Source organism: Salvia splendens, chromosome 15 (genome assembly GCF_004379255.2).
Source record: "Salvia splendens isolate huo1 chromosome 15, SspV2, whole genome shotgun sequence".
Lineage (NCBI taxonomy): Eukaryota > Viridiplantae > Streptophyta > Magnoliopsida > Lamiales > Lamiaceae > Salvia > Salvia splendens.
The window spans coordinates 14926698-14998636 of record NC_056046.1 but is presented as its reverse complement, the minus strand read 5'-3'; the positions used below and the strand labels follow the sequence as shown (position 1 = coordinate 14998636).

The 71939-nt window shown below is 40.0% G+C and overlaps 4 protein-coding genes and 1 long non-coding RNA gene across 7 annotated transcripts; 4 read left to right on the top strand and 1 right to left on the bottom strand.

Annotated features, from left to right (window-relative positions):
- Positions 1 to 26194: 26194 nt before the first annotated feature.
- On the top strand, positions 26195 to 27836 carry LOC121767644 (transcription factor MYB61-like). The gene is made up of 3 exons (XM_042163970.1): positions 26195 to 26369; positions 26459 to 26588; positions 26990 to 27836. The coding sequence occupies exons 1-3, from the start codon at positions 26237 to 26239 to the stop codon at positions 27591 to 27593; spliced, it is 867 nt and encodes a 288-aa protein (XP_042019904.1). The 5' UTR covers positions 26195 to 26236; the 3' UTR covers positions 27594 to 27836.
- An 11910-nt stretch (positions 27837 to 39746) lies between these two features.
- Positions 39747 to 41723, top strand: LOC121769172 (mitogen-activated protein kinase 2-like). The gene is made up of 6 exons (XM_042165892.1): positions 39747 to 40049; positions 40120 to 40249; positions 40323 to 40460; positions 40665 to 40997; positions 41076 to 41259; positions 41376 to 41723. The coding sequence occupies exons 1-6, from the start codon at positions 39934 to 39936 to the stop codon at positions 41546 to 41548; spliced, it is 1074 nt and encodes a 357-aa protein (XP_042021826.1). The 5' UTR covers positions 39747 to 39933; the 3' UTR covers positions 41549 to 41723.
- Positions 41724 to 43394: 1671 nt separating this feature from the next.
- LOC121769173 (protein SPIRAL1-like 5) lies at positions 43395 to 44084 on the bottom strand. Its single transcript, XM_042165893.1, has 2 exons — positions 43790 to 44084; positions 43395 to 43708 (listed from the first exon to the last, which is right to left on the bottom strand). The coding sequence occupies exons 1-2, from the start codon at positions 44018 to 44020 to the stop codon at positions 43631 to 43633; spliced, it is 309 nt and encodes a 102-aa protein (XP_042021827.1). The 5' UTR covers positions 44021 to 44084; the 3' UTR covers positions 43395 to 43630.
- Positions 44085 to 52202: 8118 nt separating this feature from the next.
- Positions 52203 to 53134, top strand: LOC121767747. Its single transcript, XR_006043192.1, has 2 exons — positions 52203 to 52425; positions 52516 to 53134. It is a non-coding gene; the product is annotated as an uncharacterized LOC121767747 (long non-coding RNA).
- Positions 53135 to 63154: 10020 nt separating this feature from the next.
- Positions 63155 to 67294, top strand: LOC121769377 (serine/arginine-rich splicing factor SR45a-like). 3 transcript variants are annotated; one of them, XM_042166169.1, is made up of 7 exons: positions 63155 to 63400; positions 64022 to 64038; positions 64123 to 64272; positions 64710 to 64821; positions 65254 to 65403; positions 66035 to 66098; positions 66898 to 67294. In XM_042166169.1, the coding sequence occupies exons 2-7, from the start codon at positions 64022 to 64024 to the stop codon at positions 67056 to 67058; spliced, it is 654 nt and encodes a 217-aa protein (XP_042022103.1). In that variant the 5' UTR covers positions 63155 to 63400; the 3' UTR covers positions 67059 to 67294. The 3 variants fall into 3 exon arrangements, 1 of the variants encoding a protein (XP_042022103.1); XR_006043543.1 differs by having other exon boundaries at positions 63166 to 63400; positions 65254 to 65735; positions 66898 to 66975; XR_006043542.1 differs by having other exon boundaries at positions 63166 to 63400; positions 65254 to 65819; positions 66898 to 66975.
- The last annotated feature ends 4645 nt before the right edge of the window (positions 67295 to 71939 follow it).

Here is a 71939-nt window from a genome sequence, read left to right as displayed (position 1 = left end):
TAGTTGCAATCTACGCGTAATCCAATTGATTAGGAATAAAGAAATTTGTGTTGGAATCGTGCTTGGTCAAATGATTTTTGACTAAGAATAAATGTAATAAGACATTTAATTTTGTGAAATTAAATGCAATAACGTCGATCTACGTTCCGAGTAGATGACCGTAGTATATTCATTTTCTCAAATCCGATTCCCGGTGAGTGAGAAATAATATATTAAAGTTGGTCACAATAAAGCTAGAAATGAGCTCTGTGAAGAGACTTAAGGATTAATTAACTATGTGTTAATTATCCCACATTGGGGATGATAAACTTCTTTGATGAAGTATTTAATCAGATGAATCATTATGTGTAACAATTATCGTGGAATAAGACGGGTGAAAGAGCCCACACGCGCGCGCCGCCGCCCTCCCGCGAGCCGCGAGCCGCGCACCGTGACCCGTGACTCGTGTCCCGTGTCCCGTGACCCGTGACCCGTGCCCCGTGCCCCTTGCGCCGGGCGCCGGGTGCCAGGTGCCGGGTGCCGTGTGCCTTGTGCCTTGTGCCTTGGATCTTGGATCTTGGCAATTGGTCTTTGGGTGGTCTTTGGGCTGTTCTTTGGAGCTGGTCGTTGAGCGTGGTTCGTGCCCCGCTTGTTCTTTTTAGACCACCCCAAACTCCACGATATCCCAGACGGGTCCTGGTTCACGTCATGGTCCCGTTGGACCCCGACGCACAACGGGAGACAAAAGGTCCCCGCTGGACCCCGACGCACAACGGGAGACAAAAGGTCCCCGCTGGACCCCGACGCACAACGTGAGTCAAAAGGTCCCGCTGGACCCCGACGTATAACGGGAGACGAAAGGTCCCCGATGGACCCGGACGGTCCATGGTGTATCCCGTCGTGTAGCATGTCTAGGTGCGTCGTGACTCTTCATCTCCCACTAGCTAGTGCACCACTCAGTAACCCCCGGCGGTTACAGTCAAGCCATCATGACACACATAATGGCTGTTGACTCCATCAATGCTCCCGTGGGTGGACTTGGCCTATAAATAGGCAGTCACTCCATGCATTTCATACAAGGTCATTAGACACACAACATATTGTCATAGCTCTCTCCCTGTCTCTGCATAGTCTTCCCGTCAAAGCTCTGCCCTCGCCATCATCTAGTTCGCCGGAGCTTGTTTCGTCTGCGGTGCTGCAACGAACAAGACGAAGCCGTTTTATCTTTGGGGACGACACGCCAAACCGAGAGCACTACCGGGGCGTATCTCGTCTTGCGGAAAGAGGACTCCTCGAATCGGCTTACAACTTATTTACGGTTTATTGTTTCGAATTCTTCATTGTAATTTCAATTCAATTTATTTTCCGTTTAATCTCTATTCTTCATTGGGTTGTATTGCCCGGTTAGTGTATCTTTGTATTACAGTCAATCATTTTCCAACCAACAATTTGGTGGGGCCTTTCCATCCATGATAATTCCAATTAATTCTCTAATACCTCATGATTGCGTCACATACATAGAAAATAGAAAATGTTTGAATAGAATTGTCTTTTTCATTACTTATCTGGGTCTTTGAACGTTTAAGTGAAAAGTGAAATACGGTAAGAGAAAAAAAATAATAAAGTAAAAGATACTATTAAATATATTTTTTTATATGAAAGAAAATTACTTAAGTAAAGTGTGGTAATCGAAAATGGAATTTCACTTGCGTAATTTGGAACAAATAGAATATTTAATTGATGGGGAAATGGATAATCAACTTTACAAAAATTCCAAGGTTTGCGCCTTACGGTGAGAAATGACTCAATATGACATATACACGAGTTTAATTTTATGTGAAACAATATATATAAGTATTTTTAAAATCAGACCTATAAACGTGTCGAAGAAATTATCAGTTCATAATTTAATCGGTTAGATCGGTACGATCACTGATTGAACCAGAATGATTAAAAAAATGACGGCAAAAAATGATTAAAATAGTCTTTCAAGCAAGAAAATGAAAAAAGTGGTAAAAAAAAGTCCAAAATTAGTGTGAAGTAAATTAAGAGCTTTATCCAAAGATTTTTTGTGATATTTATTTTTACGAGGTAGTGGAAAAGTGCAAAACCATCATTGTCTAGAGACCTATTTTGTAGTTCACTCAAATATAAATTTATAAAATGCTTACCTGGTATACCTGTGGCTAGCCTCAACATTGGGTGTGCATGCTTACTAGACCTTGCGTGCAACCAGCCTCATGCACACACATGTCTAGTAAGCCTTGTATTTATTCGCAAATTCATACATGCTCAAACAATATAAATTTGATATGCATGATATGAATTTAAAGCTTTGGTTTTGTTTACAAGGTATGAGTTGGCCAATTTATGTCATATATTCAAAGCTTTGTAACTAGACATCGGCAGCTACAGTTCCAACGATAAGAACTAAGAAGATAATGTTGAAGAGAGATAAAGTAGTAGATAGATAAATAGAGTGGGGGAGAGATTAGAGAAATAGAGAGAACGATAGGTTGAAATACAATTTTGTCCAATAATGGTGGAGTGGTTTTTACTAGTATTTGACTACCACGAATTTCACATACAGGTTAAATTATCTTTAATGAAAATAAAGAAAAATACTATAGTAGTACTATTGATGGGGTACGTACTAAACAAGCCCAATAGCAGTGACGGCCCATCAGCCCAAAGACCAAGGAAGAGTATCAGTTCGGCATTACCAAAGAGTTCGGCCCCAGCCTACAGCTCGGTAAAAGCCGACCAATCAAGCTCTACTCTCAGATCGGCAAAAGCTGCTCGGCAATAGTTCAGCAGTTCGGTCTCGGTATTCGACCGAACTGGGAGATAGTGGACTCATGCAGAACCTCCACGACCTCCACTACACGATCTATTTAGTGGTGGACCCATGCAAGATCTCATGACCTCCACGACATCCACGATCTAATTAGTGATGATGTAAGCCACGACCTAATTAGTGATGATGTAAGCCACGACCTAGTTAGTGGTGATGCAAGCCACGATCTTAGTTCAATGTATAAATAGAACTTAGATCAGATAGGAGAGAGGGCTCTCTAGACATCAAATAACATATAGCAAGTCTGTATTTGTAAGCTGGTAAACCAGATCAAGCAATACAATCTTGCCCTCCTTTCTTCCCGTGGACGTAGATTTACCTCAGTAAATCGAACCACGTAATTCCTTGTGTCGTGATCTATATTCATTACCTGCATTTACAACCATCAAAAATTCGCCCAACCATCACTGGCGCCGTCTGTGGGAAACAGAGAACCAAATTTGTGATAAAGCGAGTTTTTGATCCTCTTCCACCAAAAAAATGCATACCAGATCACGTAACACCCATAATACCGTTCGTGATAACCATGAGGAAGCTAGTCCAGCCCGCAGGTCTGGAAAACAGCCTCGGGAGAAATCTACTTCCAGTTCTCACGGAGAAGGAACAAGCCGCTCAAAGACTCATCGCACCGAGTCTTCCCAGCAGCCCAATTTGAACGAGGCTGTCAAGTTGTTTTTGGCCGAGAAGCAGGAAGAGTTCTTAATTTTCCTGCAAAAGGGCCAAAAGCCGGAGACGAAAACGGTGGATTCTCCCTCCTCATCCAGACATGAAAGTCACTACCGCAGTAGTGCCGTGTCTTCCAGGAAGAAGAATCCTCAACCCCGACATGTTCCTGTTCCTCCTCGGTACCGGAATCACAGGAGAACTCCATCTCCTCCATACCGAAGAGATGTCGGGTTCGCCATGTACGGAGCATTGAAGACTCCGTTCTCGGACGATATCACCCGAACTCCCTTGCCACAGAACTACCGAACTCCGTCGATGACTTATGACGGGTTAGTGAATCCTCATGACTTCCTGGGACGCTATCAGTATAACATGGCGAACCAAGGTCTCAATGAGGTCCATATGTGCAAGCTGTTTCCCGAGCTGCTTATCGGGAACGCAAGAAGGTGGTTCGATAGCCTCCCCCAAGGCAGCATTAGATCTTACCGAGATCTAATGGATGCTTTCCACAGGAGGTTCTTTCAGAAAGCGGAAGCCCGAATCACTTCGGCTCAGCTGCTTTCTACACGTCAAGGTCGCGACGAAAAGATCAGCGACTTTATGACGAGGTTCCACAAGGAATGCCTACAAGTAGATTATCTCAATGATCTACTTGTCATTTCGGCATTCCAAAATGGAATCCTGCCCGGAGCTCTCTACAGAAAGCTCGTGGAATGCAGTCCGCAAACAGCTCAAGAGATGTGGGACATTGCGGACCAGTTTTCTCGTGCCGATGAGGCAGACCGTCGAAAACGGTCTTTAGACAGCTCATCTAGAGAAGACAAAAAGAAGCCCGATCATAGCGATCAGAGGCTTCCTCGCCGAACTCCTTCCCCACTAAAGGAGGGATAGCGGTCATCCGAGGTGATCAAAAAAGAGCAAGAGTGTTTGCAGATTGCGCTTAAAAGTGCCGAGCAATCAGCTCGGCACCATCAAGCATAGCAATCACAGCAGCCGGAGTCAGAGGCAGGCGAAATGACCGAAGTCACACCGGAGCCGAACTCGATGGTGTACGGCACTGAAGCCGTGATTCCGGTTGAGAACGGCATACCCAGTCCCCGAACTCTTAATTTCTCAGCAGAACTGAATGAGGACGGACTGAGAGCCGAACTAGATCTGGCCGAAGAAAGAAGAGAATTGGCCTGCATAAAAGCAGCCAAGTACAAGGAGCAAGTAGCCCGGTATTATAACCAAAGGGTGAAAAAGCTGCAATTTCAAGTGGGAGATCTCGTCTTGAGAAACAACGAAGTAAGCCGAGCAGAAAAGCTGGGCAAACTCGAACCCACATGGGAAGGTCCATATCGGGTGTCAGAAGTCCTCGGCAAAGGGTCTTACAAATTGACTCACATGTCAGGAGAACAAGTACCCCGAACATGGTACATTTCCAACCTCAAGAAGTTCCATTTGTAAGAGACAGTCCGGTCAGTCAGTCTTGTGTCTAGTTCGGTCCTAGGGGTATGTGCTTTCTTTGTTTTTTACTTGTTTTTCATGCTTGTCTATGTGCGTTTTGCTTGGCTATGTGCGTTTTGTCTGTCTATGTGCGTGTCGTCTCTTACAAATGTTACTGAGGTATCTTGTTCTTCGAAGGCTGATCCCCTTTTTAGAACATATATAAGCCAACGATTGTGAGTCCAAGCTTCTAAGGAGGATACAAGACCACAATTCAGCTTAAGAAACAAGCAGTCCGTCTGAAACGAACTGCAACAAAGGGAAAGTCCGATCCACGCGATAAAACTCGCCGAATTAGGACAAGGGAAAGTCCGATCCACGCGATAAAACTCGCCGAATTAGGACAAGGGAAAGTCCGATCCCCAAATTAGGACAAGGGAAAGTCCGATCCGAGCGATAAAACTCGCCAAATTAGGACACAAGCTTAGTCCGGTCAAAGAAATTTACTTCATAAGACCAAAGACGAATCCGGTCAAAGAAGTTTACTTCATAAGACCAAAGACGAGTCCGGTCAAAGAAGTTTATTTCATAAGACCGAGGACCAAGTCCGGTCAAAGAAGTTTACTTCATAAGACCAAAGACGAGTCCGGTCAAAGAAGCTTACTTCATAAGACCGAGGACGAGTCCGGTCAAAGAAGTTTACTTCATAAGACCGAGGACGAGCACGATGAAATTTTTTCGCTGAGCTGTAAATACGCAGTGATAGAAGCGAAATGAAGATTTCATTTATTAAAACTTGTTCGGCATACAACTCCGCTGCCCTACGAGAAGGCGTTACGCTATTACAAAGGACTATTCTACTGTCCCTGGTTGCTAAAGTTGAGCCATCTATTCACAAAATCCTCGTGAAGCCGAGTTCGGGCGTTCCGGGCAGCTGAAGAATAAGCAGGTCGACGAGATACTCTGATCGACCTACCGCCTCTTCCTTGAGTCCGGGAAGTACTGGCACCTCGGCGGCGAAGAGTCTCTTCACGAAGCATTTGTTGATCTTGCTCACTCATAATCACAGCTCCTCTACGAACTTCAGTCCGTCCTTGTCTTGACGTTTCCGGTTGCTCCTGAGTCCGTTCTCGTCTTGACGTTTCCGGCTGTTCCTGAGTTCGTTGCTGACTTGGAGTAGGGTTTTGAGCAAGTGAATCAGGGGTTTGAGCTGGAGTGTGACCATCTGTTGGTGGGAAATGCCTAAGGAATCTCTCGATTGAGGGACGCCGGGAAAGAATGATGTCGTACCGAGAAGCCCAGCGCCGCAATGATTTCACGACTTGTTGGCAAGCCGAGCTCTCCAGCGCATTGTTCCTCCGGAGTACATGATATTCCTCCCACAGTTCGTCAACTCGTTCCTGAACTTCAGAGATGGTCATTCCCCCGCGCCTGCAGATGAAATCCTCATACGCAGTCCTCTCAGCGACGGCAGTGTTCAGCTCGGCCTCCAGATCTTTCTTTTCGGACTCTAAGTCCTTATTGTCGGCCTCCAGCTTCACTAAACAAGCCAAGAGTTCGTCATTCTTCATCTGGTCAGCTATGGCTTTTTTCTCAGCTTCGTCTAAAGCAGAAGAGTACAGCCGCTTCCAGTGAAGTACCTCCAGCTCCTTAAGAGTTAAGAATACAAAGCAGCCTATGTCAGTTCGGCATTTCAGTTTACTGAGCAGGTAGTAAACCACAACAGGAGTAAAAGAGAGTACGAAAAGCTATACGAAGACACAAGTGCAGAAAGAAGAATTTTTTCATTCATAAGAAAAAAATTTTTACACAAGGAGGGCTTCAAGGCCATTTTACAAGAAGGAAGAAACTAAACTAAGAGAAGGGAGACGAAATCATACTCCGCCAGCTTCGTCTCCGGCTCCTCGGTGAGGTTCAGCTTCCTTCTCCTTGTCTGCCTCAGCTTCAGCCTCGGCCTCCCTGCTCCTCCCAGCCTGCTCGGTGCCCCCATCACCGATCAGCAGCACCTCTTGCTCGGCCTGCCTGTCTCCGGTCTGCTGATCAAGCTGCTCGGTCTCACCCTCTCCGTGGAAAATTGGAGCGGGTGAAACTGGCCCTAAGGAGGCAAAGATAGCCTCCATATTCTCGTCCCGGTCAGCTCGGCAACTACGAACTCGGTCAGCAGAAAGCAAGACCGAGGACGAAGCAAGCTCCTCAAGGAGCGGCAGACTCTGGAGACGAGCTGCTATCTCTCGGCCGTACAGCGGCAGAACGACTTCGGGCCCCTGCTCGGCATTATCGGTCATCAGTTTCAGCAGATCACCGACAAAGGCCGAAAATTGATTGCTCAGAAAGAGTTTCTCCGCGAAAGCACGGAGAACCTCCCCTTGGGCAACCACGGCGGCAGCATCCCTCCGTTTCGTCTGCTCTCGCTGGATGACGAGCTGGTTTTTGGCAAACTGGGCTTCATCCTGGGCCGAGATCCTAGCAGCTCTGGCCTTCTCAAAGTCGGCCTTAGCCTGTTCGGCCTGGTGACGAGCTGCCGCCAACTTCCTCTGCATCTCAGCATAATCGTTGGACGCTTTGGAGAGTTCAACGGCGACGAGCTTGGAGAGCATATCGTTCCTCTGAAAATGGAAAAAGGAAAAAGTCAACCGAGGGGCCACAAAAAATACAGGAAAAAAGCAAGGCCAGAAAATCAAGAAGAGAATTCACCTCGGCGAAGTCTGTGGGCCATAAAAAGGGCTCACAGATATGTTCCGAAGGAGGCGCCAAGACCACGTCTTTCTCTGGCGCTCTTGGGGGCTTCTGGGTCTTCCCCTTCCCCTTTGCCGAAGTGGACTCCGGCTTTTTTGGATCCGAAGAAGAGGTCTTTTGCCTCTTCGGATTCTTCTCGGCATCAGGCGCCGAGCTGGTAGCCTTCTGTTTCTCCGGCTCCTTAAGCTCGGAGGATTTGCGGCTAATCTTATTTAGCAAGTTCACTGCCAAAAAGCAAGAAAACAAGGTTAGTTTTCGCCACAAAAGCAGTAAGGCACAAAAAAGAAGTCCTCACCCTCAGTCTCTTCGTCCGAAGACGAGGAGTCGAACACGAAGTCGCCCTTGACGAGCTCAGACTCCAGGTACTGCTTCCTAATCATAGGAATCTTATTGAGCTCGCCCTCGAGCTCGTTCAACGGTTCTAACCGAGGATGAGGGATCACGGACTTCGGCCCTCTCCAGGGAAAGCCCGGAGCCGCTGTCCTATTATAAAAAAAGAAGCGATGTTGCCACTTTGGCCACTTGGTTTTTGCAGAAGGCCCTAAAGGGCTGTAAAGGGATCAAGTAAAACCAAGATCCCTTCCTCTTAAACTGGAAAAAATTAAGGATTGCCCTCAGAGACAGATCCTTTTCTAGCCTACGCAGTTCGGCAGCAAAGGCCGATAAGTGCCTCCAAGAATTCGGAGTCACCTGACCTAAAGGGAGTTGAAAAAAATCTAGCAGCTCTACAAAGGCAGGGGGAAGAGGGAAACGAAGCCCGCATTCCAAGCCGGCTTCGTAAACGGTGGCGTAACCCTCCGGCGGCGAGTCAACCCTATGAAGGTCGTCGGGAATCGCAACCTTCCCCCCAGGAAAAAAATATTTTTCGTGAAGGGATATCACAGTATCCTTACTCAAGATGCTGTGAAAATACTCTACGGTCTTCTCCCCGGATTCTTTCCGGCTAGAAGACCCCTTATCCCCTTTCCTACCGCTACCTGACTCAGAAGAAGAAGAAGAAGACATAGTTCTTACTCTTTGAAAGTCTGAAAAAATTCTGAAGAAATTCTTGAAAGCGGAAGGAAATTTTTTCGCAAAAGAGAGAGAATGCAGAAGAAGCAATAGCAAAAGTGTTCAACTGATGAAGAAAGGACGTATTTATCAGATTCGGAGAAGATTTCAAAATCATCGCACCGTTTCGAATCCCACCTTTTCAGGATTCAACGGCCGGATTTTACTGTCGCATTTAATGCAGTCACGCGCAAGGCACGTCCCCTAACGTCAGCCTCCCCCGTACCTTTATCCAGAATGCCGAAGTGACTCGCTTCGCCGAAGTGATTCACTTCGCTTTTCGGGGGGGTAGTGATGGGGTACGTACTAAACAAGCCCAATAGCAGTGACGGCCCATCAGCCCAAAGACCAAGGAAGAGTATCAGTTCGGCATTACCAAAGAGTTCGGCCCCAGCCTACAGCTCGGTAAAAGCCGACCAATCAAGCTGTACTCTCAGATCGGCAAAAGCTGCTCGGCAATAGTTCAGCAGTTCGGTCTCGGTATTCGACCGAACTGGGAGATAGTGGACTCATGCAGAACCTCCACGACCTCCACTACACGATCTATTTAGTGGTGGACCCATGCAAGATCTCATGACCTCCACGACATCCACGATCTAATTAGTGATGATGTAAGCCACGACCTAATTAGTGATGATGTAAGCCACGACCTAGTTAGTGGTGATGCAAGCCACGATCTTAGTTCAATGTATAAATAGAACTTAGATCAGATAGGAGAGAGGGCTCTCTAGACATCAAATAACATATAGCAAGTCTGTATTTGTAAGCTGGTAAACCAGATCAAGCAATACAATCTTGCCCTCCTTTCTTCCCGTGGACGTAGATTTACCTCAGTAAATCGAACCACGTAATTCCTTGTGTCGTGATCTATATTCATTACCTGCATTTACAACCATCAAAAATTCGCCCAACCATCAACTATATATCAAATTATCAATAGAAAGCAAACCATATTTCCAAACTACATTTTCGTTCAAGACATTTTTGTCCGTTCACTCCCTCTCTCCCTCTTCACGCTCCCATCCTCTCCTTACCGGTTGTCGTTCGATCCTTGCGCATACAAATTGCACGACTATTGTTGCACCTCTCCCGTGAGCTTGTGCATGATTGTGTCTGCAATTTTCATGAAGTTTAATTTAGAAAAAAATAGAAGAAGAAAAGAAGAAGAGTATTTTCGTCAATTTGGTCATTTATTATATATTTGTATATACTTTAATAAAAATGGGTATTCAAAAAAGAAAAAAGAAGTTCAAGGTTTGTCCGGCCGAGGGGGAGAGGAAGAATGCGACCGAACAACTCCTCTCCAAATCTATAATAGTCGTCTTTGGGTACATCGAAAGGAATTTTGGAGATTGCGAAATTTGCAGTGTACGTCACTGTTCCGATCGGATTGATGTACTTCTTCGCCAGCAATAGTCGCCTTTGGGTCATCTTTGGCCTTCACGACTATTATAGATTTGGAGAGGAGTTGTTCGGTCGCATTCTTCCTCTCCCCCTCGGCCGGACAAACCGTGAACTTCTTTTCTTAACTTGATCGAGGAGAGGTGTCGGGTATGCAGCCACCTTTCCCTTCTCCGACAGGGCCGATCTGGCATCTATGGTTTCACCTTCTTTCCAACTCCAATTACCTGCCTGTTCATCGGCATTCTGATGCGGATTCGCTTCCACTCTCAAATAACGATGGAGATCTCCTGCTTTTCTTCCCGGAGACAGATTTCCTACCCTTCCTCGACCTAGAATCATCGGATTCAGATGCAGAAACATCCGATTCAGATTGACTCTCTCTCTCTCGGTTTTTTAACTTCCGCTTTCAACACCTTACTATGTTTCTCATCTTCACCTCCAAAATCCTCTTCCGGATCTGCATCCGCATCCGAATTTTCATCTGGTCCCCTAGGGGGGCTCGGAGTGCAATTCCAAATACAATTTTTCGGCGACTTTCTCAATTTTTGATGCTTCAGCCGGTGGTACTCTTCGTAGAGGAGGCCTTTCAATTCCTCATCAGAATCAGATTCAACATGCTGTTCGTTTCTATTATCTCGATCTAGATGAGATGTTTTCCTATTATCATAGCTATAATTCCTTCTCTCGCCCGAATTTCTGGTGCCTTTGATACTAGGGTAAGAGTAATCCGGAGAAGACGACGGTACCTGTTATGACCGTTTCCGGTGGAGCTCCGGCTCCGGCTGAAACGACGGCCGCGGCTCGGACCTCTCCTGTGGATGGGGCTAGGGCTGCACCTGCAGCTTCGATTGCGCCAAGGATAGCTGCGGGAGTCCGATGAATATCCACCATTGCGGCGGCGGCGATCGGGGATTTCTACGGCGGAGGAAATTCTTCCCATTGCGGATTTCAGAATGATACGAAATAGGGAATTAGGGGTTTCTTGCTTTAGAAAGGGAATTAGGGATTTGAGGGGTTTTTTTGGATTATTTTTTTTTGCTATAGAGGCAGCGATCGATCCTAGTGATCGAACCTGCTCTGATACCATGTTAGAAAATATAATGCGGAATATAAAAGATTATTGCAGAAAGTAAAAGACGGAGAGAAATTTAAAGACTACATTGTGAATTATTTGAATTCTATTCTCTCCATGGTTACACAACTATATATAGACTCTAATTCTAGCTAAACATGGAAAATATATTCTAATTATACTAATATCCTTTTTATTTGATTTTCCATAATCTTTATTGATTTCTGATGGGGTACGAACTAAACCCTAATGGCAAGCCCAATAATAGTGACGGCCCATCAGCCCAGAGCCCAAGAAAGAGTATCTGTTCGGCACCAAAGAGTTCGGCACGACCAAAGAGTTCGGACTCAGCCTACAGCTCGGTAAAAGCCGACCAGTCAAGCTCTCCTCTCAGATCGGCAAGAGCTGATCGGTAAAGTCCAGCAGTTCGGTCTCAGCATTCGACCGAACTAGGAGTTAGTGGACTCATGAAAGGCCTCCACGACCTCCGCTATACCCACGATCTATTTAGTGGTACGAAGCAGTTATTGAGCAGTTATTGCTCACCCACGATCTTGTTAGTGGGGCTGCAAACCACGACCTTAGTTCAATGTATAAATAGAACTTAGATCAGATAGAAAAGGGTTAAGCTCTCTAGAGATAAAATACCATATAGCAAGTCTGTGTTGTAAGCTGTAATCCCAGATCAAGCAATACAATCTTGCCCTCCCTTCTTCCCGTGGACGTAGATTTACCTCAGTAAATCGAACCACGTAAATTCTTTGTGTCGTAATTTTCATTCTCTACCAGCATTTGCTAACATCAGAAATTCGCGGAACCATCACTGGCGCCGTCTGTGGGAAACAGAGAACAAAATTTGTGATAAAGCGAATTTTTGATCCATTTTTTCCACCCAAAAAATGCATACCAGATCACAGAGTACCCGTATTCCTGCCCGTGAGAACCAGGAGGAAGCCAATCCATCCCATAGGTCTGGAAAACAGCCTAGGGATAAATCCACCACCAGTTCTCATGGCGAAGGAACAAGCCGCTCCAAAAATCGTCCCACTGAGTCTTCCCAGCAGCCCGATTTGAATGAGGCTGTCAAGCAGTTTTTGGAGGCGAAGCAGGAGGAATTCTTAACCTTCCTGCGAAAAAGCCAAAAGCAGCCGGAGACGAAAACGGCGGATTCTCCGTCTCCCTCAGCACAAGAAAGTCACTACCGCAGTAGTGTCGCATCTCCCAGGAGAAAGAATCCCCGTCCCCCACATATTCCAGCTCCTCCTCGGTACCGGAATCACAGGAGAACTCAATCTCCTCCATACCGACGAGATATCGGATTCGCCGTGTACGGAGCACTGAAGACTCCGTTCTCGGACGACATCACCCGAACTCCCCTACCACAGAACTACCGAACTCCGTCGATGACTTACGACGGGCTCGTGGACCCTCACGATTTCTTGGGGCGCTATCAATATAACATGGCGAACCAGGGTCTCAACGAGGTCCACATGTGCAAGCTGTTTCCCGAGCTGCTCATCGGGAACGCGAGAAGGTGGTTCGATAGCCTCCCCCAGGGCAGCATCAGATCTTACCGAGATCTAATGGATGCCTTCCACAGGAGGTTCTTTCAGAAAGCGGAAGCCCGAATCACTTCGGCTCAGCTGCTTTCCATTCGTCAAGGTCGCGACGAAAAAATTAGCGACTTTATGACAAGATTCCACAAGGAATGCCTGCAAGTAGACGATCTCAACTATCTGCTTGTCATCTCGGCATTCCAAAATGGAATCCTGCCCGGAGCTCTCTACAGGAAGCTCGTTGAGTGCGGTCCGCAGACAGCTCAGGAAATGTGGGACATTGCGGACCAGTACTCCCGGGCCGATGAGGCAGACCGTCGCAAACGGTCGTTAGACAGCTCATCGTCCCGAGGAGACAGAAGGAAGCCCGATCATAGCGATCAGGGGCATCCTCGCCGGACTCCATTTGAAAGAATTCAAAGGGCTCCGGTGCAAGACAGATTGGGACCTCGTCTCAATCCCGAGAAGCCGCCCGCTCAGTTCGTACCGCTGAACAAGCCGAGAGCGGAAATTTTCGAACTGCACTCTGACCTATTCGAAAAGCCAAAGCGGATGACGAAATCAGCCGCGCGCCGACCACAGGATAACTACTGCTCCTACCATCAAGACCACGGTCACGATACTGAGGAGTGCAGAAACTTGGCTGCAGGTATCGATGTTCTTGTGAAGGCAGGGACATTGAAAAAATACCGAAGTAAGCAGCCAAAGAAGAATAAAAAGCAGAGTGGTGCGAACTGCGCTCCTCAGGATCCGAAAAGGCAGCCGGATCCCGAAGACGATGACGAGCCGCAATATGATGGAGTAATCCAGACTATTGACGCGCTCCCTGCCGGGAAGACCAAGTCGTCCCTAAAGTCAGAACGCAGAGGCTCCAATCGAGAGGAGCCAACGCATAAAAGGCTGAAGCAGGACGAAGTGATTACGTTCTCGGCTGCTGATCCCGTCCCGGCCATCTCTCCTCACCAAGACGCCATTGTCATCCAAGCCGGAGTGGCAAACAAACTGATCCACAGGGTGTTTGTGGATACAGGAGCGTCGGTTAGCATTCTTTTTAAAGAGTGCTTCGACAAACTAGAAGTGGACCCAGCTCGGCTCAGTCCGGCTCCGCTTCCCCTGAAGAGCTTCACCCAGGAGGACACCCGCCCTGAAGGTATTATCAGCCTTCCGATCACGGTGGGGAAAGCGCCTACTAGCTCCAGTACGATGATTGAGTTTTTCGTGGTGAAAGCTCGGTCCCCGTACAACGTCATCCTGGGAAGAGACTGGCTCAACACAGTTCGGGCCGTTTGCTCCACCTATCACCTCACCATCAAGATCCCTACTAAAGGAGGGATAGCGGTCATCCGAGGTGACCAAAAGAGAGCAAAGGAATGTCTGCAAATTGCGCTTAGAAGTGCCGAGCAGTCAGATCGGCACCACCAAGCATAGCAATCACAGCAGCCGGAGTCAGAGGCGATGACCGAAGTCATACCGGAGCCGAACTCAATGACAGTTCAGCTGTACGAAGACGATCCATCCAGAACGGTTAAGATCGGCTTCGCGGGAACGCCCCTACTTCGGGAAAAAAACCATCCAGCTCCTCAAGGAGTATAAAGACGTCTTTGCATGGTCTCCGTTGGACATGACCGGAGTGCCCCCCGAGGTAATCACTCATCGGTTAAATATTGATCCTTCAGTCCGGCCGATAAAACAGAAGCAAAGACTCTTTGCGGCAGAACGAAGTCAAGTCATCCATGACGAAGTCCGTCAATTATTGAAGGCGGATGTGTTATTCGAAGTGAAGTATCCTTCGTGGGTGGCCAATCCTGTCATGATCAAGAAAAAGGAAGGAGGATGGCGGATGTGCATAGATTTCACCGATCTAAATAAGCACTGTCCCAAAGATTGCTATCCCCTTCCGAACATAGATAAAAAAGTAGAAGCTTTGATAGGCTTTGAAATTTTTTGTTTTCTTGATCTGTACAAAGGATACCATCAAGTTTTAATGGATGAGATTGACGCTTCAAAAACGGCCTTCATTACTGATTTCGGCATTTTCGCTTATAAAAAGATGCCATTCGGTTTAAAGAATGCCGGAGCCACTTATCAAAGGATGGTAGACAAGCTTTTTCGGCACCTGATTGGAAAGGAGGTCGAAGTGTATGTTGACGATATAGTCGTCAAAAGCAAAAGCACTTCGGAGTACGAGCACAACCTCAAGTCCACTCTCAACGTGCTCAAGAAAGCCAACCTCAAACTTAATCCCCAAAAGTGTACCTTTTTGGTAGATTCGGGAAAGTTTCTGGGTTGTTGGGTTTCAAAGGACGGACTCAAGGCAAACCCCTCAAAAGTTCAAATCGTTCAGAACATGGCAATGCCGAAGTCCATACATGACGTGCAAAGGCTAACCGGATGTCTAGCCGCACTGAATCGATTCCTTTCCCAAGCAGCCGAAAAGCAACTGCCGTTCTTCAAGGTGTTGAAAAAGGCACCAAAGTTCGAGTGGGGAGCCGAGCAGAAAAAGGCCTTTGACGAGCTCAAAAGTTATCTAGCCGAGCTTCCTATTCTCTCTGCTCCAACCGAAGCCGAAGTAATATTCTTATACTTAGCGGCATCGGATCAAACCATCAGCGCGGTGCTTGTACGAGAAGAAGGCCTAAAGCAGCTTCCCATCTGTTTTACAAGCCGAGCATTAAGAGGTCCAGAAACCAGGTATCAACCACTGGAAAAGATTGCTCTGGCATTAGTAAATGCAGCAAGGAGACTGCGGCCATACTTCTATGCTCACAAGGTATGCGTCTTAACTGATCTGCCACTTCGGCAAGTGTTGACCAAACCAGAAGCATCAGGCAGAATCGCCAAGTGGGCTATAGAGTTGGGAGAGCACACAATTGAATATCTACCTCGGAAAGCCATCAAGGGACAAGCCTTGGCAGATTTTCTTGCGGAAGCAAAATTCGATCAAGCAATTCCTGTTATTGCCGAACAGAAGAATTCTGCCAATGCCGAACTAGCACAGCCCTTGGAATCCGAAGTAGAGCCGCCGGACTGCTGGAGCGGATTCGTAGATGGAGCTTCAAACAAGATGGGAAGTGGAGCTGGTATTCTACTTGTCGCTCCCGACGGACACGAGGTAACCTACTCACTTCGGTTCCTATTCCCCACTACTAATAATGAAGCCGAGTACGAAGCCCTCCTGGCCGGACTCCAGTTAGCGCAAAGTCTGCTCGTCAAATCTCTCAAAGTCCATTGTGATTCACAAGTCATAGTAAATCACATGTTGGGTACAAGTGAAGCTCGTGACGAGAGAATGAAGAAGTATTTGGACAAAGCGCGAAGCATCAGCCGAAGTTTCTCCTATTTTCGGATAATCCGCATTCCCAGAGCGGAGAATAGCCGAGCAGATACCTTAAGTAAGTTGGCCTCAGATCCGAGCTCAAAGGCGGAAGAATTAATGCATCGAAGCATTGATGAAGCCGAGGTACATTCAGTATCCAGCTCGCCGAACTGGATGACGCCGATCTTGCAGTATCTGGATCAAGGACAATTGCCCGAGGATAAGAGAGAAGCTCGGAAGATCACGTGCCGAGCACTTCGGTACGAACTTCATGAAGGAGTCCTCTTTAGAAAGTCTTACCTCCAGCCGTTATTGCGGTGCGTAGGACCAGAAGAGACGGACTACATCCTCAGAGAAGTTCATGAAGGATCGTGCGGTAGCCACATCGGAGCCAGAGCTTTAGCTAAAAAAGTTCTGAGATGGGGATATTATTGGCCAACCATGGTACAAGAGGCAGTGCAGCTCGTCAAGAAGTGTGCGAAGTGCCAAATTCATGCAAATGTCCCAAGGATGCCGCAGACCGATCTATACACTATGCAAAGCCCTTGGCCTTTCATGCAATGGGGCATAGACATAGTGGGACCACTTCCTCAAGCTCCTCGGCAAATGAAATTCCTTATCGTTGCCGTGGACTACTTCACGAAGTGGGTGGAGGCTGAACCATTAGCTACGATAACGAGCTCAAAGGCATTGGACTTCGTCTGGAAGAACATAGTGTGCCGATTTGGCATACCCCACATCCTCATCTCGGATAATGGGACCCAGTTCACCGACAAGACGTTCAAGAATTGGTGCCAAGAGCTGAACATTCAACAGCGGTTCACTTCGGTCTCCCATCCCCAAGCAAACGGACAAACGGAAGTAACGAACCGGATTCTGGTGAAAGGGTTAAAAGCCCGGTTAGAACAAGCCAAAGGACAATGGGTAGAAAATCTCCCTCAAGTCCTATGGTCCTACCGAACTACGCCCAAAACCTCCAACGGTGAAACTCCGTATAGTCTGGTGTACGGCACTGAAGCCGTAATTCCGGTGGAGATCGGCGTACCCAGTCCCCGAACTCTAAATTTCTCCTCAGAAATGAATGACGACGGACTGAGAGCAGAACTAGATCTCGCCGAAGAAAGAAGAGAATTGGCGTGCATAAAAGCAGCCAAGTATAAGGAGCAAGTAGCCCGGTATTATAACCAAAGGGTGAAAAAGCTTCAATTTCAAGTGGGAGATCTCGTCTTGAGAAACAACGAAGTAAGCCGAGCAGAAAAGCTGGGCAAACTCGAACCCACATGGGAGGGTCCATATCGGGTGTCAGAGGTCCTCGGCAAAGGGTCTTATAAATTGACTCACATGTCAGGAGAACAAGTACCCCGAACATGGCACGTCTCCAACCTCAAGAAGTTCCACTTGTAAGAGACAAAGTCCGGTCAGTCTGTCTTGTGTCTAGTTCGGTCATAGGGGTACATGTTTTTATTTGTTTGTTTTTACTTGTACCTTTTACTTGTCGTTTTATAAAAAGTTTAAAGTTTTTTCTTTCGTCTTTTTCATTTTTTCCCTATGTGTTTTGTCTCTATGTGCTTGTCGTCTCTTACAAATGGTACCAAGGTATATCGTTCTTTAAAGACTGATCCCCTTTTTAGATCGATTATTAAAGACTATTGTGAGTCCAAGCTTCTAAGGAGGATATAAGACCACAAGTCAGCTTAACAAGCAGTCCGTCTGAAACGAACTGCAATAAGCCAACGATTGTGAGTCCAAGCTTCCAAGGAGGATACAAGACCGCAATTCAGCTTAACAAGCACTTCGTCTGAAACGAACTGCAATAAGGGAAAGTCCGATCCACGCGATAAACCTCGCCGAATTAGGACGACCAAGTTCGGTCAAAGAAGTTTACCTCATAAGACCGGGGACGACCATGTCTGGTCAAAGAGGTTTACTGCATAAGACCACTTCGGTTAACTGGGAAAGTCCGATCCACGCGATAAAACTCGCCGAATTAGGACAAGGGAAAGTTCGATCCCGGCGACAAAAATCGCCAAATTAGAACACAAACCAAGTCTGGTCAAAGATGTTTATTTCATCAGACCAAAGACGAGTCCGGTCAAAGATGTTTATTTCATCAGACCAAAGACGAGTCCGGTCAAAGATGTTTATTTCATCAGACCAAAGACGAGTCCGGTCAAAGATGTTTATTTCATCAGACCAAAGACGAGTCCGGTCAAAGAAGTTTACTTCATAAGACCAAGGACCAAGTTCGGTCAAAGAAGTTTACTTCATAAGACCGAGGACAAGTACGATGAAATTTTTTCGCTAAGCTGTAAATACAGTGTTAGAAGCGAAAACAAAATTTCATTTTTCAAATCTTGTTCGGCATACAACTCAGCTACCCTACAAAATGGCGTTACGCTATTACAAAGGACTATTCTACTGTCCAGGGTTGCTGAAGTTAAGCCACCTATCTGCAAAATCCTCTGGAAGCCGAGTTCGGTTGTTCCGAGCAGATGAAGAATAAGCAGGTCGACGAGATGCTATCCTCGACCCAACGCCTCTTCCCCGAGCCCGAGAAGTCCTAACACCTCGGCGATGAAGAGTCTCTGCAATAATCATCTGCTGATCTTGCTCGCTCATAGTCACAACTCCTCGGCGAATTTCAGTCCGTCCCTGTCTTGACGATTCCGGTTGCTCCTGAGCCCGTTCTCGTCTTGACGTTTCCGGCTGTTCCGGAGTTCGTTGTTGACTGGAAGTAGGATTTTGAACAAGGGAACCAGAGGCTTGATCTGGAGTGCGAGCATCTGTTGGCACGACATGCCGAAGGAATCTTTCTATGGAGGGGCGCCGAGAAAGAACAATGTCGTACCGAGAAGCCCAGCGCCGTAATGATTTCACAACTTGTTGGCAAGCCGAGCTCTCCAGCGCATTGTTCCTCCGGAGTACATGATATTCCTCCCACAGTTCGTCAACTCGACTCTGAACATCTGATATGGTCAATCCCCCGCGCACACGGATGTAATCCTCGTACGCAGTCCTCTCAGCAACGGTCGTATTCAGCTCGGCCTCCAGATCCTTCTTATCGGACTCTAAGTCCTTATTATCGGCCTCCAGCTTCACTAAACGAGCCAGAAGCTCGTCATTCTTCGTCTGATCGGCTATAGCTCTTTGCTCAGCTTCGTCTAAAGCCGAAGAGTACAGCCGTTTCCAGTGAAGTATCTCCATCTCCTTGAGTACAAAGCAGCTATATTAGTTCGGCAGCTGTACCGAGCAGATAGTAAAATACAACAGGAATAAAGGCGAGTACGAAAAGCTATACGAAGACAAGTGTAGAGAATTTTTCATTCACAAGGAAAATTTTTACACTAGGAGGGCTTCAAGGCCATTTTACAAGGAAGAAACTAGACTAAGAGAAGGGAGACGAAATCATACTCCACCAGCTTCGTCTCCGGCTCCTTGGTCTGGTTCAGCTTCTTTCTCCTGAGCTACTTCAGCCTCGGCCTCGCCTCCTGCCGGCCTCGCCTCCGCCTCCTGATCGGCTTCCTTCTCCGGATGCCCGGCCCGCTCGACTTCGGCCTCCAGCTCCAGCGGCTCGGCCTCACCCTCTCCGTTGTAAGTCGAAGCGGGTGAAACGGGTCCCACGGAGGCAAAGATAGCCTCCAGGTTCTCGTCCCGATCAGCTCGACAACTCCGGACTCGGTCTGCAGAAAGCAGGACCGAGGATGAAGCGAGCTCCTCAAGGAGCGGCAGATTCTGAAGCCGAGCTGCTATCTCTCGGCTGTACAGAGGCAGCACGACGTCGGCCCCCTGCTCGCCCTTATCGGCAATTAGCCTTACCAGACTACCGACAAAGGCCGAGAACTGGCTGCTCAAAAAGAGTTTCTCCGTGTAAACACGGAGAGCCTCCCCCTGGGCAGCCACGGCGGCAGCATCCCTCCGTTTCGTCTGCTCTCGCTGGATGACGAGCTGGTTTTTGGCAAACTGAGCTTCATCCTGGGCCGAAATCCTAGCAGCTCTGGCTTTCTCAAAGTTAGCCTCAGCCTGTTCGGCCCGATGACAAGCAGCCGCCAACTTCCTCTGCATCTCAGCATAGTCATTGGACGCTTTGGAGAGTTCGACGGCGACGAGCTTGGAGAGCATATCGTTCCTCTGAAAATGGATAAAGAAAAAAGTCAACAAAGGGGCCACAAAAAATACAGGAAAAAAGCAAGGCCAGAAAATCAAGAAGAGAATTCACCTCGGCGAAGTCCGTGGGCCATAAAAACGGCTCACAGATATGTTCCGAAGGAGGCGCCAAGACCACGTCTTTCTCTGGCGCTCTCGGGGGCTTCTGGGCCTTCCCCCTCCCCTTTGCCGAAGTCGACTCCGGCTTCTTCGGATCCGAAGAGGTTTTTTGCCTTTTCGGAGTCCTCTCGGCATCAGACGCCGAGCTGGTGGTTTTCGGCCTCTCCGGCTCCTTGGACTCCGAAGATTTGCGGCTAGCCTTACTCAGCATGTACACTGCCAAAAAGCAAGAAAGCAAAGTCAGATTTTCTTCGTTAAAGCAGTAGAGCATAAAGATAAAGAGAAATCCTCACCCTCGGCCTCTTCGTCCGAAGACGAGATGTCGAACACGACGTCGCCCTTGACGAGCTCAGACTCCGTGTATTGTTTCCTAACTATGGGAATCTTGTTGAGCTCGCCATCGAGCGCGTCCAACGGTTCAGGCCGAGGGTGACGGATAACGGACTCCGGCCCTCTCCAGGGAAAACTAGGAGCCGCGGTCCTATCATAGTAGAAGAAGCGATTTTGCCACTTCGGCCACTTCGTTTTACAAAAGGCCCTAAAGGGCTGTAAAGGGATCAAGTAAAACCAAGACCCCTTCCTCTTAAATTGAAAAAATTTAAGGATCGCCTTCAAAGACAAATCCCTTCCTAACCTACGGAGTTCGGCAGCGAAGGCCGACAAGTGCCTCCAAGAGTTCGGAGTCACTTGGCCTAAAGGAAGCTGAAAAAAATCTAGTAAATCTATAAAGGCGGAAGGGAGGGGGAAACGAAGCCCGCATTCTAAGCAGGCCTCGTACACGGTGGCGTACCCCTCCGGCGGGGAGTCAGCCCTATGATCACCGTCAGGTACCACCGCCTTCCCCCCAGGAAAAAAGTATTTTTCGGGTAGGGATATCACAGTATCCTTACTCAAAATACTATGGAAATACTCTACGGTCTTCTCCCCGGACTCTTTCCGGCCAGAAGACCCCTTATCCCCTTTCCTACCGCTACCCGACTCCGAAGAAGAAGAAGACATTTTTCTTACTTTTTGAAGGTGAAGAAAGTCTGAAGAAGCTCGTGAAAGCGGAAGAAAATTTCTCGAGAAAGAGAGAGTATAGAAGACGCAACAGCAAAGGTGTTCAAATGAGGAAAAAGGAGCATATTTATCAGATTCGGGAAAGATTTCGAGATCGTTGCGCCGTTTCGAATCCCACCTTTTCAGGATTCAACGGCCGGATTTTACTGTCGCATTTAATGCAGGCACGCGCAAGGCACGTCCCCTGACGTCAGCCTCCCCCTTACCATTATCCAGAATGCCGAAGTGACTCACCTCGCCGAAGTGATTCACTTCGCTTTTCGGGGGGGGTAGTGATGGGGTACGAACTAAACCCTAATGGCAAGCCCAATAATAGTGACGGCCCATCAGCCCAGAGCCCAAGAAAGAGTATCTGTTCGGCACCAAAGAGTTCGGCACGACCAAAGAGTTCGGACTCAGCCTACAGCTCGGTAAAAGCCGACCAGTCAAGCTCTCCTCTCAGATCGGCAAGAGCTGATCGGTAAAGTCCAGCAGTTCGGTCTCAGCATTCGACCGAACTAGGAGTTAGTGGACTCATGAAAGGCCTCCACGACCTCCGCTATACCCACGATCTATTTAGTGGTACGAAGCAGTTATTGAGCAGTTATTGCTCACCCACGATCTTGTTAGTGGGGCTGCAAACCACGACCTTAGTTCAATGTATAAATAGAACTTAGATCAGATAGAAAAGGGTTAAGCTCTCTAGAGATAAAATACCATATAGCAAGTCTGTGTTGTAAGCTGTAATCCCAGATCAAGCAATACAATCTTGCCCTCCCTTCTTCCCGTGGACGTAGATTTACCTCAGTAAATCGAACCACGTAAATTCTTTGTGTCGTAATTTTCATTCTCTACCAGCATTTGCTAACATCAGAAATTCGCGGAACCATCAATTTCCTTCTTTATTCTTGTCATATCTTCATCCCTTGCCTTCTCGTTCTCCAATTAATTAATTTCCTTATTTCAACAAATACTAGTATCTTTAATAAATATACTGACAAAATAAAATAGGAAATTTCACATGAAAGCATAAAAAATTAGGAATGAAACCAAGATGATTTATAATCTGAAAGCATAAAAAATTAGGAATGAAACCAAGATGATTTATAATCTAATAATGAATCAAGTTTTTCCGCGTATGCATATTTTCTAGTACAATATGTAAACCATTTTTTAATTACTATAGTATTATATCAAATGAAGTAGTTGCCGGCACAATAAATGTCGCATATGCGAAATCAAGGGTAAGTGTTGTGTTCAATTAGTTAGAGTGGTACCTCCCCAATGTAACCTCTTTTCTAGGTCCATCCCCAATTTAGACTCACTAAAATTGCTTACTTTTAACTTACATCACATTAAAAGAAGTTGAACTTTGCACACTTTTTTTTTCAAATGAAACTTGTACCATTTTGTCTAACTTGTCAAGGTTTATTAAATGGTGTTGGTATCCAAGTCCACACTCACTACAACAACTGAGAGCATCTCCTATGGCGCCCCTCCGGTAGGACGTCCGGTCGGACACCGGGAAGGGCGACGGGACGTCCGCCGTTGGGAGGTCAGAGGTCGGATACGGACTTCCCGTGAGGACGTCGGGTGTCCTCGGACATCCCGGCGACGGGCGGGCGGACGTCCGCCACTGTGGCTTCAACTCGGACGTCCGGTCGGACGTCCCGTTTTTTTTTTTTTTTTTTTTTGAAACTCTATATATACGGCTCGTTGAATTTTATTTCATTCGCACCACTTGCGTTAATAACAAGTTTCTCTCTCTACATCTATAATCTCAAGTATATCTAGAATGTCTAGTGAAAGTGATAGCGAGAATGAGTTGGAGGTCGCTGTTTCAGGTGTTATACAGAGGCTGCTACAACAGAGGTTGCAGCGGCGGCAGCAGGCGGCGGTACCTCGGCCGATCCATCGTCGAACTCAAGTACCCCGTGACCACATTTGCCGACATGCGGCAAACAGATGCCCATATTCGACTTCAGCAGGATATTATCGAAGAGGTTTGGACTCGGAGGGGTTGACGTGATAATGTATGAATTTTTTTTTTATTAGTGTGTAATTTTTTTTTTCGAATCATGTATGTTTTTTTCGATAAAGTTGTTAATTTTTCCCGTTCGTATTCTCGGTCAAATTTTATTTCCGTAAACGTAAATTGTTTTATTTGTGAATTTATGATTTTTTTTATTGCGGGATGTCCTAGTGGGAAGGGCGATGGGAAGGGCGGATATGCATGGGATGTCCTAGTGATGTGGCAGTGGGGTGGGATGTCCTAGTGACGTGGCAGGAGGTGTTTTTGGGATGTCCTAGTGGATGTCCGAGTGGGATGTCCGCCCACTGAAGATGCTCTGACACAATACTTTCATTTTTTTTCTGAAAAATGAAATTATCATCATTGAAAATACAAGGAGATGATAGAAAACAAACTATTTTGCTAGAAACATCAAAATCATATAGAATGAAGGGAAATAAAAATGGGGGTAATGATGGATGATGGGGGGCCATAATTATTGACCAAATATGTAAAAATCATGAGTTGAAATAGGGGAGGACCACAATTATAATAATTAAAAGAGCTTAAGGTGGAACCTTCTATCAATGAGTTATTAGGTTAACCAAACATTACTTTAAGAAGCCAAGTCCCTATTCCATTAAACGCTAGATGAATTTCTTAATACATATATGGAGTGGGGCCCCCTATAATAGTTTGCTGTAATAGCATTTGCCGCCCCTTAAAGCTAAGCTTCATCATTTCTCCTTTTCTTTCATTCCTTCATCCCCACAGCGTCCTTTTACAGAATCATTTCGGCTTTTACTTCCAAATTCAGCTTCTGCAAAACTCCCACAGTTTTCAAAATCAGTAAGGTGGATGATTGCCATCAATTCCACGTCTATTTCATCTGCATCACTCTCACCTCTCTCTTCTTCTATGTACGCATGTATGAATGATATGCATGTTCGTCTACGTATGAATTGCATGAAACACGTTTTTTATTACTACTAGCTACTATTATAGTACATATGAAAGGTATAAGTTAAGCAGCAGCAAAGTTCCCCCACTCATTCTTTACATTGAGGTCCAAGATCTTGATTCAAGTAATTAATATACTAACACCCACAATTAGGGAGATGTTCAAATGATAATCTATATTTAAAGAACAAAGAACCATTTTCAATCCTTATATATAGCATGTATACAAGCAAATTTATACTTTTGGATCAATTTATATAGTAATTGAATTAATTATTAATGATATGATATAATGTCAAAATATTTGAAGGGATTACCATGAATTAATTGAATAAAAGTTTTAAAACTATAAATCTTAACAATTAGAGATGTAAGATGATATAATATGGAGCGGTTCAGTTAAGAACTATCATTTCAGATGGAAACACAAAACATATTAGTTGGTGGCACAAACTATATCAGTTTTCAGCACAAAACTTGTACTACCAACTGATCGATAATTCTCAAAGTTCTCATTTTAAGATAATTTTAAAATGATCCACCTCCTATATATTTTCTATATACCAACTTATTTATGTAATGATCGTTAGCTTGGACTAAAATTCGAGATCTTTTTGTCATGATTCTAGCCATTTAGTACCAACCAGATGAGATCCACTTGTATTTATGTAATAATCATTAAAAATACTTCTACAAATTTTTTCATGTTATGATCCAAAAAGCACCCATCTCTTTCTCACTGTGTAAGCATGTTATATTTCTTCCTTCATTTGAGCAAGACACCCTCAAGGTAATCGTCGAGGCCATATTTGCCAAAACTGATTGTAATCTCATTAATTACACAATAAATCATAAATCCAGCTCAAATACTATTAAATGAATAATTAGCAGGCCATATGAGTAAAATTCGATAACACAAATTTGTATTGTACATTTTACTCAGGTTTCACCATATTTGACACTCTTAGGTTTCCCTGTATTTCTTTAACAAATAAAAAATAATACTCCCTCCGTCCCACTTTAGGAGTCTCAGTTGAGTTTGGCACGGGTTTTAAGAAATGTAAAGGAAAGTTGGTGAAAAAAGATAGTAAAATGTGAGTCCTACTTTTTTGTATTAGTTTTATAATAAAATGTGAGTGGAAAAGAGTTAGTGGAATGTGTGGCCTAATACCATTTATGGAATATTCTAACCGGAACTCCTAAAGTGGGACACCCAAAAATGGTAAACCGGGACTCCTAAAATGGGACGGAGGGAGTACTATTTACTTCCTGCTGTCAATAGATCAGAAGGTGGAGATAAAATGCAAAAATTCAGCTATTAAATAAAAATAATTAGACTCCTGTAAAATAGATTGTAGCCTTGGAGCTTCTTTGTGAAAGAAACTATGGGGATTTAAGTTTTAACCCTAAAACTCATTGTTTTATGCAGAATTTTTTTTTATCGTTCAGGTGTCTTTCAAGAAATAGTACTACGTTAGAAACGAAAATATTGAAAGCATTTATCATAAGAATCAGGAAAGCCATCCATTTTGAATTCTTGAGATACCGACCTCCACTGAGAAAAAGAAGGAAAAATCAAACAATAATTTGAAAAGGCAATAGAGTGTAACCGGCAACAACAGTTGATTAATTATGTTAGTTAGGTGAATTATACTACTACTACTACTACATATATATGTGTACGTACAAACCCTTGTAATAATACTGCAGAAAGAGAGTTGATCAAACGTCATTTCACGGTTAGATGGGAACAATTATGGGACCAATTCGGCCCCACTCCTATGCTGCTGTCGGATCCTATATCTGTCCCAACATATATATGTTTATAGCCACCACAACTCCACCACATTCTTCTTTACTTACAATTACAATTGAATCCCACAAAATTACAAATATATTAATGGGGCATCACTCTTGCTGCAACCAGCAGAAGGTGAAGAGGGGGCTGTGGTCGCCGGAGGAGGACGAGAAGCTCATTAGGTACATCACCACCCACGGCTACGGCTGCTGGAGCGAGGTCCCCGAGAAAGCAGGTTATCTCGTGTCCTGTTTTTGTGTCGTGTTATTCAGTGCATCCTTGTGAATTAGGGTTCCGTATTATTGTTGTCGTTGTTGTGATTAGGGCTTCAGAGATGCGGGAAGAGTTGTCGTCTGAGATGGATAAACTACTTGAGACCGGATATTAGAAGAGGGAGGTTTACACCTGAGGAGGAGAAGCTCATTATCAACCTCCATGGCGCTGTAGGCAACAGGTAAACGATTATCACATTCTCATTTGAGAATATTTTTATTTGAATATATTCTCATATAGTACATATACTATTTATGCTATTTTTGACGGATTTTATAATTATACTCCTACATAAGTATAAGTAGCTATCACTTGCATTTTGGAGGAAGTTAAGAAGCCAATATCAAGCGTTTGTTTATGGGAAACTTCTCAATAATATAAGAAGAATGATACGTTTCAACAGTTAAATCTGACGTTAATTATTGCCAAACAAAAGCCACATTTGTTAAGTTGAATATTTTCTCTCTTTTCATGTCATATTGAAAGCTTCAAAAGCACTCCCTCATTTTATCCAATAGCAAAAACTTGTGTGACTTATCTTTTATCATACACTTAGAATAAGTACTACATGGCCTCTTGCAGATGGGCACACATAGCTAGCCATTTGCCTGGAAGAACAGACAACGAGATAAAAAACTACTGGAACTCATGGATCAAGAAGAAAATCCGAAAATCCTCCTCATCTTCTTCTTCTTCAACATCACCACCAACAACAATTACACATAAATCCGAGGCCCAAAACCTCACATTCACACAAACCCAACAACACCTAGAATTATTCAACCAAGATCACTACTCCACAAAATCACACGAAACCCTATCACCTCTCCTCACTTCCTCATTCATGTTCGAGATAAACCATTCACTAGAACCTCCCATCTTCCAAGAAACTGCCGCATTGAGCTCAGAGACACCATGGCAACTGCAGCCCACGCCAGAAATAGCTCAGTTCACCGCCATGCCACCATTAATAGACCCCATCGAGTCGCAAAACTCATGTGGCCCGATTAACGACTGCATGCAGAGAAATCATGACATGAATGAATGGGTGGTTGATGCACAGCAATGCCCTAACTATTTCTTTTGGGATCAGGTGGGAGGGCAGATGGGAGGGGAGGAGATAATTATTCCGGCCACCGGGAACATGAATACGATCATTTCTTCCTCTTTTCCTTCGCCTCTCTGACTTGGGTTAATCCGGCCGTGCATGGGAGTGATTTGATTTTAATGTCCTCTTCTGGTTAATTTTATTTGTTTTATTTCTGATTTTTTGGACGGATTTTTAACCTTTTTATGTTATGGTGGGGAGAGAGGGAGGAGGGGTGGCATATATGTATTGCACAATGTACTTAACTGAATAGTTTTCTGATTTTCTTTGTGTAAATGAGACTTTAAATTGGAGAAGAATGAGGATGCATGATTGAAAATATTTATTGTTTAGCAATTAGCATAATGCTTTCAATATTTTAAAAATAATACACCGGCGCTAGATATTAGTATTTTTATTTTATTTAGTACACAAGCTACATTATCTTAAACTTTAAATATACATTTTATGCAATTAATAGGGGTTAGATCATTGACTTAAATAGTGTAAGGATATGCGTTTATAAACTTATTCATAGTAAAGTTTATTAAAGAAAGCAAATTCAATTGATAATGTGTATTTACCAAATAATTATGTTTAGAAAATTCAATGGGGTACATAATTAAGAAGAAGAAAAACTAAAACCCTGCAATGCATAAATAAGCGTGCATGAGAGTTTTAGAAAGAAACCAAAATTAATTACCACACGTACAATTGCCAATTTGCCATATTGAAAAATTAATAGGGTCAGTTTTCCTTTACCACAAAAGGTTAAGCACATAATATTAAGTGAGTGTAAAACCAATAAAAAATATTACTGACTTTTTTTTTCTCACCTTTTACCCAAAAATAACTTCTAAATTTTTTCAAATAACTAATCATACTAAAAAGAAAGAATATTCGGTTAGTTTTCACATATGCTCTGTCATTAATCAAGAAAATATAATCAACATTATTTATAATCTAATTTTGGGAATAGCAGTGTAGTCTGCTATTAATGTATAATATATATAGGACAACTTAAATATCAACTCTACAATATTGTATGGTGATGCAAATTTCCATTGGAGATTAACATGCATATGTTTCTCGAATCTGCATACAAAAGATACAAAAATAAATACAATTAGACAAGATAAAAGAATATCTAATCAGAGTGGCGCAGCGGAAGCGTGGTAGGCCCATAACCCACAGGTCCCAGGATTGAAACCTGGCTCTGATAAGTTTCACATTTTTTTCCTTTTTTTTGGTACACTAATGATTCTTACTAGATATTTTTAATTCGGATATTATATTAGCATCGTTTCCTATCTTCATGTTATATGTTTTCTTCGCCACCCTAACAATATACATAATATAGTCGATTCTTGACACCTAGGCCTGTTAGTTTAAAAGCTAGCCTCTAAATTTTACATTTACTGCTAATAACTACACAATTTTCAAATAATTTCTGCAAATCTATTACTTTTAACAAAGGTTAATTATGCTTCTAAATTTCCCAATTTTTGCTTGTTTTTGTAATAACTACACAAATTTTAAATAAATTTGGCAAAATCCATTTTTTTGTAACAAATGGTAATTATATCTCAAAAAATCAATTTCAGTTCATCTTTACTTGAAGCCCAGCCCAAGCATCTATACTAATCTAACGTGCCAGTTTGATGAAAGGACATTTTTACCCTTTTTGGAGGGAAAATGTGAAGCTATTTTGTTTACCTTTTGGTCATTTTGAGAAATGACACTCATTGGACAGAAAAGAGGCAACTACTACTGATTGTTGGTGCACAGACTTCCCAAACAAGTTTTGAAATATTGAGAAATAGGTGTAAAGTCAACTAAAACTGCATTTATTCATTCATGTGAACTAAGAGCATCTCCAGTGGGCGGACATCCCACTCGGACATCCACTAGGACATCCCAAAAACACCTCCTGCCACGTCACTAGGACATCCCACCCCACTGCCACATCACTAGGACATCCCATGCATATCCGCCCTTCCCATCGCCCTTCCCACTAGGACATCCCGCAATAAAAAAAATCCTAAATTCACAAATAAAACAATTTACGTTTACGGAAAGAAAATTTGACCGAGAATACGAACGGGAAAAATTAACAACTTTATCGGAAAAAACATACATGATTCGAAAAAAAAATTACACACTAATAAAAAAAAATTCATACATTATCACGTCAACCCCTCCGAGTCCAAACCTCTTCGATAATATCCTGCTGAAGTCGAATATGGGCATCTGTTTGCCGCATGTCGGCAAATGCACGCAGCCGCTCGACCTCTCCATGAGGTACCCCCATATTCACATTCGCGGTGGCCACGCCGTGACTTGGACCTGCACTCGTATCATCTTCATTGGTCCACTGAGTCAGTTCCGCAGCTTCATTTTCGACAATCATGTTGTGCATTATGATACATGCGTACATGACATCGCCGATGTTGGGAATATACCACTGCCGTGCAGGACCCTTCACTACCGCCCACCGACTCTGGAGCACACCAAATGCCCGCTCCACATCCTTGCGCGCTGCTTCCTGACGGCTCGCAAAGTATGTCTTCTTTTGTCCGATCGCATGCTTGATTGACTTCACAAAGACGGGCCAGTTTGGGTATATCCCATCTGCCAAATAGTACCCCATATTATGCTGGTTGCCGTTGGCGACGAAATTGATGGCGGGACCAACGCCATTGCACTGATCGTTGAACAGGGGCGACGACTGGAGAACGTTGATGTCGTTGTTGGACCCGGCGACTCCAAAATAAGCATGCCATATCCACAACCGGTAGTCAGCTACAGCTTCAAGGATCATCGTGGGATGCTTGGCTTTGAAGCCGGTAGTGTACATCCCCTTCCAGGCGGCGGGGCAGTTCTTCCACTCCCAGTGCATACAATCTATGCTGCCCAACATCCCAGGGAACCCGTGCACCGACCCATGCATATCTATCAGCATCTGGCAGTCTTCGGGGCTCGGACTCCGAAGATACCGCTCCCCGAATATCGCTCTCACGCCCGCGCAAAAATTCTGCAGACACTCGACTGCTGTCGACTCGCCAATGTGGAGGTACTCGTCGAACATGTCGGCCGCGCCTCCATACGCCAGTTGTCTGATTGCGACAGTGCACTTCTGCAAGGGCGTGAGTCCGGGTTTGCCAGCTGCATCCTCTCTGATCCTAAAAAACAGGTATCTACTCTCTAAAGCACCCACGATGTGCAGAAACAGCGGACGATGCATCCTAAAGCGTCGCCGGAATAAGGCTTCCCCAAAACGCGGTTGCGGAGCGAAGTAGTCAGCATACAACCGAATATGTGCAGCAATGTGGTCACGGGGTACTTGAGTTCGACGATGGATCGGCCGAGGTACCGCCGCCTGCTGCCGCCGCTGCAACCTCTGTTGTAGCAGCCTCTGTATAGCACCTGAAACAGCGACCTCCAACTCATTCTCGCTATCACTTTCACTAGACATTCTAGATATACTTGAAATTATAGATGTAGAGAGAGAAACTTGTTATTAACGCAAGTGGTGCGAATGAAATAAAATTCAACGAGCCGTATATATAGAGTTTCAAAACAAAAAAAAATAATAATAAAAACGGGACGTCCGACCGGACGTCCGAGTTGAAGCCACAGTGGCGGACGTCCGCCCGCCCGTCGCCGGGACGTCCGAGGACACCCGACGTCCTCACAGGACGTCCGTATCCGACCTCCGACCTCCCAATGGCGGACGTCTCGTCGCCCTTCCCGGTGTCCGACCGGACGTCCTACCGGAGGGGCGCCATAGGAGATGCTCTAATGTAGACTAATTTTTTTATTGCAGTGCTTAACCCATGGGAGCGATTCAGCCTGGGATCCGACGACCATTCCGGCGACACACAAAGGTAGTATCGTTCGATCTACCCGTTTCTGAAAATTTGAACACCAAAATATTGAGTTTATTTTACAACTTCTGTAAAACATGAATAAAATTAAGAGAAAGATTGCTCACCGTGAACATGGGCAACACTGACAGGAAGGAATAGAGAGTGACGGCAGCAAGCCCAGCCACCGAATGTAGTGGCTGTCAGGACCACAGCGGCAACAACTGGGGTGGGGCGTGAAACCGAGAGAGATATGACACAATGGCGAGAAGAAGAAAAGTAGACGAAGGGGAAAAACAAAAACAGCGGATAACAGTAGGCGGCTGACCGAGAGAAGTGCTGGAGACGGCGGCTGGCCGAGGTTGGTGAGATAGGTGAAGCAAGCAGGCGTGCAGTACGACAGATGAACCGGCGATGCAGGGCGGTGGAGCGGCGGCGAGTCGGGGCGGAGGGAGCGGTGGTAGTAACAGATCCAATTGGGAAGAGAAAGAGAATGAGAAAGAGGGTAATGGGACGCCTCCGCGTGTCCCCGGAGAGAGAGCACGCGTCTCCAGAGACGACAGCTCACCAGGCAGCGACGCCGTGGAAGAGGCGACGCCTCCTCTCCACCACTTATTTCGTCAGAAGGAAGGAAAGCCACTCCGGGCGTGAGTTCGCCAGAGAGGGGGAGTGATGGTGGCGACTTCTCCAGAGAAGCCGTGAGGAAGCGGCGCCGCTGATTCTTAAAGAAACTAGGGCTTTCAATTTTCAGATTTTGGGAATGGGAATGGAAGAGAAAGAGAGAGGGAGTCACGATGGAGGGGGAGTATATTTGGAATTGGGCCACTTAATGAAATTGGGCCAATAAATTAATCCTTAAAGAAAGTCAATATTGCAATATAAAATAGTAAAATTTATTATTTATTTGTAATATTTATGGAAAAATATCTACAGTTAAATTTAGTATACATAATTCTATTTGAGTTGATTTTATTTTATCTATTATAAATAATTACTATGTATTTAGTCTTTGGCCATATTTCAGAAGTTATGCTAAGTCATTAAAACCTATAGTGTTAAAGATCCATTTGGTACTTACTATTATAATATTTGTTGCAATTTGAGTATTTTTTATTGAGACATTTAGTTTTTTATAAGTTATTATTAAGATAGTATAACTATATAAATTTTATTATAATTTTATTTTGGATGAAAGAAAAATAAATTCTCTAAACTTGCATAGTACATATATTCAAGAAATGTTAAAATTTTAATTAAGTAAAATGATAGTGTTTGGGTGATGATATTCATAGGATGAGATTGTGACAAAATAATTTGCGTCATGAGATAAGATTGTGGACACTAAAGGTAGTATGAAAAGCTAAAATTTATTTGATTTTGATTTCTTTTATGAGATAAGATATTGTTCTTTATAACTTTGATTCTTATTTCTCTTTTATGCTTCTTAAAATATTATATTTATGTACATTACTCTCTTCGTTCAATAAAAATATAGGCATATGATATGCTATGGAAATTAAGATAAAATTTGTAAAGTATGAGAGGATGGGAAGAGTAGTTGAAGTAATGTTTTAATGGTGGTATAAGTTATAAATAACTTGGTGTATATGGGTAATAAATTGGGATAACTTTCCATAAATGAAAATGACCATATTTTTATGTGACGAACGAAAATGGAAAGTAAATATGGAATGGATGGAGTTAGGCATGCACAAACCGGCCCGGCCCGCCGGTTAACCGCCGGTTCGGGCCTTCATGAACCGGAACCGGGCCCGGAACCGGCGGTTTGAACCGGCAGGCGGGTTGAAGGGTCGGAAGGGCCGGTTCAGGTTCGGCAATATATTGAACCGTGAACCGGCAGTTCAAAACCGGCGGTTCGGCGGTTCGAACCGCCGGTTCAAAGGATCGAACAGTGTTTCATAGGTTAGGGGTTCGTAGGGTTCGTAGGGTTCGCGTAGGGGTTTAGGATAGCCGTTGGAACCGGCGGTTTGTGGGGTAAACCGCCGGGTTGAGGGGTTAACCGGCGGTTTTTCAGGGTAAACCGGCGGTTCGGGAGCCGGTTTCCGACGGTTCCGGCAACTTTTCAGAGGCTAGGTCGTAGGGTCAGTGTTTAGGCCTGCAAAACCGGTCATAAACCGCCGGTTTTCTGACGCAAACCGTGGCGAACCCGCCGGTTTAGGGTTGAACCGCCGGTTTCGGCGGTAAACCGGCGGTTCACGGCAGATTTCAAAATTTCAAAAAAAAAAAAATTTCATCCAATTTTACTCCTATAAATACCCCACTTCTCCTTCATTATTCCTTGCCCCATTCCTTGAATTTTCGGAATTTCATTCTCAATCTCCATTTCTCTATTCTCTCCTCATTCTCTCTAATTGCGCAAGTTTAATTCTACACTTTCTACTCACTACTATATTTGTTGTGCTCATAATTTACCACTTCTTTTATACTTCATACATATTTCATTCCAAGTCCATATTACTTTTCATTTATCAATATATTCAATATGTCTTCTTCTCGTGGTGGATCGGGACGTGGTGATCGGGGCAAGGGAATAGCCCAAGATCAAAGCACTACGCGTCCCTCAAAATCTCGACGACCTAGTCGTCGAGATGTTATGGAAGAGGTTTCCCGATTGGCAGCCGAACGCATGCAAGTAAGTAATGAAAAATTTGTTTTCCAATTCACATGCACAAAATTTCATTAATTTTTTTTTGCGTTCATACTTTTAACTTCTATGTACATAATATTTGTAGATGGAAGAAGATCATAGGACCGTCATGCTACTTGCTGAAATGCAACAAGGTGGGGGTAGGGAAGGTCGTTCCCAACAAGATGAGGAGTTCGACGTTACTATATCGTCGGACTCGGACAACAACGAGGATAGATCGCATTCTCGTATTCCTTCTAGCACCGGCGGAAATGAGGAGATGCCTCCCCCTGCACCCACTAACACGGCAAAAGCTTTGAAATCGGACATTTTTATCAAACACTACAAGAAGGTCCCGGTGGTGATTCCAAGTCCTCACGATCCGAACTCTCAAGAAGAGACTTCGGACTTTCATGTTTACTGCAACTATTGCGATAAAGTGTACAAATGGTCCGCCGGTGGTGGATATGGCACCCTCCGTCGCCATTTAGTGGCAAAGCATCCGGTAGAATGCGGCACTGCCTCTACCCAAAGCCAACTAAACTTCCAACCCGCCGGCTCGGGTTCGTCAGGTGCGCCTCTATTTAAATATGATAAAAAGAATTTTGATGATACAATGACTAGATGGGCGGCTATGAAGCATATGCCCTTTAATGTTTTTGATGACAAAAGTTTTGAGGTTACTATGCAAAGTGGGTTGAATGTAGCAATCAAAAGAATAGGTTGAATGACCATGCAACGATCTACCGTTCGGCAGTGCTTGGAGAAAAAGGTAGAATTATCACGTTATTTAGTTAACATGGGCCACAGGGTGCACATTTGCTCAGATGTTTGGACGGATTGTTTTAACCGTCATTCATACATGGGTATTACGGTTCACTTTGTGGACAACAGTTGGACTTTGAACAAGCGTTTAATTGGTTTTAGAGAATTTGAAAGTCCACACACTGCACCCGAAATTGCTTCTTTGATTATACAAGTGTTGAATGAGTTTCAGTTATGCAACAAGATATTTTCTATTGGTTTTGATAATGCAACTGCCAACACCGCAAGTATTGCCGATTTGATTGCGGCTTGTACACCGGTAATTGGAGGTAAGTATTTTCATCAAAGATGCATTTGCCATATTTTAAATTTATGTGTACAGGATGCGCTTGAATTATGGCAAAAACATGTTTCTCCTATTAGAAATGCAGTTAGATTAATCCATCAAAAGCCAGCTATTGGCAAAGCATGGAAGAAATATTGCCATCAAAAGAATGTCAGGTACACGAATTTTACTATGGATGTGTCTCATAGATGGAATTCGACATATGATTGTCTGAATTCTACTTTGACACATAAAGATGCTTTATGTGATTTTTATAGAACTAACCCCTACCGTGATTTATATCTTTCGCATAGTTGTTGGGATAACAGTTTGGCTTTATTTAAATTGTTCAAATATTTCAAAAATGCTACTGTTGAATTGTCGGGTGTTTATTATTGCACTGCTGTTCGTGTTTTGGAGCATTGCATGTACATATCCCTTGGTTTTAAAACTGCAATGAAAAATGCTTCCTCTTCTCCCGAGTTAATGTGCGTTTTGTATTATATGATTGAAAAATGGCTCAAGTATTTCAGTGAGATTCCTAACGTGTTTTTGATTGCAAAGGTATTGGATCCAAAATGGAAATTAGCAGGTACCTCTAGAATTTTAGATTTTTATTATAACAATTTGAGTTCAATTGATCTTGGTCCCCTTCAAGCAATCCAATCGGATACCAGTGACGAATTTGGAGTCGACCTCTCAGAAACCTTTCAAATAAACCTCCCGGACCGGTCAGTTGTGCAACAAAACCTCGAGTATAACTTGCGCTCTCTCTACACCGAATATGAAACCAAGTATAACACCACTCACCAAGTCAGAAGACCCCCTCCTCCACAACATAACTATGGCTTTGCATTTCAAGCCGATTATGATGACCCCGACGCGCAATCCCAACTAGCCGACCTATACAACTACAGCACCGGCGGAAGGTCCTCAGGTATGGTCAGTGAATTAGATTTATATTTTGAATCACTCTTTTCCTTTGGTGATGAAGGTCCTACTCCTCCCGCCCAAATCGACGTCCTCGATTGGTGGGGAACCCACGAGAAAGATTTTCCCATCCTTGCTTCAATGGCCAAGGAGATTTTTTCTATTCCGGCTTCCACCGTCGCCGTCGAGTCCGCTTTTAGTGTTGGCTCGCGCGTTTTGGATGAATCAAGAAGTAAGCTCTCGGCGAAAAATATGGAAGCCGTGATGTTACTTGATGATTGGGCCAAAGCTGACGTCCGAGAACAAGAAAATGATTGGAATGATCGTCAAGAGGGATCACAAGATGAATTCACCGGGGATGAAGATTAGGCCAACCGTCAACCGCCGCCGGCCAAGCCAAATTGGTAAGTAAGGTAAGAGAACTACGTGGACTTTGATTCCCTAATGCAAATGAGCAATTGGGATACGTAGGCACCTCAACTTAAATTTAAGTTGAGCTCAAGTCCTTTTTCTTTTATTTCTTTTTTTTCCCATTAATTCCTACTTTAAAAATATGCAAATACAATTACATAATTGTATTTGTATATACTCTAGTCGATGAAGTATATTTCTCTATACGGCTAAATGAGGGAAACTTTTGACAATTCTACTATAATTGTTGATTGTTAGACGAAACTCAACATTTAAAGTTGAATTACTAAAGGTGTCCTTAATTTAGTTATGTAGAAAGATCTTCTTCGCCGGTTAAGAGTATATATATAATACACTTATACGTTTAAGAACTTCAACGTCGTTTCTTGTCATTTGTAATTAGTTCTTCACTAGTAGTCTCATTTGTATTTAAATTTTGTTTAAGACTTCAAGACCGCCATATGTTTTCAATTTGTAATTGTTGTAACTTGTAACGTGTAATTTGTAAACATGCAATTTCAATAAAATTGCAACTTTAGCCGTATTTTTTTCAATTTTATTTACTCACATTTCATACAAAAACAAACTTGAAAAGTGTAATGTAATTTGATTAAAATTGAAAAGTTGAAAAATGCGAAAAAAAAAAATCGTCGAACCATCGAACCGGCCCGGAACCGGCGGTTCAAGCCGAAAATCGGCGGTTTTAAACCGCCGCGTAAACCGCCGGTTTTTTGAACCGGAACCGGAACCGCCGGGAGCTAGGCGGGCCGGTTCAGGTTCATGGATTTCTCGACCCTTGACCCGCCGGTTCGGGCTCGGAACCGGCGGTTCCCGACCCTTGTGCATGCCTAGATGGAGTATTAAAGTTTGATAAAAAAATCTTAAACTTATCAATGTTGCTCACGATTCTCATCGTTGCAATATTGGAAACTTTTTTCAAAAAGTTTGAAAAAAAACTACTACTATCTCATACTATCAACCAAGCCATTCAATATTATCGTTATTTTAAGTGGCAATTTACTTTTTATACGTGTATGTAGTGGGAAGTAAGAAATTTATTCTTTATAATATTAACAACTCATTTAGTCTTTGGCCATATATATCAAGTTATGCTACGGTCTGAAATTAAACGGAAGAAATAAATAGTCAACTAAAATGTGATTATCGGATAATACAAAATTTAGTATACATAATTCTACAGTTAATTATACAGTTAAATTTAGTATACATAATTCTAATTGAGTTGATTTTATTTTATCTATTATAAATAATTACTATCTATTTAGTCTTTGGCCAAACATCATAAGTTATGCTAAGTCATTAAAACCTATAGTGTAAAGATCCATTTGGTACTTACTATTATAATATTTATTGCGATTCTAGACAGAGAGGGAGAAAACCCAAAAAAAAAGAGTCGTGTTTACAAACCCAAAATATAATGCAGATTCTAGACAGAATTTGACACTTTTCATTTTCGTTAGTCCACAAAATGCAGATTCTCATCTGTTGTACAAATATTTGTTTATTATTGTTTATAATATACAAATACTTATTTTAATTATTTCTTATAGATCCAACGATGTAGCAATTAGATACTCCCTCCGTCGGTGGAGCGGCGGCGGCGATTTAGGAGGGAAGCAAAACGAGATGGTAGCAGGCGAGAGAAGAAGAGGATGGAGAGATAGGGCGCCACTTTAGGGTTTGGCATTTACTAATTTATGTAGTCCATATTTAGGCTTTATTTAGGGCTTTAAAGATTTATTAGTGTATTTATGTATGTATGAAATATAGATACTATTAAAATTGATATTTTTTTCATTGAATATAGTTCAATTGGGATGTTATACTTTATTATCATGTCTTAAATTATAGTAGATTTCTAATTTCAACTTTTAATTTATTAGATTTTGTATGATATGTATTTTGAAAATAAAAAAGCTGCTGCATATGGACGAGAATCAATGCAAAACTTCCCAAACAATTCAATACACAATGCAGAGCTTCCCAAATACTCCAATACCAAATTTCTCCCCTCTATAATTACCGAAGTTAAAAGAACAAGAACTTAACAAAATCTATACAAAAACACAAGATCAAAATACATGAATTAAGTACTGTCGATGCCAGCATAGCAGCCGAACTGCGGGCGGAGCATGGTGGAAGAATAGTACAGCAAAACAATAAAAAAAATTTAATCTTGGGAACGAAGAAAGTTGAACCAAATCAAATCTTGAAATGTCGGAGCACACCACAACCAGGCCGGCTGTGGTGAAGCAGGGCGGTGGAGCGGCGGGGCTAACATTAATAATGAGAAAGCTCCAACTCTTAAAACTCTAATCTTAATGTGCAAAATTTGTATTCTATTCCATTTACTGTTTTAAATATCTACGCATATATAAAGGGGAGTTTTCTAAAAATTTCCATAAATGCCACTGTAATTAATTTAAATTTAAATTTAAATTTATATAATAGTAATAACTTTAGATCTTTTTTTTCACACATTTTTTTTGTTTGACCACAGGTATTCCGAACCCGCCTTCGGCTAAATCTGAGCTCGAGCTCGACCGGGGCTTGTGGATTAATGCCTATACATATATTCAAGGGGAGTTTTCTAGAAACTTACATAAATGCTATTGTAATTAATTTAAATTTATATAGTAGGAATAACTTTAGATCATTTTTTCCACATATTTTTTTTGGTTTGACCACAGGTGTTTCAAACCCGCCTTCGGAGAAATCGGATTAAACCTGCTCGACTGGGCTTGCGGATTAATGCCAAAAGTCTCCCAGCGGGTGGTGAAGTTTGAACCCATGACCTCAAGGTCATCACAGTTCCACGCTACCAACTGCGCTTATTCTAATTAAATCATTATCTTTGATCATTAGTCACACATTTTCTCTTTGTCATTATCTTTATTGTTTTTACTTCACTTAAATCATAAATTAAAATTGTATAAAATCGTTTGTCGAATTTAAAATGTTCCATTTATTAGGGAGTAGTAAATTATTCATTTAGAATGAAACAGGATAAGTACTTTTCTGTTTTTTAAATCTTCTAATTACTTTGAATTTTTATTTTCTATATATTTATTATATTTTGTACTATTATTGTTTGAAATTCGTATGTTCCGTGCATAGCACGGGTGTTAATACTAGTTTAAATAAAAGCCAAAACCCAAACATATGAAAGTAACTGTATGTCTCTTTCAAATTTCATGCATCCTTATTTGAGAAGGAAAACAAAATTAGACTAAAAAATCCAAGTCAACTGCAAAGAACAAGGTGAAGTCTTCGCCAAGAACATTTTATAGTAACATCAAACCCAATTTCAAGTTGAAACCGTGTACTCTAGTCTCCAATCAAAGTAAAAGTCCCCCACCTTCCTAGAAATCCATTCCATTCCATTCCAATCCAAATTCCTACTTAAATTTAATTGAAGAAGCTAGCAGCCTATGTCCCATATTCTGGTTTTGTTTTTCTTCTTCACTAGCATTAATGGAGGGTGCAGCCGATCAAGTGACCTACAACCTCATAGGAAGCTTGTTTCAGGTTTCCCCTAAATACGCTCACCCGCTTCGCCCCATCGGTTGCGGCACCTCTGGCCTCGTCTGGTTGCTCTCTTCTCCCTCTCTTTCTCTTTTTAAACCTTTGGATATGTGCACTAATTTTTTATATGTGTAGTGCTGCTTTGGACACACAGACTAACGAGGAGGTGGCGATCAAGAAGATAGGGAACGCGTTCGACAACAGAATCGATGCTAAAAGGACTCTGCGAGAGATCAAGATCCTGCGCCATATGGATCATCCTAATGTAATCCTGCTGCTTTCTGTTAGTACCATTTTGTGGTAGCTTTGGATTTTATTATGATACATTTTTTTCGCAGATTATTTGTATCAAGGACATTATAAGGCCGCCGAGGAAGGAGGCGTTCAACGATGTATACATAGTGTATGAATTGATGGACACTGACTTGCACAAGATCATTGCATCTGATAATCCTTTGACTGATGAGCATTGCCAGGTTTTACAAATTAATTATTCTCTTTGCATTTGAAATACTTAGTTTTCCTTTGTAGTATTAATATTATTTGCAGCCGTATCAAATTTTTAATGCTTTTGATGTTAGAATGTGGGATACACTTGGAATATCTTCATGTTTGCATCTAATTCATGATTTGTGAAGTTTGCTTGGTGGAGTGTGAATGCTTGTTTCTCTGTTTTGTAGTATTTCATGTATCAGCTGTTGAGGGGGCTGAAATACGTGCACTCAGCGAACGTGCTGCATCGTGATCTGAAGCCGAGCAATCTGTTTCTGAACGCAGACTGCGACCTCAAGATAGGGGATTTCGGCCTGGCTAGGACCACCTCGGATGCCAATTTCATGACAGAATACGTTGTGACTCGTTGGTACAGGGCGCCCGAGCTGCTCCTCAACTGCTCCAAGTACACTGCTGCAGTTGATGTGTGGTCAGTTGGCTGCATTCTTGCTGAGATATTGACCAGAGTGCCCCTTTTCCCCGGTGGAAACTATCTCCACCAGCTTCTTCTCATCACCAAGGTTTGTTGGCTGAAAAATAGCTTCCCAAAAATCCAAACAATTTGACTTATGGTTTGCTTTTTTGTTGTGCTTGAGCAGCTGTTGGGAACGCCTGATGATTCGAGCCTCAAGTTTCTACGGAGCGAGAGTGCGAGAAGGTATTTGAGTCAGCTTCCTCTGTTCCCAAAACAGCATTTTCCAGCTGTGTTTCCCAACATGTCTCCTCTGGCTCTGGATCTGCTGGAGAAAATGCTCGTGTTCGACCCGGACCAGCGTATAACAGGTCAGTCCTCTGCATAAGTTTTGGGATTTTTGTCGAGTGTTTAGGCCTTGTTTGATTGATGATTCTGTTTGGTTTGGTTTGTTTTGTTGGTAACTTGAAAGTGTTGAATGATGCAGTTGATGAGGCTTTGTGCCATCCATATTTGTCAGTTTTTCATGAGATAAATGCAGAGCCAGTTTGCTCCATGCCTTTTAGTTGTGATTTTGAGCAGCCATCAATCACTGAAGAAAATGTGAAGGAGTTGATTTGGAGGGAGTCTCTTGACTTCAAGCCATTTCCACTTCATTAATTTTTTTAATCTGCTCTACTTTGTGTGTTTTGTACAAGTATCAATTATACTTGCTAGATTTCTGTATTAGTTGTATCTGGTGTAATAGGATCAATTTAATAAATATGTCTGTATACTAAACTTTGATTTGGTGTAATAGGATTAATGATACTAAATTTAATTAGTTTCAAAATAAGCACTATACATATTTAGTTAAAATTAATTTCTATATTATTTTATTTTTATTACTAATTAAAATGCCTAGTCACTATTGCTATTTAAACTAAGACCATCTCCAGTGGTATACTAAATCTAAAAATGGAGTATGCAATTAGCTTTAATAGTAGTACTCAAAAAGACAAAAAACCAATCCTATTTTGAGATTTCGAGTAAAATATATCTATATTAAGGTTTATTAATGGAGAATGAAATTCATAAATCCAAAGTTTGCTTATTGAGAATTGGATCTAATTTTAATGGATGGTCAAACTAACGTACTTTGAAGTGATGGAGAGAATATGAGCTTTTATCATTCTTCAAAATTTTGATTAACCGAACATTTTTGTGTAGATAGAATTAATGGGCCATACATGTCGCAATTGAGTCATTGGCCCATTAGTGGGTCATTGTCGTCCACTCTGTTGATTTACACATTTGTTTTCTTCTTTTCTTTTTTTCCATTATCAACAATGATTTAAACTTTTTATTTGATTTCTTCTTTTCTTTTTTTCTATTATCCGCAATAATTTATGAACACACACACATGATCAGTCATTTCATATATAATCAGATATTAACATTTAAACCAACTAAAATGACGTGTCGACAGCTATATTAGTTAGTAAGATGTCACGAGCAATAAGATTGCAAAATCACATCAAAGATATTGCATATATATACTTTTATCAATTTATCAATGTTTTTGTTTGAATTTAATTAAGTACTGATCCCAAAAATCTATTATAAAAGTATCCATCTGGTGACATTAAATTATTTATTCGCCCAATTTTCTTTGAGCAATAAATAGTAGGATTAATTTGAGGCGCTTGGTTTCATAACCATGCCTCTTCAGGAAACCCTAGTAGAAATGTGAGTATTTTTTGAAGCCTATATCTCAAATTCGAATTTTATTAGTACTGACATTTTTATTATCTATAAATCTAAGTGTGCACATCTAATTTTTAAATGTGCAAAAGGTACACAATACTGCAAATAAATGATCGGCAAAATTGTGTGACTGCAAAAATGCTGAAGCATGAAAAAGTGATCGGAAGAAGTGTATAACAAAAGTGATCGCTAAGGCACGTGCGTGCAAAAGCTCAGGAGTGCAGTAGTGACAAGTCCTCTCGCACCAGCCCATATTGTCACGCTTGTGCCAGACCCTCACGCGTTGGCCTTCACTAATGGCTCACACATACACATGTGAGGCTGAGTACAGGCCTTAGTGTAGGATATGTGTGACACTCAATCTCACATATTCACTTGTCCACACATGATCACACGCCCTAGAAATTTGGCCTTGATGTGCGAGGAAATAACATTAATCTTGTTTTATTTTCCAAAACTCTCCTTCTAGTACAAAATTCATCATGTGATTCTTTAATAGATGGGATGTTTCCCCAAACTATACCAAGTTTCTTAACATAATTAAAACAAATTAAACACCATCATTTGATAGTGTACACTAATAACACAACCCACTAACACATATTTATTATGGCAAAGGTTAAACTTAAAAATATTATACTAGCTAACAAGAGGAACAAATCAAAAGGTACTCAAACCATATCATATAGTATAAAATTGTGTCTTTTTACCTAAGGTTGCCAAATGAGGAAGTGGATAAACTAAATATGACATACCCAAATTTGACATACGCAAACATTTATATATATGTATCCATATTCTGGATAAATACATCAATTGGGAAGCTCACTCTAATATCGAAAAACAATCACACATACATTACAAACCCACACACAAACAAACCCTCGTCCAAGTTTACCACTAAACAAACACAAAATTCTGGCCAAATTTTGCTTTATTCTTCCTAATTAAAGTAGGAACACATAATAATAATACTCCATGTTAATTAGATCGATTTCAAGATTTATCACCGAACAAGTAGCCTAGAGATGAATCTCCACCCGGTGGAGACTTAACCTTAGTTGAAGGTCGACCCTGTCACATCATTTTACAAACAATAGATTTATAAAAGTTATGTAAACGAGTGATAAAAATCTCATCTATCTAGCTACTTACAGTGATGAATATGCCAGAGTTTTGGCTTTGAACCATCATAGTGGTTTTGGATTTGAGGGGAGAGGTTTCCGATGGCTTACCGTCGTCGTCTCCCGTATCGATACCATAAGGTGGCATAAGGGTCGTCGGAGATGGTGGCGCCGCCTCGATTTTGTCCTTATTTTCAGGACCAAAGAGATACCCTAACGAACTCTGCCCACCTCCAGCGCTTTCGCCTCTTTTCATATTCATCAAGTTCGCAAAAAAAATTTATTCTTTACTCACTGTGTGTGTGTGTGTGTAAAGGGGGAGAGCCTTATTAGTTGTATTTATACATAAAGTAGTGATGTGTGATAATTTTTTCTTTGTTTCTTAATTGCATTTCAACCACTCAATTCTATAGTTACTTTTTCAAGATTCAATTCGTGGTTATTTCCTAATTAACATTTACATATTAATAAAGAATTGAAACTAAAGAAAGCATACTAAATAATAGTCAATTCTACTAATCAATAAACCTATAAATATCCATCCACTTTGAACAGAATATACAAGTCTTATCGTGTAAGTGTGACTGTAATAAACATATATGCTAACTACATTTTCTATATTAATTTGATCACAACTTAATTAGGCTTTATAGTGTGGTACCTAGCTAGTTATGAAATTGACCAGCCAAACTGTTGTAATCAAATCTAAATAGTGGATTGATCATCATTGATTGAGCCTGAGCAACCAGATATCCTCATCACCATCCTGGGTAAATGTATATTCTTAGTTTTTAATTACTAATTTGAACCATTGAACCGATTAAGCAACAGTGCTAAGTTGGTATGTGTTTATAATTAGGCAGAATCCTATGCACTTAACTTTACTTAAGCACAATTTTTTGTTAGGTGGTGGTTAGTAACTATAATCTTGGATCAATGAAAAGTGAAATTGCATTCACATTATTAGGGCTGACGTCATACATGTCCTTTTAACAATCTGCATAGATGCATTTTTATAGCCAAATAACAAAAGAAATCATGTCGGTCAAAATCTAATTTGTCTTACAACTAAAATCAATTAAAATATCATAAAATTTGGTCAAATTTGACTCATAACTTGCCAGAAAATCGTAAAGTTTAGATTTGTTCTCAATTATCTATGATGAAAAAATCAAGTCACCTATGCATAGTATATTGTTCATATTTTTCCACCAGCGATGTCATTTTTTTTATGTATAAACAATATTGTCTAATCCATCAGTCGTAATGTGTACATATGATTTTTTGGCTTCCAAATTAGATACAACTGACTTCCAAATCATATACAATTTCACCCAAAAACCATCATGGGATAATTGAGAACAAAGTCCAAGATTTTTTGGCTAATTTTCAAAGTTAGCGGGACAATTAAACCAGAGCTTGACCAAACTCCCGTCTATTCATATTACAATTATTTTTATAACTTGTAGTTGTTTATATTTAAATGGATTTCTCCTTGATATTCAAGGTTCCCTCATCTATGTCCTTTTTAAAATGTTTATCACTATACAATGATTATTTCACCAAGGATAAGTAATAAGTAATTAAGGTTACTTTTGGAATAATGTTTTTATTAATGTCAGTGAATAACTCTATAGTCTGTATGACTCGGATCCAGACATTTTAAATTGGGGGTACAAATCAGATGTTAAATAAACATACAACATATAAAAAAATAATTTTTTAAAATATAAACAAGGTAAAATAAATTATATACATGTATATATAAAATTCCACAAAATATTAAAAAGAACGAACATAAAAAAACTTAATATTCAAAGTTAACATAATTAGTATACAATATAGAAAAGGTAAATAAGTATACAAAATGGGGAACATATAATTATAAACTATAAATGGACAAACCAGTGAGGTAAATAAGTATACAAAAGTAGGGAACATAGAATTATAAATTACAAATGGAAAACAGCTGAGGAAAATAGAAAAAGTAAATAAGTATACAAAAGAAGGGACATAGAATTATAAACTACAAATGGAAAAAACATGTGAGCTAAGGAGGTATCAAACTTGAGTCTCTACTTAGAGAAAGTAACACGCCAACCACTGCATCAAACCGATTGATTTAACAAGAATTTTAAGAAAGATCATACATAGAAAATGGGTGGAAAAATTTTGTAAATCTGAGTTCTACTTTTATATTATTAATTTTAAATACCTCACTTGTCCATGATTTTAATTAGCAACTATATATGTTTACCTTGGTCTTTTAAGTTTGTAACTGTTGATTACTATAATCAAGGACGCTTTTAAATACCACCACTGAATACAGATTCTTAATTATTTTTCTCGTGGATTAGTGAAATATTTACAACTCCATATAGCTAGAAGTGGGTTAGAGATAAAATAAATGGATTTCTATTTTATTAAAAATTAATATGGGTATGATCATGACATAAGTTCGACTAATAAGATTCTAATTTTTGAGGTCCACTAGTGACAGTCACTTAAAGATATCCAAGTGACAGGCACTACATATTGTTGTTAAAATGTTCCATCTCAATATTATATTGGGACTTGACTATATATTATGGCAGTACACATACACACTTATTTAATTTTATACAGTATTTTGGTATTCTTGTTTTCTGTGATTAGAGATAGCCAACTTTTCGCCTTTAGAATGGCTTTGAAAACCCAATATAAAGAGTGTTACATGTTTATTTGACTTTAATAAAACTTTTTATTTTTATGAAAAATCTTTTAAAAAATCAATACGAATATTTATGTTTATAAATTGTGAAATACATATTCCTTTTTATAAAAAGTTATGTTTTTAAGAAAAAAATTGTTACTTAAATAAAGCCTTATTTGATTTTATTTGGAATATTATGACAATGTATTTATTAATTGTGAAAAAAATATATTTAATTTTAATAAAGAGTTTTATTTAGTGTAAAAACAATCGTATTTAATTTTGTAAGACAATTATGAATAGGGATGTGAGTTGATAACTATCTTAAATTGATAACTGACAATTATGTTAACAACCTACGTTATGGATGTTAACGCGAAGACATTTGTACAGATGTTGACATACAAATGTCTTCGCGTTAACATCCATAATGTAGGTTGTCGACATAGTTGTCAATTATCAATATAAAATACTACATCCGGCCGCGAATAGGAGTCTCATTTCTTTTCGGCACGGGTTTTAAGAAATGTTAAGAAAAGTGTGTAGAAGAAAGTTAGTGGAATATGAGTCATACGTGAGTGAAATGAGTTAGTGAAATGTGGGGCCATTTTACCATTTATAGTATTTATGAATCGGGACTCCTATTCGCGGACTACAAAAATATAAAAACGAGACTCCTATTCACGGACGAATGGAGTAGTTGTCAACCTAACATGACCCATTATGAATATGTATTATATATGGTGAAAGAAAATTAGTACTCCCTCCGTCCTACTTTAGGAGTCTCATTTGAGTTCGACACGAGTTTTAAGAAAGAGTTATTAGCGTGTAAATACATGAACTTTCATCATTTTCTGGTTCTTTCCCCAAACTTTATTTTTTTAATGTATATACATGAACTTTGAATTTTTTTGAGTTTTCCCCTAAAGAAAAACCAGAAAATGATGAAAGTTTATGTATTTCCAGGCTAATAACCCTTTAAGAAATATAAGAAAAGTTGGTGAAAAAAGATACTGGAATGTGAGTCCTACTTTTGTATATTAATGGAATGTGAGACCTACTACTATAGAATATTCCAATCGATACTCCTAAAGTGGGACACCAAAAAATGATAAATTGAGACTCCTAAAATTTGACGGAGGGAATAATAAAAACAAAAAATTGAAAAGCAACGACCAAACAACAAATGTATATATGCGGTTAAACGCACAAGTCCGATCCCATGATCCTATCAGAAATAAACAGTTAAATACATATTTTTTCTTTTCCAATTTTCGTTTCTTTATTTTAAAAGATTATTGTAAGAGACTAATTAAGAGGTGCTATTTTAGTTGACTTGTGGACATGACACCCTAACAATTTTGATCAGCTGTATCCTCAAATTAAAACCTACAAAAGCAAATAGGCAATTATATTTCGTTTCATCTATCAAAGTGGGACACCAGCTGTCTAATACGATGATTTTTCAATTAATATTTAGATGTTCATTCTAAGATTTTAAACTTAATTTTTCAAAAAAAGTGGGACACCATTGTTTTATATTTCTAAGGTGAAGTAATATGCTGTCATTTACTACGGAACTGTGAGTGAACTTTCAAAGGAGTGAATTTTATCTCGTGGAAGATCCACGCGTCCGTGACACTCATTCTCCTATGCAAATTCAGTTTTTCAATAAATATTTATTTCCCTCACATCTATATAAACCCAATTAAATATAATTTCTATTTCCTTTCGTAATCTTAATCCAATCTAATAAAATATTTTTCATTTTCATATTATTTTATTATTTGTAATTATTGACAAAGTATAGTAAAAATTATAGTGTAAATTACTAGTACTATTTAAAGTGAGGAGAGAGGATAAGGAGCGAGAAAGAAATATAGCGATAAAAAATGAAAAAAATACTCCATCCGTTCTAAAAAAAGAAGGATATTTGAGACGGCATGAAAATTAATGCATAGTTAGTAAAGTAAGAGAAATGTGGAGAAAGGTAGTTAAAATAATGTTAATGGATAGTGAGACCCACATTATTATTAGTATTTAATGGTGGGTCCTAGTGGTACAAGTTGTAAATAAATTGATGTGTATGAGTAATGAGTTTGGTAGGACTTTCCATAAATGAAATTGAGATAATTTTATGGGACGAACAAAAAGGAAAGTGTCATTATTTTTATAGGATTGTTAGAGCAATATAGAGTGAGAGAGCTGAAAAATAGAAAAGAGAAATAGAAAAGAGAAAAACTGTGATCCACTAAAATATTATCATTTTGCTTAATTTAATTGAAAAAATATAACATGTCTAATTTCTCCCCTTAAACGATCTAAGATGGCTAATTTCAAGCACTGTGCGAATTTCAAGTATCGTGTGAATTTCAAGTCACCACCGGGACTAAGTCGAGGAACTCGATGTCGTGCCAAAGTCCGGTCTTCAGCAGGGCCTTGGGCGTCTCGGCCGCGGCCTTCGTGTCCGCGATGCGTATCTCGTTCAAAAATTTAGTCCAAATCGAGTCAACATTAACACAGACGATATTGTCACGCGGGCACATGGGGACGCATCAAAATTCTAGCACTATCTCTAAATAGACTACTCACCAGCGAGTCCTCGGTGCATTTGGATATAGTACACTTTTGAAATCTTCGAGGGCCGCTAGATTATTGTCTTGTGATTCTTAGAAATACACGCGACCAATAGCTGAAAACATTAAATGTCATTAAAAAATCTATTACCTTCTAAATAACGGGCAAGTCTGTCAATGTTGTCGGTGGTGTCTACATAGAGATCTTCGCCTGCCCAAACGGGAAGGACGAAGATGCAGATCAAAATGGCAGTGCAACCGGCGACCAATATGGCGATCAGACGCGCGCACTCCACTTTGAATGTGATGTCATCTGGATTCCAGGACAACACTATCAGAGTGAAACTCAACATGAATGCTGCGAATCTCTCCTTAATCTTTGGAAAGAATTGGCAATACGTCAGTGATTGTAACTGCAAATTAATTAGAAAACATAAATAATAAAGATAATATCCAAACCACACATTAAAAAAACAAAAAGGCAAAATAGTAAAGAAAAGAAAACAAACAGTATATGGAAGTTAAGAGAGGAATCGATCTCTTTGGTATGACAAGTGCGCATTCGCCCTAGGCTAACTCATGGTTTTGGTGATATAATTGTACATTACCACTAATTTCGTATCACATGTTTTGTATTAGAGATTATAATGCCTAAATTTTGAGTAGTGAATCTATTTGAAACTTCAAAACACTAGCATTAGTGGAATGCCAAAAAAAATCTATGTGTAATAGTCGGAGCCATATTCCCTTTTTGATATGGATTCTATAGAAACAGTGTCGGCATTCCTCGTAGGCACAATTTATTTTGAAATCTTTAGTGCGGGAAATCCGCACAATTTAAAAAATTAGTGATTTTTACTGTCACTTTTAAAAGTAGTGGGAAATACTAGATTTTGTGAAAGTTTGGGATTTTTCTAACCAATTTTCCTAAAAATATGGTATTTCCCACTTCCTTTAAACGTAGTCTAAAAAATCACCAACTTTTTGAATTGTGCGAATTTCTCATACTAAAGTTTTCGGCATAAATTTTGCCTACGTGGAATGTCTAAAAACCTACGTGTAATAGTCAGAGTTGCATTCTAGCTTGTAGGAAAGAGGAAACTGATGATAATATGGATGCTCTAGAATTAGTGTCGGCATTCCACGTAGGTAAAATTTATGTCGAAAACTTTAGTGTGGAAAATCCTCACAATTCGAGAAGTTGGTCATTTTATGACTACTTTTATAGGTTGTGGGAAAGACTAGATTTTTGTGAAAAATTATGTTTTTTCTGACCAATTTCCCTTTTGCGTTTAGGTCGAATTCTACAAATGAAAAATGTAGAAGGAATTTTTTATTCAAAACCAGGGGTAATTTGATAAATTCATGATATACTCTAGTATAAAAGAATTATCACAACATTTCCTGAAGATTTGTAAATAGACATTAGAGCATCCACAACAACCGCTTGTGGGGAGAGCAGCTCCGTGCCATCAGCACGGTAGCGCGCGGTCGTTGTTGGACTCGTGTCCTCGGCGAGTCCCTGATTTATTTTTAGAATTTAAATTCTGCAATTTTAATTTTTTTTATGAAGTAATTAAAATTTTTTGGATTTTAATTATGTACTTAGTTTTTAATGTTTTAGGAATTTGTAATGATATTTAGGGTTTTTTAATGAAGCTTTATTGTTAAGAAATGTTTTTAGTAATTATAATTTTAAAATTGAATAATAGGGGATCCGTGAATAGTGAAAAACATGTTCTTGGGGAAGAGCTCGGTTAAGGGTGTTGTGCCTTTGTTTAGAGGATGGAATAAAAAACGAATAAAAGTGGGACCGAGCCCACATTCGTGCTCTTAGCTAAGAGCACCGTTGGAGATGCTCTTACAACTCAAAACCAATGGGGGTATTTTAATTATTACTAGCTCTGTACCACAATAAGAGTCACAATTTGCCATTTCGGTCCATCCCATAATAAGAATCATATTTCACTTTTACCATAAATGGTAAGTAAGTCTTATATTCCACTAATTCATTTCATTCATATTTTATTATAAAATCAATATAAAAATGATTCTTTTCATTAATTTATCGAAGACACTATTCTTTAAATTTCTTAAAACTGTTGTGTATATTAAATGCAACTCTTATGGTGGAAATGTATCTTATTCTAAAAAATGAGATCAACAAACGCTGAAATCTGTTCGCCCATTAATCTATGGGCTAGAATATTCTAAGGCGGGGGTTCTTTTTTTTGTTCTAGAATAGAGATATCATTCATTGAGTGTACTGAACTTTTTTTTATTCCGTGTTTGGGAGAGACGCATGACCCTCATGCGTCTCCTTTTAATGAAACGCATGTCCCTCATGCGTATCTCATAGAGACGCATGAGGGACATGCGTCTCTCATTTATTTTGATTTTTATTTGGAGAGATAAATTGTACGAATGCCGTGACAGGTCTACAAGTCTAGCACAAGGGGGGCAGGTTGTCCAAGGAGGGTAGGTTTTGCAGAAATTGGGGAAAAGTGGAAGAGTGAGAAAATTTTTAATGTGAGAGCAGTGAAATTTACTATTACTATAATTTACCATTGGATTGAGGAGTACTATAAATTTTAGTACCAGTTAAGGATATAAATAGTGTACGAATCGATTCGTGATAGGCTAATCTTAACAGTTGTATTCATTAGTTGCTTTCTGAATGTGTTTTTTAAAATTCTCGAGTTTCATTTTAAATTTCATATGCCCTCTGCCTAATTTAAAATTACTGGTTAAATTTTGGTATACCCACGTACTTAAATTATGATAGAAAAAAATTATAAATTCTAATGATATATATTATAGCCAATTTTCCATATTTTAGACTTGTAGACCTGTCTGCAAAACCTGCCCCCTTGGACAACCTGCCTCGTGCTAGACTTGTAGACTTGTCACAGTACAATTTATCTCTCCAAATATCAATCGACATGTATTTAGAGACGCATGACCCTCATGCGTAAGACGCATGAGGGTCATTGCGTCGTTCAAAAAAAATTGAAAAAAATGAGAGACGCATGTCCCTCATGCGTCTCTATGAAGGGACATGCGTTTCATTAAAAGGAGACACATGAGGGTCATGCGTCTCTCCCAAACACGGAATAAAAAAAATTCAGTACACTCATGGAATGATATATCTATTCTAGAAAAAAAAAAGACAAACCCATTCCTTAGCCCATGACTACTCCTGAAAATTCAAGAACCTTCTTTCTTTTGTGGATGATAAAATGAAAAATCGAACATATAGACCATTGCTTCATTTTCATGATTCAAGATTGATTTCGTATCAAATTCTCAACAGATTTGAAGTGTTTTCACGCATGATTGCGTCTACGCGGCCGTTAGCGACCAAATTCCAGCCCATCTATTCTTCGAAGGGAAGATGGGGTAATTCAATTGTTTCTAATTATCACAGTTTATTGGTTTAGGATAAATTGAGTCATAATAATCAGGCGATTGCCCTAATTTTTGTGTCAGTTGGCACAATGATTCCAAGGAAACAAGTAAATGAAGATGGTGGTGATCAAGCAGGTAATGTATCGAGAAGGGAAATGCTGAACCGATTGTTACTTTCAGCAGGCCACCGCCGCTGCCCCCCTGTTCTTGGATCACTGGTGGCTATCTCGGTGCTCGAATCCTTGAGTAAGGGGGATAACAAAGACGACTGACAGGTGACACGAATCATCTTTTCCCCTGGTAGACTTATGGATAATGCTGTGTGATCATGGAATACCAAAACCTAGGAATAAGCTCAAGAGTCTGCTTACTTGTGATAAATCTTTGCTAGGTAAAGAAGAGTTTTGAGAGTAATAGTGCTTACAATGCAATCTGTAAGGTTTAGTAGCTTGATGTACCAGGATAGCACGATGTTGTATGTGATTAGTGGTAGTCGAAACTCGAAGCATAGTATCTTGACTCTTTAAGAACTATATATAAACAGGTGATGTTGTGTTAGCATGGTGTGTAAGAATAAAGATTTGAAAGTAGGAGTTGCTGTCATACATTATGTAGCTGCTGGGGATGTATCAAATATTTGAAGTGACAGTGTTGAATATAGCCTATTTTCAGTTAATGGAATTTGCATGTGTGAAATCAATCAAAAGAGAGAAGTATTCCTCTCAAGTAGATGTTCCCAAAAAAATGTTTGTGACTTATCACTAAACAATATTGAAAGGACAGATTTCCAGGTGCCAATTAATAGCAACTGTATAATTGTTACCTTCACATATAAGCTCCACGTTAAATTGCATATTTCTGTAGTTAAGATAGTATGTTGTTTAAGGAAATACATCATTCCCTGCAGTATGCAAGGGAGAAACTGGTTACAAAGACAAAAGTCAAGAAGTCGCATTATCATCTTTCTTAACATTATACTCCAATCGTACATGTCTTTCAACCAATTTAAATTGCACCATACAAATTTTTCAGAAAGACATGACCTTTTGGTTGGCAAGATCATGTTTTCTCTTTGAATTTGATCAATAACTTGAACATCATAACTAGCATTAGGTTTCTGTAGCCTCAGGTCACTAGCCATGTTTTTCGGATTAGATTTTTCACTTACAACAACGATAATCATGAATGACAAGATTTTTCCGGCAATTTGCAACTCATGTCCAGGGGCAGGGTGTTGCTGTTCTGTTCTGATTTTAGGAGGAGAAATAGAATGGGCTGTTCTCTTCTGAGTTTAGGAGGTTAGAAAATTGGGACTTCTAGTGCTCCGTTTAATCCCATATAAACCAAAAACATAATGGCCCAACAACAGGCAACAACTAACATGATGATTTGGTAATTAGTTTTCTTCTTCTAGTTTCGGGGAGGGGGGATTGTCGCACATTTAAGAGTTCAGTTTCAGGCCATCCGAGGCAGTCTAGCATCAGCCAAGCCCCCGCTGGAGCAGTGATAATTTGTAGTATCGTTTGAGGAAATGGGAAACATTGCCATCCGCAACGCATCCCTTAGCCGTCTCTTATCTCGTCCCGGAGAGACGAGACGGATAAGAGACGGCGTTGCAACCTTCCGTCTCCATCCCGTCTCGGAGAGACACCCGTCCTGGGGGACCGCTCGCGAGACGTCTCGCCACGCGCGTTGGCGATGTGGCGAGCTCCGGTTCGTCCGTGACGCCCACTCGCCGGCCCGCGAGTGGGAGTCGTTTTTATCCGTTTTTTTGTTTTTTTTTTAAATTCAGGAAAAATTAAAAAATTTAAAAATAAATCACAAAAATATACTAGTCGTTTATAGGCGTTTTTTGCAAATTATTATTTTTTAAAATTTTTTTAAAGCCTACAATCACTTCTATAAATATCATATGATTCCCACAAATTAATCCACCATAAAAAATATGTTTTTTTATTTAAATTATGTATTTTTATTTTTTTTAGGATTTTATTAATGAGGTTTTTAATTTTTTTAGAATTTTAAGTTGTAATTTTATTTTATTTAATGAAGTGTGTTTTTATTAATTGTTTGTTGGAAATAAAAATAAAAAAGGAAATTGAGTTAAGGGATGAGATGGTTAAGAGATGGATGGTTGCAGGTGTTGTCTCTTAGTTCAGAGATTGAGTAAAAAGTAGAGTGAGACCCATGAATAGTTAAGAGATGAGACGGTTAAGAGACGGATAAGAGACAGCGTTGCGGATGACCTAAACTGATGTTAACTGAATGAAAATAAAAATAGCGGTAGCAATTGGTGCGTGTCTGATTTACATTTTGGTTTAAGCAGAAACTCCAACTGAATATTTAAATACGCATCACTCCAAAATGTACTAATTCTCTTTCCACACATTTCTTAAAGATCCTCTATTTTTCTCTCTTTATAACCCACCAAGTCAAAAAAAATCTATGTTTAGTTTTTTAATTTATATCCTTGCATGAATAGAAAACGTCTAGTCAACGGATCATAGCCAGTTCTAATCGACAACAAAATCATCTTTCTTGTTTATAGATATATAGAATCTCTCTCTCTTACATTATGCAACGGATTGGTAACATACATAAATCCGAGATGATGAAAGTAAAAGACGAAAGAAAATAGTTGATCCCCAAAACTGCTAAACTTGAGTGGTTAATACTGAGATTTCTTCCTAGGAGAATTCAAATGCTGTGGTGAAACTATAGACACCAATGATTGAATTGCTTTTGCTGCTATCTTGAGCTTGATCTGCCCTCTTTGCGGGATCGCTCTTCTCCGCTTCAGGCTTCTGTTCAATGCAGCAGAAGCAGATGTCGCATCGTTGCTGTTGCTCCTCATTGTGTATCTAAGTTTGTTAGCTGATTCTTGCTTTAATTTGTGAGATATGATGATTCGATATTGTTGAGGTGTAGATATATATATATATATATATATATAGAGTGAGGGGGGAAGGAAGAGGAAGGTTAAGGTTGTGCATTGTGGTCGAGGACAAGGAAGCAATCTGCCGGCGGGGGTGTAATGGTGTTGGGAACATTGCCAGCTTTCTTCATTTGACCTCTCAACATTCTCTTCCCAATCATTAGTGCTGTCATGTTTTTCTCTATTCTCACTCACCATGATTTCGATGCATTAACCAATTTATCTCAAGACACCGGTTTCTAATTTCTATACACAACCAATGATATTTGTTCTATCCTTTTTTTCCTTTTCGTGAGTTTTAATGAAAGAGCAAATTGTCAAATAATGTTTCGTCTCACACGTTTCAAAATCTGAAAAAATAAAGTACGAAGAACGAGATTTTGTAATTAACTCATCTTTTCCTTTTTCGGTGAATTATGCGCTGATGTGGCATTTGGTTTAAGACAAGTTGACAAAACGGTGTTGAACAAATTAACATTTGATTAAGTTTGAAATGACATATTGTCGGAAAAGGAAGGATAGGATAGTTGCGAGAATTTCAAGTTTAGTGATTTACTATTTTTCAAATTTTGAAAGTGTTTAACCTTTGGAAATTTGCCCTTAACGAAATTAGTGTCAGCAATGGAACATGGGTGATTTATTGGGCTTGGTCATGTGCAGCAGTGTGTAAATTGAATAATTGTAGAAAAATCCAAAAGAAGCAAATCACAACAGAATCTAGTTTTTGCAGATTTCATCCATGGAAAGAGATTTTGTTTTGCTTGTTGCCATGTTCCCACCAATTCAATTTTCTCAGAAATTTCAATCTGTCGTAAGTTGGGGTAATGGAAATCTTAATGCCCTATTTTCCATCTCAAATAATCCATTCACTCTTTTTGGTACTATAGAATGGAATATGATGAAGGTAGAAATACAATTTCTTTGCATTTTCATTTCATTTTCTCATTATTTGATCGTACCAATCAAATAAATAAAATGAAAAAAAGAATCACATTTTTTCCATCTTACCAAGAAGGGCCTTGGTTGTTAAAGGACAAAAAGTGCATGTTATTTTTAGATTTGTTGTAAATAAGTTGTAATGATAAAATAAAAAGATAATTTATCTATAAATTCAACAAATTTTGATTTGGTATATTCACTGGATAATAGTTATCAATTAAGATTTCAATATTGAGTTAGTTTGATAACTTACTTACATGACACTATCATGTAAACCAAATCAAAATCACATTGGAGGCAACAAAAATTAAATAACTTCATTTGTTATACTCTTCATTCTCATTCCTCGTTTCTCCTCTCCATCTCATTCTTTTTTCTAATATAAACTCTAATTTAACACATTAAATCATTTAGTTTAGTTCTATAACAATATTGTTTTGTTGTCCCCAATGTGATATTGTATTAGCTAACATTAGATAGTGTGAAATAAATATTATTATTATTATTATGGTCCAGCAAACTCATTTTTCTTTTAGTTTGTTCCAATGGAGGTTAATTACTTATTTCTAAAAATCATAACATTACTAATTCTACTAAATTTTATTTTGTCACCCATGGTATAAAATAGGGATAACTGCCTTAAAAGTCATCAACTTTGCCCGAATTCCGGTTTTTCCCACGAGCTTTAAAATTGGCGTATAAAGTCACGAACTTTGCATTTTGTCGCCGATTTCCCATGATTGGTTTTCCGGCGAAATGGTGAGCTGACGTGTCGTTTTTAAATGATGTGGCGTCTCGTGGCCGCTTAGATGGACAACATTTAGTGAATGTGAAAAAATAAAAAAAATAAAAAAATAAAATTAAAAAACAAATAACAAAATAGTGAATTCGGCTAAATTCGGATCGAGCACCGTCTGCATCCTCTCGCTCGCCGGAAACCGCCTCCGGGCGGCGAACGTCGGCGATAGCGGCTCCATGGTGATCACGTTTACTCTCCTTAATTTTTTCAGGCTCTGGCAATACAAACAGAAATTACTCACAAAGTAATTGTTCCTCTCATACAACTTATCCCCAAAATAACGTCGAAATTTCAACAGAAAAGGAAATCAATAGTTTTGAACCAACTATAAATCAGTTCAATTCCTGCAATAATTTAGCCTGAATTACAAGTAAGAGGTCGAATTCAAGGGAATTACTTTCAACTGTGGCAAGGGCTTTGCAGTCATCAACCGCAGACTTCTCTTCCTCCGCGGGAGGTGGAATGAGAGGAGCTTCAACCGCCTCTGGCTTTGGCGGTGGGGCCTCGGAGCAGGTCTCCGGCGCAGGTGTGGGGGTTCAACGCGCCTTATCAGCTCGAGGGGAGGTTGAGAGAGGGGCCGGGGCGGCGGAGGAGATGGCGGTGGAGGTCCAGAGCGGCGACGTCATGGTCGCCGCCACTGACGGGGGCTCGACAATCTGTTCCCCGTGGACATGGAGGCCGTCGTGGGGCGATGCCTGTCGGAGGGGCTGGAGCCGCAGATGGTTGTGCGTGAAACGACGTCATTTTGGGCCTTTGAAAAGGGATGAAACGACGTCGTTTTACGATTTTCCGATGCCGGACACGTCAATATTCAGGCATGCCACATAGGATTTTGAGCTGCCGGAAAACACAGGGTCGGGTCGGGTTGGGAAATACTAGACAAAATGCAAAGTTCGTGACTTTATACGCCAATTTTAAAGCTCGTGGGAAAAACCGGAATTCGGGCAAAGTTGATGACTTTTAAGGCAGTTATCCCAAAATAATAGGGGATGAAATCATGTACCGTCCAAATTAAAAAGAGATCATATTAGTTGGGAGAGAGATTATAATTAGTATAGTCACAATGCCGTTGGAATGTCTCCGCCGTCGACTTGTATTTGTATATACGCCATTGATTAATTAACAAGAATAAGATTGCGCCTCAAATGTTATACCACCAAATCGATCAATAATTGAGAATCCATCAACTTGAGTATGAATAATCGATCATCAAAATTATTTTCCCCTTTTACTACCAATTTAGCCCTATTATCCAAGCTAAAAGATTGATGGTTTTTCTATAATATACACAGATTTATTGCATAAAACCTTATGTTTAAAATATCAGTTCTCAATCCTATCCAACTCAAATTAACTCCATAAACCATTTTATCTAATATGAAAGTTACACTAATTAAACATATTCATATAATAATGAAATTGAGTACAATCTAACAAATGTGTGCAAATAAAAGCAAAATAAAAACTTGCAAACTGAGCGTTCATCAAATTGTTTTTTTCGTTGATAGGAATATTATTTTTTGTCGCCATAGAACTTAGTAACTTGTGTTTCTTTTATTATACAGAACATTGTGTTCCCAAGTCACCATTCATATGAAGATAAAATTTCATTTTGTTGAGTTACATTTACAGACACACGTTGTTCACAAACTATTTCATATTAAAATCTTCTCAAGAAAACAGCTTGTCCCATGTTGTGGTGACACCGAATCTGTATGCAGCAAGGTAACCCCGCTGGCAATGGCAGTCCTCTCTCTCTCTCTCTCTCTTTCTAAACAAGTACTACTATATATAAATGTGCACGTTGAGAAGGGTATAAACAACGAGACACAGAAGCAGGTTAAGATTTAGCTCAACACAATTGAGAATGAAGATGGGAAGCTTTTCAGAAGCAGCAGCTGCTGTGGAAAGATCTCAGCCGTTGCCTTGGAGTCGGAGGGGCCAGATCAAATCTAAAATTTTATCACTTGCTTTCCACTCTATTTTCTCTATGCTTTCTAGGCCTTCTTCCCCTCATTGATTACCTATATTCATCTGCATAGGATATGTTTGTTCTACTTCGATACATAGATCATACTAGAATATATGTTACTTAGATATTGGAGTACTTCTTTTGTAAGTGATGGAAAAATAATGTTGTTGATATTGAAACCTCTTCTTGTCCACATCAATAAAATGATGATCTTGACTATTCTATAAATAAAACCTCTTCTTGTCCACATTGAGAAAGTCAATCTATCAACCTATATACACTAATATACATACCTTAGATGATAATAGTCTGTTAAGCGCATGTTTGGTAGGGTAGATAACTCATCTAGAGATGGAATTCTATGAACAAAGCGGACTTTTTAAAAGGATGAGTGGCGCATCTCTAACAATATATCAGAGCGGACTTAAATCGGTAATTAATTTCTTTATTATAAATGTGGAAGTCTGCCTACACACTGTGAGAGCTTATTACAACCCCTTCTCGTCTACATTGACAAAAAGTTAGATACTAACTTCTTTATAAATGATTGTAAAATCATTCCCTAGCTACCTTTTAAGATGATATGTGATAAATTTATTAGAGTCTAGATTTTCCATTCAAATCACCTTTTATTTTTATAGACTCCAAATTGTATTTTTGAAACAATGGGCATAGCTGCAAAACCATTGTGCAACTGCTTTCCACAGTCTAATTGTTTATTTATAAAATATAGATTGTTATTTCATGCTCAAATGTACAATTTATAGAAACCAACCAAGACTGAAAGTCATATTTCCAAATTATTAGACTATATGTTTCTTGAAAATAAATACTTCATTTTAGGGTAGTATTTGTACATGTCAAATGTTTAAATGTCAATGCTACGTAACAAAATAATACGGCCCATCGAGGATATATCTAAATATTGTAGATCTCTTGTAAAAGCAGAGATATTTAAAATTTAACTTCTTTTCCTAAGTTACTCAACCTTTATGTTAAAGTTCAGTTTTAAACCTCATGATAATAATATTATACTATTATTATTCAAACTCAACCTTTATGTTAAAGTTCAATTTTTAATTGTTAGTGAGGTTTATCCTAGTATCTTTTTTTTAGTACTATTAATTTTCAATTTTAGCTGATAGTAATTAATTGTTAATTAGGATTGGTTATTTGTAATCCAGCCGTATAATTTTATTAACTTCAATTTTCAACAATAGTTAATTATACTTCACTAAATTACTAGCTAGTAACCAATATTTGTATTTTCATAATTAATACTGATAAATTTAAACAGTGAGGAATAAAAGTATTGAAGCAAAGGATCAGAACACTATTATATATTTCTCCTATGTTAGTATATCATGAAATAAAAAACTTACAATTACCTAAACATTAGGTGGCAGATTAGCGATGGGCATCAACACACAGACTCTCCGGGAACAATATTAGTACTAGTACGGGGATGTTCGGTTTGCAAGATTGTATCCGAAATTAAATTTGTAGTGTGTTTAGTTCAAGAGATTCAATCACACAACTCAATCCTAAATGGATAATCATGGAATAATTAGTTATAGCTAACCTCATATGACTAAAATAATCTTACAACTCAATCCAAAATTATATCTTGATATTATTTTATCTTGGAATCGAACACCACCGTATTCTACTAGTAATGTCGTTGAAATAATCCGCAACCTGTATATATGAGATGTTCCAAAAGCAACAAATTCGAATAAACAGTCAGAGCATTAATTAAATAATTAAAGTGCATGTTTAAGATTAATAATCTATGGCAGCTAGCTGGCAAATCAGGATAGTTGAGAATCCATCAATCAACTAACAGGCGCAAAACCAGCCGTGGTAATATTAATCAATTCAATCTTCTAACAAAACACCTTAACACGTAGAAGGGATGGTATAAACAAGAAGCTAAGGCGCGTAGCAGCAGAATTAGCAGGTTATTACCTTTAACAAATTGCTGCAGATTAATTTCTGCATTATGTTATACTTTTAATTAGCATACCTTTTTTTATTTTATTATTGTAAGTACCGAATATGGGAGCTTATCGGAGAAATTATTTTACTCACTGAATTCAGATATCCACTCTTAATAAATTTGCCTCATTGTGTAGTCAAATTGAAATCTTTAGGGACCTTTGTTAATAGTCAACTCATTGAATTAATTAAGAGCAATGTCAATGTTTTGTACAGTATTTCGAAGCAACTTTTCTACACTTTAAATTAGCATATAAACTAAAATTTTAAATAAGGAAAATAAAAAGAACTCATATAATAAAATTAAATAGTGTTACTTTTCAAAAAATCTTATCCCTATCTTTTTTGGTATTTAATACTACTAGTTTCATTTACTTATTTAAGAAGTTAATATCATTTTATTATACTATTATAAATATGTAGGGATCAGACCATTCGGTATTCACTAATTACCAGGACCCCGTTGCAACTGTACAATCACTGAGATGGCTAGTCTCAGTAAATACAAGCCTCAATACAAGAAAGATATTACATGAGTTACAGACTATGACTAAGTAGAGGTGTGCATTCGGGTTTCGGTTCGGTTTTTTGCCAAAACCGAACCAAAACTGAAAAACCGAATTTAGTTCAAAATTCAAACCGAACCGAACCCGAAAAACCGAAACCGAAAAATCGAAAACCGAACTTAAAAAACCGAAAAACCCGAACAAAACCGAAAAACCTGAAAAAAAAAAACCGAAAACCCTGAAAAAAATAAATATAATATAAATATATATTTATATATGTGTATTTTATTTTATATATACTAATAGAATATTTATATAATATAAAATTAATAATACATATAATATATATATTATATAGTAGAATATATTAAATTAATAGAATATATATATAATTCGTTTTTTCAGTTTTTTGGTTTTTTTCTTCACTCGAACCGAACCGAACCGAAAAACCGAACCGAATTTCAAAATTTCGGTTTAGTTCGGTTCGGATATTCGGTTTCCGGTTTTTTTGCTCACCCCTATGACTAAGTACAAGAAGGCTATGGAGAAACCCTAGCTACATGCTTTAGTCCTTCACCGGACTTGGCTCCTAGCAGCTATGGTTGCCATTGTACCTGCACACTCAAGTAAACCGTCAGTAACACTGAAACATCGGATCTGATACAAGAACAACACGATGAAGTGGACAGGTCAGAAACCGAGGGACAATGGCTCAGGTTGCACATGCAACTTCACAGGGCCAAGAACCTCCCCTATCTTCGCCAACGAGTCACAAGGGAGCACCGTGAGACAAGCCAGACCCCAAACCCTAGGGATCTACCGATTGCTACTTCGCACCGGTCAACTACCACACGATATTCACGGTCACAACTCAGAATCACCTCCGAAACAACTAGAGGTCACAGATCTCTCCAATCACAAGGAATCACCCGAAGTTCTTCACACAACCGCCAGATTCGAACTGAACCGTTCAATCTATGGCCAACCGATCTATCAACACAGGAGTTGAAGGATCTGCACTCTTTACTCACTCAACCGGAGGGAAGAAGTCACCGGAGAAGAAGATCAGCAAGTATCAAAGATGAGAGCGAGAGAAGTTTCTAGAGAGAATGAAGAGCGAAATATCTGAGAGAGAGAAGGTAAAATCGAATGAATGAGAGAATGAGAAAAGTCTCAAAGACTTATCTTACAAAACAAACACATCTCCAGATCTAACGGCTCAGGAGCACGATCCTTGTGGAGTTGCCACGCTGCAGCAATCGGTTCACCCAGGTAAGTAACGGGCCACAAACAATTCGGCCACACACATGGAATCCGGGCTCAAAATTAATTCAGCCCATTGATTTAATTCGTCAAGCCCAACTCCAATGGGTCCATTTATCTCACAAAATACATTCTTTAGATATTATTAATAGACATTCTGCTGAGCTCAAACTCTTGAGTAATGCGCAATCATCAAAGACACTTTGTCGAGTGCTTAAGCATTGCCCACTTAGAATTCGATACGGGATATGTATAAAGAATTTAAATATTAACTTTGATTATTGTATTACTATTTCAAAAAAAAGTTTCCTTTGTTAGTTTGAGACGTAGCAGCATTAGCATTTATGTAGCCTTTCTGACGAGTGTTTTTGAAAATATAAAGTTCATTTTTATAACAAGTAGAAAAAGGACGTCAACATCTGTTGTACCCCCAACAACTTCGTCCTTAATTAGGAACACTGGGCGAACAAAATTGAAATCAAGAGTTTAGGGTTTTCGTTCTCCCGTTCCTGTTTTCTGCAATTTTTGCTTCAATTCTCTCTCGCGAATATAAGGTATGCTTCACCTTCCTGGATACTTGAGATTAAATTCTCAATTTCTGAAGTTAATAGCTCGTATAATTACATTTCAGCATGATTGTTTATATGAATGGCGAATTTACGAATTTCTTATTTGTACAGAAGCATAATTGTTAATAATTTTGAGCAACAACGGGATATTGAATCACGCTACTGTTATGACATGCCTGATTGTGTTTTTCTTTTCAACTTTCTGCTCCCATAGTGGTCTTTTCAGTTATTTGTGTTCTTTTTCCTCGAATTTTAATGAATATCAGTCCTTCCGAAATCTTATACGTTGTTTTTAGAGCTCATGTGATGTTTGTTTTTATTTAAAAATTGTTTTGGTATTTAGATGGTTGAGCTCATAGACACTTGTTTTCAGATCATAAGATTTTAAAGTTACTCTCTATAGATTAATACATAATTGATAATCACTAGATTTTATGTTTTGAAGATCTCGACTTAAGAGGATGAAAATTTTTTGAATTATTAATTTTCTTATCTGACTCATTGACAATCTTGTTAAAGAGCACTCTTATAATTCTTCTGGTGTTAAAACTTATTCACATTTTTTTATCGCCGTTTATTTATATTTCTTTCTTTATTCTTATGCAGATGACAAAAGGGGAAAGGTGAATTTCTAAGTGATACCCTGTCTGTTATTATGAAATAGTCTATTTATATAAATTTTGTTGTGTCGCTGTCCACTTGTCCAGAACCTCACCGCCAGAGTCGAGAACCTCACCACCAGGGTCGAAAACCTCACCACCAAAGTCGAAAACCTCACCACCAGAGTCGAGAACCTCACCGCGACACTCAAGTCGCAGGTCGCGATCTTTATCCAGGTCCCGGAGAAGTCGTTCTAGGTATTCCTGAAGTTTTGTCATGGATTGATCAACTACTGTTGTTGAGTCTTTGCTTATGAATGTGGTTAAGCAAATGACATGGTATTGTACTGATAAAGTTATCATAAACAAAATACTATAGATTATAGTGGCATGAGAGGAGAAGTCCTACGGATTTCTGGAAACAGTGATGTTGTTCTTCTCTTTCTCAGTTTCTCTCTTTCATTAAACATCATGCACGTGATTTGTAACTTTGGTTCCTGTACATATTTGGACTAACAAACATATGTATCATCTTTCATAAATTTTTATTTTTGTTTATGCCTTCTTGCGAGTAATGTTCACCCTAAATAATTTTGAGATGTAAGGTTAAACACTTCAGAATACGTTCATTTTATCACCTGGTATACATACATGATTTGAGTATCTGACCTTGCTCTGTATTTACAAACACTCAGGAGCCGTGATTCTGAGGATGCTCTTAATCCTGGGAACAATCTTTATGTCACTGGTCTTTCTACAAGGGTTACTGAAACTGAACTCGAAAATTATTTCAAATGTGAAGGAAAGGTATACTTCATTATGTATCTTATAAAATCAAACATCACATAAGCTCATTATATTGATGAATAATGGTATATGTAATATGGATTTCTCTAATCAAAGAAAAAGTTGCAACTCTCTGTTTTGAATCCAGTTCCTGAACTGTTGAGGCAAAAATAAACTGTGCAAGTTAGCCTGTGTGTTTTAGTACCCTAAATCAACTTATTGCACATGAGAGCTGCACAACAGTAAGTGCTTATTAGAAACAGTCCATAGAGAAATGATTTCTTGGTGTTTCTCCTTATTCTTGTTTGTACATTGTACCAGTTGTTATAGACTTGTATCAAAAGCACTATATTTGATGATTGCATGCAGACCTGTGAAGTTATTCACAGACAGGGTAATGGGCTTTGTATCCTGTCCTATTAAGCAGTTTTTCATTATTCTTGTTAATCTCAGGTTGTTAAGTGCCATTTGGTCAGAGACCCTCATAGTAAGGAGTCCCGTGGTTTTGCATTTGTTACTATGGAGACCACCAAAGATGCAGAGCGTTGTATTAAGAACCTGAACCGGTCTGTTATTGAAGGCCGATTAATTACTGTTGAAAAGGTGTTGCTCTTCCACAGTTTTCTATTTCTTTATAGAAGCTTTATGTTGGTCCTCCAACTAATATATTGTACTAACACTACTCATCTTCAGAATCTGCCTGCTAATGTTTGGCAGCAGCCATGGTAGTATCTCCATCGAACTCAAACTCTAAGATATATTAACAGTTCAAACCAACCCCTTGTGAACTTGCGCTCTGCACCGACACCTGAACTCCTAGCACCAATCCGATATTGTTGAGAGGGTCGCATGACTTTGATTGCATATTATTCAATTGTTTCTGCTTCAAAGTTATTCCTTATGTTTTGCCACTGCTTGCCATGGTCGTGTTGAAGGTGTGTGTCTTACTTAAAGATAAATTTAATTTCAAGAGGCACTGATGTGGAGATGTTCACGTGCTATTTCACTTTTAGTTTTCGGTATGTAGTTCACAGTCATGTCGCTTAGTATTGTTATGTTTTGTTGATCAGATATTGTGGATAGCAGATTGATATTGTTTTTCCCTTATCCTTAGTCTAGTTTATTTCCTAGATCTGTTAATCTACATAACAGTATACACTCTGCAGTAGTATGCAAGGTCGTATTCTGGAACTCCTACACGTGAAGTTAATTCCTACTGTCTTTTTGCATGCAGGCTAAAAGGAAACGAGAGAGAACTCCAACTCCTGGAAAGTATGAAGGTGTTAAAAATAAAAGAGGTACACCATGTTTTTCTTGTTAAACAAAGTTTCACTACTTGAGCCCCATATAAACCAGTAGCTGTTTGCTTTGAAACGTACGCTATGTTTTCTTGTTCTCCAATCTCTGTAAAAAAAAGACAAAAAGGCAAAATAGAGAGAATAACTAACCATGGAAAAAGTAAATTGGAGTGGCTATTTCCTGCATGTTTAATGTGATTATTACAACTAGATTGAGTATCGCACATGTAGCTATTTTATTAGGAATGTGCCTTTGGAGATCCATTATTCATATAGCTAGAAAAATAACTTTGTAACTCAGTTCAGAAAAAAATGACCACCGTCTAATCACAAAAATATGCTTTTCTACATCAAAATAGATACAGGGAGCATTTGTCTCCATTATTATCTGATGCACATTAAGAGCTGGAGCCTGGAAGTCTGGAAAGTCATCTTTATCTGTCTCTTTTATGTCATCTTTTTTTAGTACCATCTTTATTTCCTTATTCCTTTGAGAGTCCTATAATAAATCCCTTTAGGTTTGAGAGGGATGTAGATTCTTAAGTTCAGTTTAAGGCCAATAAATTACTGTAGGGCCTCGTTAAATGATTGTTTATCAATATCTATTCCATAGTCTATTTCGTTTGAGTTCAGCCAATACATATCTGTTTACTTCTTTTCTCTATCACTATCCTGACTCGACCAACACCATCATTCATTTATGTTTGTAAACCATTGGCAATTATTGTGTGCATCTACAGTCTTGGAAACTGTCGATCAATCCCCTACATATAAAAATTATGCTTATATTCATGCACAGGAAACAGCTGGAACAGGCGAAGATCTCGTAGTTACTCACCTCGTAGGAGACATGATAGAGATAATGATAATCGGGAACGACATGGGGTACATTCCTCCACTGATAGCAGGAGGGGAGGTGATGATGGTCATCACCATAGGAGGCACAAACAGCGTTCCTAGTTCTTCCTGTAGTGTTGAGCTAGAACCTGCATATCCCTTCATCTACATCAAGTCAACTAACCTTGAAGAGGATTATGAATCTTGGGAACTAAATTTGGAAACGTTAAGAATACTTTCTTAACCGTTCTTTCTCTGCCCATTCTTTGTGGGTGCACTATATTGTGTTTGATAATTGGTGTATTTGGCTATTAGTCTAAACCGTTAACAACTCATGAATTACTTACTATTTTGGTTCATCACGCCTCTCAAAATATTTGGTGGGAATAAGCAATAGCGGCTGGAGTGAGACTAATGAATTCCACGTCAAATGACCCAAATTTCTTTCGGGGTGCGTTTGAGAACATGGAATTGGAATTGGAGGCTATAATTCCAAGTTTTTCAATCCTATGATTTGAATTTCATAACAAAAGTGGAAAATTGGAATTCTAAATAGTCATAAAATTAGATAGCTTCACTATATACTCACTACACACATTTCACATATACTACACACATTTCACACACACTACACACACATTTCACATATTTGACACACTACACAAATTTCACATATTTTCCGCACTACACACATTTCCTGCATTGCACACACTACACAAATTCAAGAAATTTTATGAATTTTGTTCGTAGTATCCACCCGCAACGCATCCCGCGGGTGGCTCGTATCTCGTCCCGCCGTGATAAGACGGCAGTGAGACGCGTTGCAACGTCCGGTCTCGGTCTCGCCGAGGCGCCCGTCCCTCCGAGATGGATTGCGGGCTGTCTTGCCACGCGCTCGCGCGACGTGGCGCGCTCCGGCGCCATGCGTGACGCCCACTCGCCGGCCCGCGAGTGGGCTTCGTCACGCTGACGCAATAAATCATTTTTTTTTAAAATTGAATTTAATAAAAAAATAAATAAATACAAATCGAAAACGGCAATATTATCGTTTTTCAACCGTTTTCCTTTTTTTATTTTTTTAAAATTTTTTACTCTATAAATACTCATATTTCATCCTCATTTCACACAGAAATACACATCCATTCTTCCAAAATCATATTCATTTCCTCTCCAATTTTCATCTAACATCTCCGATTGTCATCACAAAATGTCCGACGACGACAACTATGGCGGTGGCGGCTCCGGCGGGTTTGACATCAACACATTTGGCGACTGGGGGACATGTACAATGTCTTGGGTGGTTCTGGCTCTGATTCGTCGACGTCGGGCACCCAGGGCTCATCGACGCTGGGCACCCAGGGCTCGTCGACGCCGGCGGGGTACCAACCACCCCATTTTGATGTTGATGCATGCGCTCGTCCCTCCGCCACGAGGAGTTCGCAGGGATTATCCCAAATTCGGGAGGATTATCCTGATGAACCCACTCCGGAAGGAGGACGAGGCGGTGTAAGCTCCAGAGCGGTGGAGGAAGAGGCGGTGGCGGCCGAGGAGGAGGAGGATGTAGGCCGGCATTCGTACAGCCACAAGGACATGATGGCTGTGTACAACGCCTGGATCACCGTCTCGTACGATCCCATCGTCGGGAATCAACAAACCCGGAAGTGCTTCTGGGAAAAGGTCACTGAGGCCTACAACCAGATTAAGCCGAAGGGGTCCCACCGCCGCACATTAAGGATGCTCCGCGCTCACTTTGACCGAGTCGACAGAGAGGTCAAAAAATTCGGCGGCATCTACAAGAACAAAGTGGCTCATTACCAAAGCGGAGCCACGGGAGTCGACATTCTGAGATCGGCTTTGCGAGTCTATTTCGAAGACACCGACAAAGAATTCAGACATGTCGATGTTTGGGAGGCCGTCAAAGACGAGGAAAGGTGGGCCGGCGGTGTTCGGTCCGGCTCAGGCTCGACCTCGAAGCCCACGAAGCACACGGCGGGTGGCCAATACTCGTCTAGTGGGGGCGGTTCGGGCAGCGCCGCACAAGAGGTTGCCTCGCAAGAGGTTGAGGGCACGGCAAACGATGGTGGGGGGGTCCTCCCGTGGGCGCTGTCGGCCGCAAGGGACCAAGGCGGCGAAGGCGGCTAGAGGGAGGAGGGGCCGAGGTGAATCAAGCCAGGCGGGCTCGGGCTCGAACACCCTATTGTCCATGTACTTGACCGCCACGATGGCGGACACTTCTCGCATGACGCCTCCACAATATCAAGCTCATCTTGCCGGAATTGAGTATATGTCAAGACAAATTGGTATTCCGCCTCCAGGTAGCTTGAGTGCACCGCCACCTCCTTCGGGGGATGATTCGCCAGCGGAGTAGTTTTTTTATAATTTCTATAAAATTGTATTTTAAATTATGTAATTTTTATTTTTTTAGGATTTTAATTATGTGTTTTTTTATTTTTTTGAATTTTAAGTTGTATTTTTATTTTATGTTGTACTTTTATTTTATTTAATGAAATGTGTTTTTATTAATTGAATTTGTTGGGAATAAAAATAAAAAATGAAATTGAATGAATAGTAAGTTAAGAGATGGTTAAGAGACAGATAAGAGATGGAGGGTGGCAGGTTATGTCTCTTAGTTAAGAGATGGAGTGAAAAGTACAGTGGGGCCATGAGTAGTTAAGGGATGAGACGGTTAAGAGACGGATAACAGACAGCGTTGCAGATTGCCTTAGATTTAAGGGCTCTGTTTCTCGTTCCTGAAAATGGCTCCTGCATTAGAGTGAGATCTTTCATTGTATTGTTCTCTCTTTCCATCTCACTTATTATAATATTATTTTACGACATATCGACATATGCTTATAATTTATTTACTATATTTTTTGTTTTTATATTTTGTTTCAACAAAGTGGAAGAATAAATTAAATTAATAAAATATTTTAAAATTTAATAATATAATTAACCATTTTTTATTGTGAAAAAAACACAACAAAACTAATATACAAGTGATAGAATATGGAGCAAGAATGATGTAGAGTTTTCCATGGAGAGTGAGGCCCTAATATGCAATAATGAAGCCCCTATGGGAAGAAATAGTATATGTAATCTACTAAACAAAAATATGCATAATATAGAACAAAATATTCATACTGCCCGCCCAAAACTTGATTATCAGAAAAACGATATGCATATTATAAAATAGAAATATGCATAATTTAAATCATAGTCTTGTACCTCTATCAACGATAAGCCAAGCTACCGAAAAAGTATATAATTTTATAGAGGTAGAAATCGTGAAACAACGGGAACCAGTTGTCTAGTGGTAGAATAGTACCCTGCCACAGTACAAACCCGGGTTCGATTCCCGGCTGGTACACGTTGTTGATTAGTGCTGTGATGATCTCTCCTGCGTGGTATTGGGTTACCCACTCTTTCACAATGTCTTGTGATGATTTCCAACGTATCTGAGCACTAATATTTTTATACTATCTCTTGACACGTCATAAGGACATCCCACTGCATAATAGCGGACAAGCACTAGGACATCCCGGTGGACAAGCACAATAATAAAAATTCGCAAATACGTAATTACGGAAGAAAGTGCAATAATAATTTCATTCAAAAAAATTAACATAGTACCATTAAAAAAATGATTCAAACAAAGTACATGTTAGTATGCCTTGAATCTATATAGTTTGCCGCTAGCCGAACGGGGTCTGGCTGGCGGAGTGCCCCCGGTCCGACGGTATGACATGTTTTTGTTTTAGGCCTTCATTTTCGACGATCATGTTGTGCATGATAATACATGCGTTAGTAGGTCTCTTGTTCGCGGTGCAAATGAAACGAAGTGCAACGAGCAGTACATATAGAGTTGAAAAAATAAATTGAAAATTGGGATGTCCGTCGGGACGTCAGAGTCACCACAATAGCGGACGAGACGACGGACATCCCGACGGACGTCCGCGCATGGCCACGGAAGACCCGCTCGCTGGTCGAACATCTGCCGGGACGTCCGCTATTGTGGATGCTCTTATGTTGTACTCCAAAAAAGGAATACGAATCTTTTATGGTAGGACGGATGGATACTAATTTATCACTATGTGCAAACGACTATTCCCATGTACTTAAATGTTTCAAATAATCAATTTTAACTAGTCTTTTGGCATAGTACATAATCACGTAACAATTTGTTTTCTTGTACATTCGGAGTTATAAAATTTTGTTATGTGGATACGCGTTCATGTAGGTAGGAATATTAGTAAGTACTACTATATCATTATTAAGTAGAGAATATTTCCACCGGGAATCTCGTAGACATGCACCGCATGACTTTAAAGTAATCATAAATAACTCTGGTCTTCTTCAAAGAAAGAAAAATAAGAAAACTTTTCTTTCGAAGTTAGTTTGTACTCCATTAAATATATATTTATAATTGGATAAATGCATATTTATATCATACTTAATAAATTTTCAACTTTTTGGAATACGTCCAATTGGATATCCCTATTATTATTGTCAAAACAGAGTCAATATAATTTCATGCGAATTGAAAGAGATCTATAGGTTTCTTTAAAAAAAATTGAAATAAATTTAAATGAAGTTAACACAGACACATTTAGCAATTACCAAAATGATAGTCAAGTTGCGACAAGATTTGTGAGAAATTTGACAAAGCACAAAATGCTCAACTTTCGCAGCACTATTGTGCTCGATATTTTGATCCGATTGCAAATAAGAGAGAATTACAACGGAGAAAACTCTTTCTATTTCTCACTGAACACAAATTTATTACTAACATGTTATTTGCAAATCACCAAAATTACCAATCTTAAAGCCACAATCACACAAAATACTTCAGGGCATCCACAATCCTTGAACTCATGTGGTCTTGAGCACCACACACAAGTACAACCATTGTGCCCTAAGATATTGAAAACTATAATGTTCACTTAATTACCTATTATGTACAGTATCTTATTTTATTATAGTTAAAGCCTCAATTAACTAATTTAT

Excerpts from the sequence above, each read along its gene's own strand:
- LOC121769172 (XM_042165892.1), top strand. The coding sequence starts at position 39,934 with ATGGAGGGTGCAGCCGATCAAGTGACCTACAACCTCATAGGAAGCTTG. Across the intron at positions 40,998-41,075 it reads AGCTTCTTCTCATCACCAAG|CTGTTGGGAACGCCTGATGA; the intron begins GTTTGTTGGCTG and ends GTGCTTGAGCAG. Across the intron at positions 41,260-41,375 it reads CCCGGACCAGCGTATAACAG|TTGATGAGGCTTTGTGCCAT; the intron begins GTCAGTCCTCTG and ends TGAATGATGCAG.
- LOC121767644 (XM_042163970.1), top strand. The coding sequence starts at position 26,237 with ATGGGGCATCACTCTTGCTGCAACCAGCAGAAGGTGAAGAGGGGGCTG. Across the intron at positions 26,370-26,458 it reads CGAGGTCCCCGAGAAAGCAG|GGCTTCAGAGATGCGGGAAG; the intron begins GTTATCTCGTGT and ends TGTTGTGATTAG. Across the intron at positions 26,589-26,989 it reads CATGGCGCTGTAGGCAACAG|ATGGGCACACATAGCTAGCC; the intron begins GTAAACGATTAT and ends GGCCTCTTGCAG.
- LOC121769377 (XM_042166169.1), top strand. Across the intron at positions 64,822-65,253 it reads ATTTCAAATGTGAAGGAAAG|GTTGTTAAGTGCCATTTGGT; the intron begins GTATACTTCATT and ends TGTTAATCTCAG. Across the intron at positions 65,404-66,034 it reads GATTAATTACTGTTGAAAAG|GCTAAAAGGAAACGAGAGAG; the intron begins GTGTTGCTCTTC and ends TTTTGCATGCAG.
- LOC121769173 (XM_042165893.1), bottom strand. The coding sequence starts at position 44,020 with ATGAATATGAAAAGAGGCGAAAGCGCTGGAGGTGGGCAGAGTTCGTTA. Across the intron at positions 43,709-43,789 it reads ACTCTGGCATATTCATCACT|GGTCGACCTTCAACTAAGGT; the intron begins GTAAGTAGCTAG and ends ATGATGTGACAG.